We start from the raw sequence: 72089 nt of genomic DNA, 5'->3' as shown, positions 1-72089 counted from the left end.
CTAACAAGTAACTTCCGCGGGGAGTGGAACGAGAGACTTCTGAGGAGGTTGAACACCGCATCAAGGAGGCTGCAAATATTTTGAATCTGGGTAGGAACAGGCAGCCTGGCTGGCCTTGTATTATTTTGTCATTTGCTAGCTTCTGGAAAAGTGTGGCAAATGTCAGAAATAGGCGTAGACGTGATTTTCTTTATTGGCAGGTCTACTGCTGGATTACTGTGATAGGATTGGAAATGTTTGGTTTATAATATAATCGGGTTGTTTTTATATAGTAGAAGAGGTGCTCTGCATTACATTGATGAGGGTAGGCAGACCTTGACCAATGGTTGAGTAACAATGTAGCTATAGTGTTGCTATAAACAACTCGTTGCTATGGAATACACGTTTCTCTTATCATACAGCAGCATAGTAGGCACTCTTAGTGGGAAGACAGCTTGGTAGCTGTGTCCAAGCTCCATTGTACTGATAAATCGTGGTATTGCATTGTACATTATTGTTTGCTTTCCGCGATTGGAAATACATTGTATTGGCATGTGGAAGTGCTATTGCGGTAACTAGCAACGGTTTTGCATTGATGGGATATTGTGCATGTAGCGTTGTCATAACGTGCAATCTCTCGAGGCGGGTTATGCATTTTTTGTACGTTTGTAAAGCGGCGCAGTATCCTGTATTCTTGTGACAAGACAGCCGTGCGTGGCTGCAAATACATTGTGTGTAATTGTACTCTCGATTATTATCCACCCTGTGTTATCAGCAAGCGAAAATAGTTGTGCCCCTTCAGTTATTTATGATGCCCCCTTGCTGAGTTAATCCTGCTGCCGGGCCTGGTGAGACCCACACGGAGAGAAAGACAGAAAGAGAAATGGAGTAGGGAAAATGAAAAAGAGAGGGATTGAAGTTCCTAGTACTGAAAAGTTGTTTTTTCTTTGCCTGTGTTATGTAGGTCAGAACCCAGCAGTCTACATGATCTATAGGCTCCCAATTCCTGGAGTCCTGATAGTTCTTACCTCCTCTCTGTCTTAATTGATTTAGTCAGATCAATGGGAATTTCCCTGCCTTGTGAGCCGAGTTTCCTTTGGCCTCCTCCAGACCATCGATCATATTCAGTAGGAACATACAGTACCTTGCGTTGTCGCTCAGGCTTATAGATCGCAGTTTGCATGCTTTGGTGGAGGTTGGTATGTTTGATGTATGCATCTGCATCTGTATGCGTCTTAAACCAATCTCACGAGAAGTAAGACGAGACATCTCCTGGGTTGCATTTGTAGAGTGGAAATGTAAAAAATGTGTAGAGATGATTGTTGCAGCGCTGTGGTGTCAATGACCCCCCCCCCCCCCCCCTCCCCCCTCATTGAGTGCATGTTGCAGCTGTGGCTGATTTGACATTTTCATGTATCACTTATGCTATTGGCATACCTGGTCTTCCTGTCCCTAGTCTACTTATAAATTCGTTAACATGCACACTCACATGGTATACCAGTTGTGGTTCCCTAGCGCATGAGAACTGTAAATAACAGGATATTTGCACATGCTACATGACATTAAATGCTAGATTGTTTACAGCAGGCAATAATGTATTTGTGACTCTTGCTGCCGCATCACAATACAGTTGATAGTATGGTCTTGGACACTGGACTACCACTCGACCACTCTGGAAGGTACCAGAATTAATTTGGACCAGGATTCATCTGGTTTTTGCACAGATCAGAGTACCAAATGTTACTGCACAGAATAAAAAAATTACACAACATGCAACAATTTCTACGATTTTACTGAATTACAGTTCATATTAGGAAATCAGTCAATTCAAATAAATTATGCCCTAATCTATTGATTTCACATGACTGGGAATACAGATATGCATCTGTAGAGTTGATCAGGCTGTTGATTGTGAGCTGTGGAATGTTGTCCCACTCCTCTTCAATTGCTGTGCGAAGTTGCTGGATATCAAATCAATTCATATGTTATTGGTCACATACACATGGTTGGCAGATGTTATTGCGAGTGTAGCGAAATGCTTGTTATTGGCGGGAACTGGAACACGCTGTGGTACAATGTCGATCCAGAGCATCCCAAACATGCTCAATGGGTGACATGTCTAGTGAGTATGCAGGCCATTAAATAACTGGGACATTTTCAGCTTCCAGGAATTGTGTAAAGATCCTTGCGACACGGTGCAGTGCATTATCATGGTGAAACATGAGGTGATGGCAGTGGATAAAGGGCACGACAACGGGCCTCAGGATCTGGTCACGGTATCTCTGTGCATTAAAATTGCCATTGATAAAATTAAATTGTGTTCGTTGTCCATAGCTTATGCCTGCCCATACCATAACCCACCGCCACCATAGGGTACTCCGTTCACAACGTTGGCAGAAGCAAACCGCTCGCCCACACAACACCATACACGCTGTCTGCCATCTGCCCGGTACAGTTGAAACGGGGATTCATCTATGAAGAGCACACTTCTTCAGCGTGCCAGTGGCCATCGAAGGTGAGCATTTGGCCACTGAAGTCGGTTCATGACACCAAACTGCAGTCAGGTCAAGACCCTGGTGAGGACGACGAGCACGCAGATGAGCTTCCCTGAGACAGTTTCTGACAGTTTTTGCAGAAATTCTTCGGTTGTGCAAACCCACAGTTTCATCAGCTGTCCGGGTGGCTGATTGTATAGACGATCCCGCAGGTGAAGAAGCCGGATGTAGAGGTCCTGGGCTGGTGTGGTTACACGTGGTCTGCGGTTGTGAGGCTGGTTGGACGTACTGCCAAATTTTAAAAAATGCCGTTGGTAGAGAAATTAACATTAAATTCTCTGGCAACAGCTCTGGTGGACATTCCTGCAGTCAGCATGCCAATTTTATGCTCCCTCAACTTGAGACATCTGAGGTATTGTGTTGTGACAAAACTTCACATTTTCGAAAGGCCTTTTATTATTCCCAGCACAAGGTGCACCTGTGTAATAATCATGCTGTTTAATCAGCTTCTTGATATACCACATCTGTCAGGTGGATGGATTATCTTGGCAAAGGAGAAATGCTGACTAACAGGGATGTTAAAACATTTGTGTACAACATTTAAGAGAAATAAGCTTTTTGTGCATATTGACAATTTCTGGGAAATGTTATTTCAGCTCATGTAAAGTGTTGGTTCCATGTTTCATGTTGCGTTTATATTTTTGTTCAGTATAGATCTGAATCAGATGGGATATGGATATGCCGTACGGTACAACTCGCTGACAAAAACTAGTCCTTAGGATTGATTGCCTTAGTTTGTCAGGCAACATTATGTCAAACCTCATGTTTCCTCCTGTTGACTTAGAACAGTGTGGTCCTGGTCCTGGACCTGGGTCCCAAAAGGATGCCCATTTTTGTTTCCCCCCCTAGCATTACACACCTGATCCCACTCATCAAACCATTGAAGGGGACTGATTGTACTGCACCGTACGAATTTCTGGATGTACAAATGAACAAGCCATGGAGTAAAAATGATGTCAATTTGAAGAGAAATTAGACAGCTGCTCCAGCACACTCGTTCATCTTTGGACGCGTAAAGGCAGACTCGTTTTATATTGACATTTCTCACCCCTTGTCGCTTTCCATTACTGCTGGTCGAGAAATTGTCTCACATTCTTACTTTTTTTATTTTTTAGATCAATTGTTTTATTATATGTTCAAGCAATAGGCAGAGTAAACATAATTGGACACATATCAATTGGCTTGTCAGCGAACGTCCAACACATAATCACATCATAATCCATAATGCGGTATATTCATAGTTCATGCACAGGTTTACCATGCACAGACCTACTACTCTTGGTGAGCAAGGGGGTTTACGCCACCCAAAATCTGTCCACGTTAAGCAGATCATTCATTATTAAGCAAGTAAGGAGTTTTTGTATGGGGGGCAATGAGAGTGTGTCGAGTTTAGTCATGATAAAAATGAATTGCTATTTTGATACATGAGGCTTATTTGATCTAATAGAACTGTATTCATTCTTAAGTTGTTACGGGTGTACTGATATACACTGAGTATACCAAACATTAGGAACACCTATCTAATATTGAGTTGCACCCCCTTTTCCCTCAGAACAACCTCAATTTGTCGGGGCACGGACTCTACAAGGTGTCGAAGCGTTCCACAGGGATGCTGGCCCGTGTTGACTCCAATGCTTCCCACAGTTGGGTCAAGTTGGCTGGATGTCCTTTGGGTGGTGGACCATTCTTGATACACATCGGAAACTGTTGAGTGTGAAAAACCCAGCAGCGTTGCAGTTCTTGACACAAACCAGTGCACCTGGCACCTACTACCATACCCTGTTTAAAGGCACTTAAATATTTTGTCTTTTCCATTAAACCTCTGAATGGAACACACACAATCCATGTCTCAATTGTCTCAAGGCTTAGAAATCTTTCTTTAACCTGTCTCCTCCCCTTTATATATACTGATTGAAGTGGATTGAACAAGTGACATCAATAAGGGATCATAGCTTTCACCTGGTCAGTCTATGTCATGGAAAGAGCAGGTGTTCTTAATGTTTTGTATACTCAGTATAAGTGTGATGCATGTGACATCCCGGCAACTTTGTGCAAAAACATTTTATATCGGAGTTGTCGCTGTTGAAATTCGTGACGGTCTACACTCTTAGGAATAAAAGGTGTTATCTATAACCTAAGAGTGTATGCGTATGCTTGAGGCTAGCATCTCATTCTCCATTGAATACAGGCGTTTGACATCAACACCCCTCATTGAATATTCAAAAAGGTATTCAAATAATGAGATGTATCCACTAATCCAAAGAGAGGAGTAGGTGGGAGATTGACAGCCCGCCGATCTGCTCTGTCGACATTGTTAGGGAGGAGACACAAGTGTCTCTTCACACCGGGCTCCCGAGTGGCGCAGCGGTCTAAGGCACTGTATCTCAGTGCTAGAGGCGTCACTACAGACACTCTGGTTCGAATCCAGGCTTTATCACAACCGGCTGTGATTGGTAGTCCCATAGGGCGGCGCACAATTGGCCCAGCGTCATCCAGGTTCGGCCGGTGTAGGCCGTCATTGTAAATAAGAATTTGTTCTTATCTGACTTGCCTAGTTAAAAAAGGTTCAATTAAATAAACAATGAGACATGTTAGTGGTCTGTGGCCTTGGATTACACAAGGTCAAGCTACAGATATACCACTGCTACTGGGAGCCAGTGGGAAAGGTACTGGTCCCCTTAATAATCCTACAACAAAATGACTTCACTAGGGTTTACGGATAGAGGGGGTATAGTACACACTACACTAAACAAGAGCAAGAGCGACCGCGAGAGTAGAAAGAGAGAGCTGTTCCAAACGAACAAGCCACGGACTAAAAGTAATGTCAATGTGAAGATAAATGGATTCTCTTTGATAAATGGGGTGGCTGTTCCAACACACTCGTTCATCTCTGGACGTGTAAAGGTAGACACGTTTTATATTGACATTTCTCGTCGGTTGCCATTACCGCTGTAGAGAAATTGAGTATCTCATTTATTTTTTTGGGGGGGGATCAATTGTTTATTATATGTTCAAGCATGAGGCAGAATAAATATAATTGGAAAAATAACAATTGGATTGTCAGCACATGTCCAACACATGATCACATGATTATCAATAATACGGTATATTCATTGTACATGCACAGACCTACCATGCACAGACCTACCCCTTTTGGTCAGTCTCCCAATTCTAAATACATCTGGACTCTGGAAGTTGTGGTTTAGGGCTTATTCAGTGAGACTGGTTTCAATGTTTCACATAGAAAGGTAAATGGATAGAGTGGATGCAAATCTCCACAACAGAGAATCATGGCTGGTCTATACAATACATCTCTATCTGATCATTCAATAACATTCCACTCTGCTGAATAAGTACTATGGTTTGATTTGCTAATGTTAATCACACATTTACAACCTGAGAAAGGTTCTTTGTCACCGGCGGTTTCTGAACAAACCTTCACCGTTGTCAGGAAAATACGTCAACCACAATTGAATTATGCCAACAACATTCACCTCACGATTACATCCATCCAGCAACTGCCACGGTTGAGCTGTTCTCGTATCGCTCCAGAATCGCAGTGCTTTGGAGTCATAATGGAGTGTATAGGCAAAAAGACTACTCCTGAAAGTGATTGAACTGGGATGCAGTGCCTAACTTTGTACTTTTTAAGGCCCTATGGAGAGAATTTTTTTTAAATATAATGATTGCCCAGCAAGAATGATTACCCCCCCCCCCCAAAAAATAGAATATATTTCTTGAAGGAACTCAGTCCGGCTTTCAACTTACTCTTGAGAGTTGTAATAGTAGAAATTGGGTAGTGCATAATCAGTTTTCCTCTTGTCGCCTTAGAGAGCTATTTTTTTGCCCATAGATTTTGTTGTAATGTTTGAGTCACTCAAATATCACACGAATAAACATTAGACATGGCAAAATGTATGTAATTGCAAGAAAATGAGCTTTACAACTGCAACATTTTCTCTGCACCCCATGACAAAATGTGTAGAACTGCAGGAAACCTGCAAAAATGTTCTCTCCGCCACCAAGAGGGGTGTGAACAGTTTGTGTCATGAACAGTGCTTGTGCAAATATAAATAGTTGTGGCGTGCAGGGTGGTCCCCAATGCTGGAAGGGGGGCCTGAGTGGAAAAAGTTTGGGCACCCCAAACTTAATGGGTAGTCGTTTGGAATGCACTGTGGTTTGTAGATCAGCATGTCTGCCAAGTGTCTTGCTCAGGCATACCCTCTCGAACACGTTTGATTACCTTACTGGGTTTAACAGATGTCAACCAGGTGATGACATACGTTGAGCATGAGGCGAAGACTGCTCGTGGTTTGGTTGTAGGACAGAGCATATATTTGAGCAGCTTAGAGTTGTCAGAGCGTGGTGAAGAATCAGGCTTCTAATCAAGCAGGGAGTAGGATTGTCTGCTGAGCTCTGGAACATACTGTACAGTACCAGTCAATAGTTCAAGGGTTTTTCTTTATTTTTACTATTTTCTACATTGTAGGATATTAAAGAAGACATCAAAACTATGAAAGAACACATATGGAATCATGTAGTAACCAAAACAAATCAAAATATACTTTAGATTCTTCAAAGTAGCCACCCTTTGCCTTGATGACAGCTTTGCACACTCTTGACATTCTCTTAACCAGCTTCACCTGGAATGCTTTTCCGACAGTCTTGAAGGAGTTCCGACATATGCTGAGCACTTGTTGCCTACTTTTCCTTCACTCTGCGGTCCAATTCATCCCAAACCATCTCAATTGGGTTGAGTTCGGTTGATTGTGGAGGCCAGGTTATCTGATGCAGCACTCCATAACTCTCCTTCTTGGTCAAATATCCCTTACACAGCCTGGAGGTTATTTGCAGCAATTCGACCATGAAGGCCTGATTCACGCAGTGTCCTCTGAGCAGATGATGTTGAGATGTCTGTTACTTGAACTCTGTGAAGCATTTATTACTTTCAAAGTTCTTGAAATGTTATGGATTGACTGACCTTCATGTCTTCAAGTAACAATGGACTGTAATTTCTCTTTTCTTATTTGAGCTGTTCTTGCCATAATATGGACTTAGCCCTATTTGGTAAAAGACTATCTTCTGTATACCATCCCTACGTTGTCACAACACAACTGATTAGCTCCAACGCATTAAGAAGGAAAGAAATTCCAAAAAACTAACTTTTAACCATGCACACCTGTTAATTTAAATGTATTCCAGGTGACTACCTCATGAAGCTGGTTGAGAGAATGCAAAGAGTGTGCAAAGGTTTCATCAAGGCAAAGGGTGGATACTTAATATAAAATTGATTTTGACTTGTTTAACACTTTTTTGGGTACTACATTCCATATGTGTTATTTCATAGTTTTGATGTCTTCCCTATTAATCTACAATGTAGAAAATAGTTAAACTCTTGAATGAGTAGGTGTGTCCAGACTGTAGATATTTGTGTATCATGCCTTCCTTTTCCCCTCTTGCTTTATTTTGTCTCTCACTTTCTCAAAACTCACACACACACACACACACACAAACACACTAGCAGAGGAGATGGACCCTACTCCCCTGCCAGGCTATAAAAATAAAGGGTTTATTAACACAGATAAAAAATCATCTTCTTATCGACAAAGGAAATTGAGAGAGAGAGTGTTTCCGGACAGAAATAAGAGGAGCAGGGAGAGGTGAAAACAGAAAGCGAGAGTGGAGGGAGAGAGGCAGCAAGTAGGCATTAAAGTTTTATCCCAAGCAAGGGGGAAATTATAACGAAAGAGCAGGGGATCAGGGATGTAGTCGGGAAGTGGCTCAGCGTGGAGTGGGCTTTCAGCTCTGTGATTCTCCTGCCCTTGAGAGAGACGAAGCCTGGTTTTCATCCCCAATGCCCTTGTTCAGTAATCGAGACAGCCTGGTTCTGCGGAGCAGAAGTCCACAGAAAGCTGCCTTGCTTTACTTCAAGAGCAGTAAACACTGAGACGGACAGCCCAGCCCGTGGGAGAAAGGTGGCTCGTATTAGAAAGACAAACACTAAGCGCACAGTGGCATAAATGAATTAGGACGACCCTAGCTATATAACGATAATGGCATCGATATAGAAAGAGCAAATCTGTAAACACTGCGGGACCTGTGAGCGGAATACAGGGCAGGTAGCCTCGGGAAGAAGGGAAAGAAGAGGGAGAAGAGAAGGATGTAGGGATGCATATCGGTGGGTCGAGGGAACAGGTGGAGTAACAGCAGGAGGCGTAGGGGGAGGGAAACATTATGGAAAGGGCCAGGCCTACTGATTCATAAACCACCTTGATGATCATGTAAGGAGCGGAATGAGATTGTTAATTGAAAATGAGCTCCATGCTGTAATAAATGGAAGCAGACTCAATATGGATACAGATTTCTGTAGGAGTTCGCACCAGCCCATCCTAATAGCCGAAGGGCAGTGTTATTCATAATTAGTTGATGCGTCTATTGATCAGTATATCTATGAAATAATAGACAAGTATTTTGGTCTGATTTATTATTTATTAAAACCCATGATATATTGATACAATTATACATTTTGGGGTTATACACACATAACAGCATGCGGTAAACACTTAACATGACCTTGCTGGCTGCCACATAGGGAAGGTTTCTAATATGTAATGGTCCCCTCCTAAGTTATGCACTGTATCTTTCTACTCATTGGGAAGCCTCCCTTTCTCTCGATCTGTCTGTTTCTGCTTACATGGATGGGGCTCTGTCTTGTCTTACAATAAAGTGCTTCAATGCTGGAGATAAAGAAACACGTTTTTCAAGGAGACTGGTAGATTTAATCAGGACACATTCTTTTGAGATCCTATAATGATTTCAGGATGCTTTAGTCGCATAACTCAAAATGCACCTCCTTTGTGGCTATCACAATGAAACAGTAATAGCCTCTTTTCCAAAATAAGATTTTTGTTGAGGAACATAAAAGAACTGCCCATTTTTCAAGAGTCTCTACCAGAGAGAGATAATTACAGGGTCAGCCACAATGCAGCAGCTTTGGAGCGATGTACAGTGGAAGTTGGAAGTTTACATACACCTTAGCAAAATACATTTAAACTCAGTTTTTCACAATTCCTGACATTTAATCCGAGTAAAAATTCCCTGTCTTAGGTCAGTTAGGATCACCACTTTATTTTAAGAATGTGAAATGTCAGAATAATAGTAGAGAGAATGATTTATTTCAGCTTTTATTTATTTTATCACATTCCCAGTGGGTCAGAAGTTTACATACACTCAATTAGTATTTGGTAGCATTGCCTTTAAATTGTTTTACTTGGGTCAAACGTTTCGGGTAGCCTTCCACAAGCTTCCCACAATAAGTTGGGTGAATTTTGGCCCATTCCTCCTGACAGAGCTGGTGTAACTGAGTCAGGTTTGTAGGACTCCTTGCTCACACACACTTTTTCAGTTCTGCCCACAAATTTTCTATAGGATTGAGGTCAGGGCTTTGTGATGGGCACTCCAATACCTTGACTTTGTTGTCCTTAAGCCATTTTGCCACAACTTTGGAATTATGCTTGGGGTCATTGTCCATTTGGAAGACCCATTTGCAACCAAGCTTTAACTTCCTGACTGATGTCTTGAGATGTTGCTTCAATATATCCACATAATTTTCAATTCCTCATGATACCATATATTTTGTGAAGTCCACCAGCCCTCCTGCAGCAAAGCACCCCCACAACATGATGATGCCACCCCTGTGCTTCACGGTTGGGATGGTGTTCTTCGGCTTGCAAGCCTCCCCCTTTCTCCTCCAAACATAACAAGGGTCAATATGGCCAAATAGTTATATTTTTGTTTCATCAGACCAGAGGACATTTCTCCAAAAAGAACAATCTTTGTCCCCATGTGCAGTTGCAAACCGTAGTCTGGCTTTTTTATGGCAGTTTTGGAGCAGTGGCTTCTTCCTTGCTGAGCAGCCTTTCAGGTTATGTCGATATAGGACTCATTTTACTGTGGATACAGATATTTTTGTACCTGTTTCCTCCAGTATCTTCACAAGGTCCTTTGTTCTGGGATTGATTTGCACTTTTTGCATCAAAGTACGTTCATCTCTAGGAGACAGAATGCGTCTCCTTCTTAAACGGTATGACGGCTGCTTGGTCCCATGGTGTTTATACTTGCGTACTATTGTTTGTACAGATGAACGTGGTACCTTCAGACGTTTGGAAATTGCTCCCAAGGATGAACCAGGCTTGTGGAGGTCTACAATCTTATTTCTGAGGTCTTGGCTGATTTCTTTTAATTTTCCCATGATGTCAAGCAAAGAGGCACTGAGTTTGAAGGTAGGCCTTGAAATACATCCACAGGTACACCTCCAATTGACTCAAATTATGTCAATTAGCCTATCAGACGGTTCTAAAGTCATGACATAATTTTCTGGAATTGCCCAAGCTGTTTAAAGGCACAGTCAACTTCGTGTATGTAAACTTCTGACCCACTGGAATTGTGATACAGTGATTTATAAGTGAAATAATATATCTGTAAACAATTGTTGGAAAAATTACTTGTGTCATGCACAAAGTAGATGTCCTAACCGACTTGCCAAAACTATAGTTTGTTGACAAGAAATTTATGGAGTGGATGAAAAACAAGTTTTAATGACTCCAACCTGAGTCTATGTAAACTTCCGACTTCAACTGTAGGTGTTAGCCTAAGTCATGTAGGTGTTAAATGCCTAATGGCAGCACAGCCCTAGATGTAGGCTTTCTAAGATTCTGCTTCTGATATTTGTAGTCTTTTGCTTTTTCCCAACCCCAGTCCGGACTAGAAAGACACCCATGTATTGGTTGGAATCACAGGGTCAGCAACAGTGCAGTGCCACATAAGAAATGTAGGTGTTAAGTGCCTTGCCTAAGGGCAACAGATGTACTGTACTGTACATGGTAACAGCAACCATCAGCTTGCCACTTCATGTCTCATTCCCACTGTTGCCAGGCCTGAGATTCAACTGGCAACCCTCCGACTTTGGTTCATATGTCTAACCTCTAGCCTAGGCCTTATTTTTGTGTGTTTTAAAATAGAGAATAAATACAGGATTATTCAATCTTGAAAGGCCACACCGTCTACCAATGTAGAGTACTCACTAGTGGCTTCCTTTTCTCTCTTCAAAATATTTGCTAGCAATGACATGGTTAATGTTGTTTGGTGAGCGAGTCGCTGTCATACACTAGCAGAGATGATACTGCCAAGTATATTCCCTCAGCCTTGACTGCCAGTCAATGACGTATACTCAAAGCATGCGCGGACCAACTGTCAAGTGTCTTCACTGACATTTTCAACCTCTCCCTGACCGAGTCTGTAATACCTACATGTTTCAAGCAGACCACCATAGTCCCCGTGCCCAAGGAAGTGAAGGTAACCTGCCTAAATGATTACCGCCCCCTGGCACTCACGTCAGGTAGCCATGAAGTGCTTTGAATGGCTTGTCATGGCTCACATCAACAGCATCCACCCGGACACCCTAGACCCACTCCAATTCGCGTACCGCCACAACAGATGACACAATCTCAATCGCACTCCACACTGCCCTTTCTCACCTGGACAAAAGGAACACCTATGTGAGAATGCTGTTCATTGACTACAGCTCAGCGTTCAACACCATAGTGCCCACGAAGCTCATCACTAAGCTAAGGACTCTGGGACTCAACACCTCCCACTGCAACTGGCAACTGCTCGGCATCTGACCGTCAGGCGCTACAGAGGGTAATGCGAACAGCCCAGTACATCACGGGGGCCAAGCTTCCTGCCATACAGGACCTATATAATAGGTGGTGTCAGAGGAAAGCCCATAAAATAGTCAGAGACTCCAGTCACCCAAGTTATAGACTGTTCTCTCTGCTACTGCACGGCAAGCCATACCGGAGTGCCAAGTCTAGGACCAAAAGGCTCCTCAACAGCTTCTACCCCCAAGCCATTAGACTGCTGAACAATTAATAAAATCACCACCGGACAATTTACATTGACCCCCCCCCCCCCCTCCCTTTTGTACACTGCTGCTACTCGCTGTTTGTTTGTTACCTATGCATAGTCACTTCGCCCCCACCTACATGTACAGATTACCTCAACTAGCCTGTACCCCTGCACACTGACTCACTACCGGTGCCCCCTGTATATAGCCTCGTTATTGTTATTTTTATTGTGTTACTTTTTATCATTGCTTTTTATTTTAGTCTACATGGTAAATATTTTCTTCTTCTTGAACTGCACTGTTTGATTTGATTTGAAATGAACTGGGCTCCCCCGCGGCTAGCTAGCTAGTTGATGCAGCAGCTGGTGATAGGACTGTTAATTATGTATGGCTTTTCTAAATGCTGAGCAAAGTAAGCAGGCCATGGCATGGCAAGTGATTGTAAGTCAGACTCCAGCAGCGCACGTCCCCTATCCAGTCTCTACTCATCCGCGGGGTAGCCAATGATGTGTCATTGTGACATCCTTAAGCTGTGACCGTGACAATGTCGATTGTTCCGTTGCTGTTTAGATCAGCTCAGAAATGATGCTAGCTAAGCCAACCAACTGCCATTCCACTTTTAATAATGACTAGTTTTTAGCTATATCATGATAGCCCTAGTATAGCTCTTATGACGGTTTATCATGGTTATCGATCAAATGTTATATTTTAAATGAATACACTACTATTAAGACATTTGGAGAAATTCGGTCATTACAGTTAAGCTGCAGTGTCTTACTCAGTTCCGCCAAGAGCCACATACCGCGTGTGTGTATGGTCACTGACAGAGAGGAATGGAGTGTGTTTGATCAAGTCACATCTTCCGATGCGCTAGTTTTGTACCTTAGCAGATACAAAGTTGTTTGACAAAGCGGAATACAACCCCCCCCCCCCCCCCCCCCCCCCGTGCCATTTTGCTCCCACCTCATTCCGTTTGCTGCTGAACCCTGTTGAAATGTTCAACACTAACTAACCTCCCACTAGCCTGAAACCCCTTCTATAGTAATCCTCAAATGTACTCTTCCCATGCCACTCTCTTCAGAGCGGCATTGGCTGGTTAAGCTGCCCCTGATACTTTATAAGCTATTCACCCAGGGCAGATTTGACATTTGGGAAAAAATGTGTGAACGTGGGATGATTAAGGCTGCAGTGGGAAAGATGGACTACCATAGGGTGGAAGAAAGAAAGGGAGGGAGAGGGAGCGAGGGAAAGAGAGAGCGGGGAACAGGAGGAGGAAGGAAGGACAAGGGAATTATTAACGCACACACACACACACACTCCCGAGATTGAACAAGGGAATATTAGCTGTCTGCACGCACAGAAAGAGACACACACACCGTGAGGTGTTGTGGTGGGGGTGTTTGATTGCTAGCTTATGAGTTGGAACACATTTTGATATATGATTTTGTTAGACGCAGAGATTTAATGCCTCCATTGTAGGGGCCCTTTGGGGAGTGCATCCGTTAACTGTAAATGTAGGGAAATTGACCCATTTCGGGATAGTCACCGGCCTAATGAAACTCCAATGTGTGCTCTTCAGATTCACTGAGTCCATTTGTCCTCCTATCTTAACTCGCTCTCTAGCTTCCTCTATTTGATCCTATTTTTCTTCCCCTGTTCCTTCTGTGTTGTACCTGCTCTCTCTTAGTCTTCTTCCTTCCCTTTTCCTCCCACAGATTTGTTATGCTGCTACAGCCAGGCTATTGTGTAGTTCTCGTGGGTCACCGTTTGCTTCTGTGTCTCTTTGCTCTCTCTCTCGCTCTCTTCCATCCTCCCTCCATTATTAATGTGTTATGCAACTGCCATTCTGCAGTGCACTTCTCATTGGCAGTGGCGTGTATTCATCGATGCCAAGGGAAGCCAGGCTCCCCCAAAACATTTACCAAGAAAAAAAACATACAATTATTTGATTTGGTCTCTCTGTGTTTCATAATTTCCCTTTTGAGTTTGGGTCCTTGCGCACCCCAAAAAAAAGTGTCAAGGGAAACCAGTTTGGATTTGGCTTCACACCAATTACATCACATCAAAAGCAAAAAGTCATTGACAGAAGAAAATGGGAATTGTTGCATCTCGTTGTGTTGTTGTCCTCCAGTGGCTAGCTAGCTAACTAAAAATTGTCCATGTCCTAAATTAGCCATGGATGGAGATAGGGATTTGGACTTGTGGTTTTACTTAATTTTCCATCCTAGCCAATGGTTATAACGGCGATTCTGATCCAACCATTAATTCATACATTGCTGTGCCCCCGGCCTGTGAGGATGGAAGTTCAATATGTAGCTAGATGTAGGCTACCATGGACAACCACATAATATTTAGCTTACGTTGATTGGACTAAATTGTTTTTGGTATCTTTTAGTTGTCACTGTATTAGACTAAGCATATGTGATTTGATGATGTTGAAAAGGTGCTGGAATAGTGGAGGCAGCTCCTGTTTTCTTTGTGACTTGCGGTAACTCTCTGTGGTTCTAAGTCAATAGTTGTTTTGTAGTCCAAAAATGTTGGAAACATTAACTTGCTTGACCATGCTGTAGGTCACGTAACTGTTTGTTACATGCAATATGCTTTGTGGACTTCACCGGACAGATGTTGCTCTCCGGTTTTGGGATGAAACAAAGGTGTGGTTGAATTTATGCGGTGCGATTACATATAGTGTAGAACCCCTATTAATTCAATAGGATCTTTGTGGGCCTAGTCATAAAGATTTGTCATTAAACTTTTAAAATATATATTGTGTCACAAACAGTCATGATATTTTCATCTGATTTGTCAAACAATCACTTCCAAGGGATCCTTTACTAGGCTGCCCATGCACGTTCATCCACTCGCAAAATATTTCCAGTCTCCAAACACTGGTCTATGGAAAGAGACGTCTGTTACACAAAACACACAAAAGTGTAGTCATTAGGCCAGAATGTATGCGTCCACTGCTGTCTGCGCGCATCTCGGTGTCAGCCACTCATCTCTGCCTTTTTCTGTGTTTTCCACGAACCACATCACATTTTAGAGCGTGGGCTATACCACCCAGTCCATTCGCTCGTTTTTCATGCCTCTGACATGCGGTAATGATAAAAAGTGGTGTAATAGCCTACAGTTTAACTTACATTATGTTTTAGTTAATGTGATAGGCTCATGTTTTTTTTTGCCGGGACGACGTATTGGACCGCTTTACCTTCACCCCTGCCTACATCACGATGGCAAGGCATATGAACTAACAGGTAATAGCGCAAACAACGCAATTATTGTAATATGTATGTTTTTCCTTCCTGGCTTTCCCAATGATTTTCCCATGCACCGCTACTGCTCATTGGTCATTGTTATCAAATATTTTTTATAACTAACAGCCTGACGTGTCCAATGGGAGCAAATGAATCATAGTGGCAGAGCAAAGCTTGAGGTAGAAAGAGCGCGTTGGTATTTGCATGTTTCCATTAGGGAACGCCTACTCTGTGGAATTACGCATGTGCTGTAACTACATTTACCCTTGCACTCCTTCTAAACAATGCAATTCTTTGAAACTTTGGCAAAGGGTAAAGTCTACAAAACTTCACCCACTCTGTTTGTAACAGATTCTCGTTTTGTAAACAGAAAACTGTATTGATTTCAAAATGTTTAATCGATGAGAACATTTGCAGAATGTCGGCCAAAATCCATCTCGCTCCATCATCTCCCACTTCCAGCCACTGGGGTTCCTCTCAGCACCATATTTGGTAGTGAGTGGAAACGTAAACCAGATGATTCACATTTATACATCAGGGGAAATATCTGACTCATTGTTCTATCGGTGCTGTTACTCCTTTCTTTCTTTCTTTCTTTCTTTCTTTCTTTCTTTCTTTCTTTCTTTCTTTCTTTCTTTCTTTCTTTCTTTCTTTCTTTCTTTCTTTTCTTTTCTTTTTTCTTTTCTTTTCTTTCTTTCTTTCTTTCTTTCTTTCTTTCTTTCTTTCTTTCTTTCTTTCTTTCTTTCTTTCTTTCTTTCTTTCTTTCTTTTTTCCTTTCTTTTTTCCTTTCTTTTTTCCTTTCTTTCCTTTTCTTTCCTTTTCTTTCTTCCTTTCTTTCTTTCTTTCTTTTCTTCCTTTCTTTCTTTTCTTTTCTTCTTTTCTTCCTTTCTTTCCTTTCTTTTCTTCCTTCCTTTCTTTTATTTTCTTTCTTTTCTTTCTTTCTCTCTCTCTCTTCCTTTCTTTCTTTCTCTCTCTCTCTTCCCCTGCTGTTTGATGTCATACTCTCATTGCTGGCTCAACCCTGAGAAAATCTCATCCCCCGTCATGTCACTAATGTGTGCCATCCATGATGCCTTTATCTCTCAAGCACACAGAGAGTGCGTCTGAGTCTGGGCTATATGGAACCATTATCGAAGAGGATGAAAGAAATATGGAAAGAAAGAGTGTCACATTTGTGTTAGAAATTGATTGGCAAGTACAGTAAAATAGCTTCTGATGTTACTTTTGTTTCGGGTTTTATTCAATGTTGCTGGGGTTTTTTGTATGATTTTTCTTTTTAAGTTTGTGTGGTAGACTATTGTAGGCATTCTTACATTCTTGGTGGGAGAAGATAATACAAAACATCTAAAAACCTTGACATTGCAGGCTACTGTAAAGTGAACCGTGACGCAATACATGTACATCAACGGTTTCCCAGGCATTCATCATACATACCTAAGCACCAGTCAAACATGAAATAACAAGTTGTCGAAATGGACTAGTCTAGCATGCCTATGAAATATTTGACACAGCACCGTTGGTTACTTGCGGTTGTTGTGTATATGTAGCGCGCATGTACAGTATACTCAACAAAACTATGAACGCAACATGTAAAGTGTTGGTCCCATGTTTCATGAGCTGAAATAAAAGACACGGCAAATATTCCATACGCAGAAAAAGCTTATTTCTCTCAAATTTTGTGCACAAATTTCTTTACTTCCCTGTTATTGAGTATTTCTCCTTTGCCAAGATAATCCATCCACCTGACAGGTTTGGCATATCAAGAAGCTGATTAAACAGCATGATCATTACACGGGTACACCTTGTGCTGGGGACAATAAAAGGCCACTCTAAAATGTGGAGTTTTGTCACACAACACAATGCCACAGATGTCTCAAGTTTTGAGGGAGTGTGCAATTGGCATGTGTCACCATTCCAATTTGCATGCCGCTCCAACAGATCCGCATATGATGCAATCTCTATTGCACTCAACACTGCCCTTTCCCACCTGGACAAAAGGAACACATGTGAGAATGCTATTCATTGACTACAGCTCAGTGTTCAACACCATAGTGCCCTCAAAGCTCATCAGTAAGCTAAGGACTCTGGGACTAAACACCTCCCTCTGCAACTGGATCCTTGACTTCCTGACGGGCCACCCCCAGGTGGTAAGAGTAGGTAACAACACATCTGCCACGCTGATCCTCAACACGGGGGCCCCTCCTGTACTCCCTGTTCACTCATGACTGCATGTCCAGGCACGACTCCAACACCATCAAGTTTGCCAATGACACAACAGTGGGAGGCCTGATCACCGACAACGATGAGAGCCTATAGGGAGGAGGTCAGAGACCTGGCCATGTGGTGCCAGGACAACAACCTCTCCCTCAAGGTGATCAAGACAAAGGAGATGATTGTGGACTACAGGAAAAGGAGGACCGAGCACGCCTCTATTCTCATTGACAGGGCTGTAGTGGAGCAGGTTGAGAGCTTCAAGTTCCTTGGTGTCCACATCACCAACAAACTATCATGATCTAAACACACTAAGACAGTCGTGAAGAGGGCACGACAAAACCTATTCCCCCTCAGGAGACTGAAAAGATTGGGTCCTCAGATCCTCAAAAGGTTCTACAGCTGCACCATCGAGAGCATCTTGACTGGTTGCATCACTGCCTGATATGGCAATTGCTCGGCCTCCGATCGCAAGGCACTACACAGGGTACGACTGTCTTACATCACTGGGTCCAAGCTTCCTGCCATCCAGGACCTCTATACCAGGCGGTGTCAGAGGAAGGCCCTAAAAATTGTCAAAGACCCCAGACACCTACATGTACATATCACCTCAATTATCTCGACTAACCGGTGCCTCCGCACATTGCCTCTCTACCAGTACCCCTTGTATATAGCCTCACTATTGTTATTTTACTGCTGCTGTTTAATTATTTGTTACTTTTATTTTCAATTTTTACTTATCTATTTTTTACTTAACACTTATTTTTTTCGTAACTTTTTAAAGCGTTGTGGGTTAAGTGCTTGTAAGCAAGCATTTCACTGTAAGGTCTACACCTTTTGTATTCGGCGCATGTGACAAATACATTTTGATTTGACATCAGGAATGTCCACCAGAGCTGTTGCCAGAGAATTTAATGTTAATTTCTCTACCATAAGCCACCTCCAACATCGTTTTAGAGAATTTGGGAGTACGTCCAACCGGCCTCACAACCGCAGACCACATGTAACCACGCAGCCCAGGACCTCCACATCCGGCTTCTTCTGAGACCAGCCACCAGTACAGCTGATAAAACTGTGGGTTTGCACAACCAATGATTCTGACAGTTTGTGCAGAAATTCTGTCTCAGGGAAGCTCACCTGCGTGCTCGTCGTCCTCACCAGGGTCTTGACCGGACTGCAGTTTGGCGTTGTGACCAACTTCAGTGGGCAAATGCTCACCTTCGAATGCACAGAGATATCTTGACGAGATCCTGAGGCCCATTGTCGTGCCATTCATCCGCCACAATGACCTCATATTTCAGCATGATAATGCACCGCCCCATGTCGCAAGGATCTGTACACAATTCCTAGAAGCTGAAAATGTCCCAGTTCTTCCATGGCCTGCATACTCACCAGACATGTGTACGACAGCATGTTCCAGTTCCTGCCATTATCCAGCAACTTCACACAACCATTGAAGAGGAGTAGAACAACATTCCACAGGCCACAATCAACAGCCTGATCAACTCTATGTGAAGGAGATGTGTCACGCCGCATGAGGTAAATGGCCCGACCTTTTTGTTGTCGTTGGTATCTGTGACCAACAAATGCATAACTATATACCCAGTCATGTGAAATCCATAGATTAGGGCCTAATTAATTAATTTCAATTGACTGATTTCCTCATATGAGCTGTAACTCAGTAAAATCTTTGAAATTGTTGCATTTTGCGTTTATATTCTTGTTCAGTGTACTTCCAATGGTTTACGAGCTAGCTTAAACACAACGTTAGCTAAATTAACCTAGCATATTAATGCCAGAGACCCGGGCCTTTGCTGAGTGACATGACTGTGAACAGAGTTGATTGCTGTTAAGGGTCTGACGAACTTGGCAGCTACCACAACAAATCACTGTTCTCTCCAAGCAAAGTCGATATAATGAGCCTAGACTCTGGGGTACCTGTGTGTGAGCCGTGTGTGTGTGAGTGTGTGCTTTTGCCGTGTGTGTGTGAGTGTGTGCTTTTGCCGTGTGTACAGTACATGCTATTGTGTGTGAGCCGTGTGTGTGAGCCGTGATTGTGCATGTGTGAGCCGTGTGTGTTTGTGTATGGTACCTGCTATTGGAACAAGGGAGTAGGAGTAGGCAGTGGAGGAGGAACAAGGGAGGAATCCCCTAGAGATGAGAGCATTATTGATTACCATTTGCATGCTTCTCTCTTTCTCTCCCTCCCCTCTCTCTTTCCTTCTTTCCCTCCCTCGCTCTCTTTCCTTCTCTTCCCATCTCTCTCTCCATCTTTCTTCCTCTCAATCTCTCTTTTGTCCTCGCTCCCTCTTTCTAACAGCCACAGTTTATTTATAGGGTTTTGCAGGGGCTGTGTTATTTAGTTTGGTGCTGTGCTTCAAAGAGACAATCGTACCCCGCCTTCTGTAAACCATGCTTGCTGGAGCTCTTCCCATCTGCCGAGATCACAGCATCAGTGTGAAGAGAGGAGCTTTCTTCTCGAATAGGCCTACAACCAACCACTGCATCAACACAAGAAGCTGTGGAACTCGGTGGAATTTCACCAGAGGCTTGACACATATTATGCACCACGGCTGTATACTTGTGTTCACAGAACCTGAAATGGTCTAACCACATGTACACCGTAGCGAAGAAGGCACGACACCGACTCTTCAACCTCAGGATGCTGAAGAAATGTGGCCTGTCCCCTAGGGCCCTCAGTGTTCTACAGGAGCACCATCAAGGGCATACTATCAGGCTGCACCGGAGCCTGGTACGGCAACTCCACCGCCGCGGACCGCAAGGCTCTTCACAGGGTGATACGTGCAGCCTAACGCACCATTGGGTATCACAGTGCCTGCCCTACAGGACACCTACATCACCAGGTTTCACAGGACGGCCAAGAAGATCATCAAGGACCCCAGCCACAGCCACCTAAGCCATGACCTGTTCTCCCAGCTTCAATCACTCAGATGCACACAGTACAAGAGCATCATGGCAAAAACTGAAAGACTGGCCAATAGTTTATCACATCCGGCCATGATTGGGAGTCCCATAGGGCGGCGCGCAATTGGCCCAGCGTCGTCCTGGTTTGGGCGGGGTAGGCCGTCATTGCAAATAAGAATTTGTTCTTCATTGACTTGCCTAGTTAAAGGTTACATTACATTTTTTTAAATTCTATCCTCAGACCATCAGGCTGCTGAATAGTCAGCTACCCTCCCCCTCGCTACTCCCCCGATGGACATTCCCCCCACACACCCTCAATTCTCACTTACCTTACCCACTACTCCCCCTATGGACATCCCACCCCCCCAACCAACGGACATTACTCTGCCCCCACCCCAATGACATTCATCACTGTTGCAGTTGTTAATGTGCATGTTATTACTTTTTTTTGTTTCATTTCACTCAATGGTCATGCTGTTGCTCCCCCATGGTCATTCCACCCCACCCCGTCAACTGTCTTTACTCTGCCTCCACCCCAATGGACATGTACAGTTGAAGTCGGAAGTTTACATGCGCTTAGGTTGAAACTCGTTTTTCAACCACTCCACAAATGTCTTGTTAACAAACTATAGTTTTGGCAAGTCGGTTAGGACATCTACTTTGTGCATGACACAAGTAATTTTTCCAACAATTGTTTACAGTCAGATTATTTCACTTACAATTCACTGTATCACAATTCCAGTGGGTCAGAAGTTTACATACACTAAGTTGACTGTGCCTTTAAACAGCTTGAAAATTCCAGAAAATTATGTCATGACTTTAGAACCGTCTGATAGGCTAATTGACATAATTTCAGTCAATTGGAGGTGTACCTGTGGATGTATTTCAAGGCCTACCTTCAAACTCTGTGCCTCTTTGCTTGACATCATGGGAAAATTAAAAGAAATCAGCCAAGACCTCAGAAATAAAATTGTAGACCTCCACAAGCCTGGTTCATCCTTGGGAGCAATTTCCAAACGCCTGAAGGTACCACGTTCATCTGTACAAACAATAGTACGCAAGTATAAACACCATGGGACCAAGCAGCCGTCATACCGTTTAAGAAGGAGACGCATTCTGTCTCCTAGAGATGAACGTACTTTGGTGCAAAAAGTGCAAATCAATCCCAGAACAACAGCAAAGGACCCTGTGAAGATACTGGAGGAAACAGGTACAAAAGTATCTGTATCCACAGTAAAATGAGTCCTATATCGACATAACCTGAAAGGCTGCTGAGCAAGGAAGAAGCCACTGCTCCAAAACCGCAATAAAAAAGCAAGACTATGGTTTGCAACTGCACATGGGGACAAAGATCATACTTTTTGGAGAAATGTCCTCTGGTCTGATGAAACAAAAATATAACTATTTGGCCATAATGACCATCGTTATGTTTGGAGGAAAAAGGGGGAGGCTTGCAAGCCGAAGAACACCATCCCAACCGTGAAGCACGGGGGTGGCAGCATCATGTTGTGGGGGTGCTTTGCTGCAGGAGAGACTGGTGCACTTCACAAAATAGATGGCATCATGAGGAATTGAAAATGATGTGGATATATTGAAGCAACATCTCAAGACATCAGTCAGGAAGTTAAAGCTTGGTAACAAATGGATCTTCCAAATGGACAATGACCCCAAGCATAATTCCAAAGTTGTGGCAAAATGGCTTAAGGACAACAAAGTCAAGGTATTGGAGTGGCCAACACAAAGCCCTGACCTCAACCCTATAGAAAATTTGTGGTCAGAACTGAAAAAGTGTGTGCGAGCAAGGAGTCCTACAAACCTGACTCAGTTACACCAGCTTTGTCAGGGGGAATGGGCCAAAATTCACACAATTTATTGTGGGAAGCTCGTGGAAGGCTACCCAAAACGTTTGACCCAAGTTAAACAATTTAAAGGCAATGCTACCAAATATTGATTGAGTGTATCTACACTTCTGACCCACTAGGAATGTGATGAAAAAAACAAAAGGTGAAATAAATCATTCCCTTTACTATTATTCTAACATTTCACATTCTTAAAATAAATTGGTGATCCTAACTGACCTAAGACTAGGATTAAATGTCAGGAATTGTGAAAAACTGAGTTTAAATGTATTTTGCTAAGGTGTATGTGTCACGCCCTGACCTGAGAGATCCTTTTTATGTCTCTATTTTGGTTTGGTCAGGGCGTGAGTTGGGGTGGGCATTCTATGTTTTGTGTTCTATGTTTTATGTCTATGTGTTTGGCCGGGTGTGGTTCTCAATCAGAGGCAGCTGTCTATCGTTGTCTCTGATTGAGAAGCATACTTAGGTAGCCTTTTCCCACCCGTGTTTTGTGGGTAGTTGTTTTCTGTTTTGTGTCTGCACCAGACAGAACTGTTTCGGTTTCGTTCGTTCTCTTTGTTGTTTTTGTGATTCAGTGTGCAGTTTTATGAATAAATCATGAACACTTACCACGCTGCGCTTTGGTCCACTTCTTCATGCAACGATGTCCGTTACAGTATGTAAACTTCCGACTTCAACTGTATTTATTCATCACTGCCACAGTTACTATTATGTATATAGTGTTATTTCTATTGTTTTATGACCATTTTCATAGTTTTATTTCACTAGTCCTGCATGTTGGAGCTCGAAGCCTAAGATTTTCTCTGTCTGCTGCAATCACACCTGCCACTCTGTGACTATTAAACACTCTGAATCAGTTCCAAACCCCCACTTCGTCTCAAGATGCAATGCATCCTTCTTTTCCTGGATTGCGTTCTTGTTGAAGACAAGCGTTTAGATCTAGATTGAATTGGGACCTCGGTCTTGAACGAACCGCCCGACCTGAGTGATAAATTGCATTTTACGTTCGACTAAGGTCTCAAAACGCTTTACATTTGTACGTAAGGTAAACGACCCCATCCACCGCCAATGTGTAGCACCCACTGGAATATGGTGATGAAGAGGCTAGCTACCAGCTGAGAGCTCTCTATTCAACATGAAGGGGAAACATTATAGTACTGGGGATGAGAGCATCTTAATATTCAAGACTCTTTAGCTTTTCAAGACAGTAGTAGGGGGGTGTAAGCAAGCTCACTAGCACTACCAGGAGATGTTCAAGAGCTCCACTGGCTCTCAGGCTGTGTATTCATCAGATCATCTCCTGTGCGCCTCCATTTCTTTTTTGGGGGGGGGGGGTATTATTATTATAAAGTATTATTATTTATGAACCTTAGCTCTACTCTACACGGAGATACTGTATATTACTTTGCAACAGCTGCAGAGCCCATATAGTCATTGTTTTTTGTTTATTGTTTAAAACATTAAAATGCTGAGAGCATTACTGGCTTTGCTTTCATCTGGCATAAATTACCACCACACTTTTTCTTTTGTATGACGACACCAAATCACATCCTGAAACACCTGCTCCTTTGGTGCTTTCTTACGTCGCTTGAGAATAGGAGTGTCTAAATTCCAATATCTGAGACCTGGATTTAAATGAGAGATTTACCCACGAGCACAACACGCCATAAATGCATACTTGAAAGTATTTCCCCTTTTATCTATTCTAACTCCCACATATACAAACAGATTGTGGGAGATGTCACAGAGCGGAGGGCAACATTTGGCAGATAATACAGCATTACTGTGGGGACTCCTGGATAGAGATCTATAATACAACATCTGGAAGATAGAGATGATGTTATGATTGCTGATATGTAAGAAGATACAAATCAGTAGCCTGGTCCCAGATCTGATTGTGCGGTCTTGCCAACTCCTATGGTAATTGTCATATAGGAGTTGGCAAGACCAAACAAACAGATCTAGGAAGAGGCAAAAAAAACCTGTTTAGCACAAGTTTTAGCTATAGACACCAGAAGGCCTCGGGGCGATTCAGCTCCCTCTTCCAACCCACTTAACAAAGAATGAACAATCTGCTTAGACTCACTAATCATTTGTCTTAGTTTGGTGTTGAACCAACTCGCTGCTGGTGAGAGATTCAAAAGGACGAGTCCCTTACTGAGTTGATAAATTTGTCCAATGAATCACCGGTAATTATGCAGAAGTTCTGCATAATTACTGAACACCTTTGCAATATTTTCCATGCCGAAAATGGAATGAACAATTCTTTTTAATACACATCTAAATCTGATTTATAAGTGTACTGGGTTTCTGTTGAAGTTACAGAACTGCTGAGATGTAGCCTATAGTCTTTAAGTATGGTGAATTGTTCTTAGCTGCTGACAAGAAACGACTTCCGGTGATCAACAACTTCGACGTTTCATCAAGTTCAGATTGAACCTGATGATGTGGGACCCAACCTGTCCCGAATTGAAAAGTCAATAAAAACCTTGATGTCATCTCGCATTGGGCTGTAAAAACAGGCTATCATCCAATTCATTTATTTTATTTTTTTACTGAACCTTCATGTAACTAGGCAAGTCAGTTAAGAACAAATTCTTATTTACAACGACGGCCGAACCCGGCCAAACCCAGATGACGCTGGGCCAGTTGTGCGCCGCCTTATGGTACTCCCAATCACGGCCGGATGTGATACAGCCTGGATTTGAACCAGGGACTGTAGTGACACCTCTTGCACTGAGATGCAGTGCGCCACTCGGGCGCATGATGCATAATACCCCTCTGTAAAAATACAAATTGTTTAGACATGAATAGTGCCACATTTCAGTGCTGAGACCCTTTTTGATATGGGGCTCGTTCACTTGCCACAACGCCTCTGTGGCGTTATGTAAACAACAAAAACTCCCTACTGAAATTGAACTGAAAATATACCCGTATTTCTTAGTGATGGGCATTCCGGGTCTTTTCGAAGAGCCGCATCATTTGGCTCCGTTCACGTAAAAGAGCCACATCATTCGGCTCCCAACCGGCTCGCGATTCACAATTCTTGAAAGTCTGTCATGTAAAGCACAACAAGTAGGCTACCATTATGTCAGATTGTGACATGCATGTTCAAGTACATTTTTTACCTGGACAAATTATTTGATTTTTACATTTGTTTTTACACATAAGCGTGGACCAGAATGACTTGTTCTCTCACTATTTATGGTTTCTGCAGTGAGAATTTACAATCCTCAGATAATGAATTTGTCACTTATTTGCAGATAATCGTTGTTTGAAGCTCAAAAAGCAGTAGTAACAGTATGTAAATCAGGGAGCCACATGAACAGCTCTTTCACGGATGCGATTCGCTTCCCAAAGTTCATCAAAAAGAGCCTTTAGTTCGCAAACGACCCATTACTAGTATTTCTCCCCTCAAACATTTTTGTCATGCCAATGTGAGTAGAAACGTGGGGCAGTGTTTTAATAGTGCCATATTTATGCAAATGTTTGGAATTAAGTTGTCTTGCCAATTGGGACGTTTATTTACATATATTTGCCATGGGATATGATCTAGTTAATTGCCGATAGAGAGAGCGAGATACTACGTTTTAGGTGAAACATAGTACACCATGAGGGAAGGAAGGAGACATGTTGGAGCTGATATTTTTTAAGCTCTGGCAAATTCTGAAAGTATATCAACAGTTTTAAACTGTCCTTGCTATCTAGAATTTAGCTTAATTCATTTAATCAATATTATGGTGTTTCTATTCCAATTAAAAGGGGTTTCCGCTAGGAAAATATGGCGCTGTACAACGTGACCGGTCGGGAGTAGGCTACAGTACTAAGAGCAAAATAATCCTAACATTTCCACATCCTAATTGTAGTCTAACCAATACCCGAACGGAGATTCAGTGAAAATAAAAATCTCATTGATTTACAGTTGAAGTTGGAAGTTTACATACACTTAGGTTGGAGTGATTAAAACTTGTTTTTCAACTACTCCACAAATTTCTTGTTAACAAACTATAGTTTTGGCAAGTCGGTTAGGACATCTACTTTGCGCATGACACAAGTAATTTTTCCAACAATTGTTTACAGACAGATTTTTTCACTTATAATTCACTGTATCACAATTCCAGTGGGTCAGAAGTTTCATACACTAAGTTGACTGTGCCTTTAAACAGCTTGGAAAATTCCAGAAAAAGATGTCATGGCTTTAGAAGCATCTGATAGGCTAATTGACATAATTTGAATCAATTGGAGGTGTACCTGTGGATATACACTGCTCAAAAAAATAAAGGGAACACTTTAACAACACAATGTAACTCCAAGTCAATCACACTTCTGTGAAATCAAACTGTCCACTTAGGAAGCAACACTGATTGACAATAAATGTCACATGCTGTTGTGCAAATGGAATAGACAACAGGTGGAAATTATAGGCAATTAGCAAGACACCCCCAATAAAGGAGTGGTTCTGCAGGTGGTGACCACAGACCACTTCTCAGTTCCTATGCTTCCTGGCTGATGTTTTGGTCACTTTTGAATGCTGGCGGTGCTCTCACTCTAGTGGTAGCATGAGACGGAGTCTACAACCCACACAAGTGGCTCAGGTAGTGCAGCTCATCCAGGATGGCACATCAATGCGAGCTGTGGCAAGAAGGTTTGCTGTGTCTGTCAGCGTAGTGTCCAGAGCATGGAGGCGCCACCAGGAGACAGGCCAGTACATCAGAAGACGTGGAGGAGGCCGTAGGAGGGCAACAACCCAGCAGCAGGACCGCTACCTCCGCCTTTGTGCAAGGAAGAGCACTGCCAGAGCCCTGCATAATGACCTCCAGCAGGCCACAAATGTGCATGTGTCTGCTCAAACGGTCAGAAACAGACTCCATGAGGATGGTATGAGGGCCCGACGTCCACAGGTGGGGGTTGTGCTTACAGCCCAACACCGTGCAGGACGTTTGGCATTTGCCAGAGAACACCAAGATTGGCAAATTCGCCACTGGCGCACTGTGCTCTTCACAGATGAAAGCAGGTTCACACTGAGCACATGAGCACATGTGACAGACGTGACAGGATCTGGAGACGCCGTGGAGAACGTTCTGCTGCCTGCAACATCCTCCAGCATGACTGGTTTGGCGGTGGGTCAGTCATGGTGTGGGGTGGCATTTCTTTGGGGGCCGCACAGCCCTCCATGTGCTCGCCAGAGGTAGCCTGACTGCCATTAGGTACCGAGATGAGATCCTCAGACCCCTTGTGAGACCATATGCTTGTGCGGTTGGCCCTGGGTTCCTCCTAATGCAAGACAATGCTAGACCTCATGTGGCTGGAGTGTGTCAGCAGTTCCTGCAAGAGGAAGGCATTGATGCTATGGACTGGCCCGCCCGTTCCCCAGACCTGAATCCAATTGAGCACATCTGGGACATGATGTCTCGCTCCATCCACCAACGCCACGTTGCACCACAGACTGTCCAGGAGTTGGCGGATGCTTTAGTCCAGGTCTGGGAGGAGATCCCTCAGGAGACCATCCGCCACCTCATCAGGAGCATGCCCAGGCGTTGTAGGGAGGTCATACAGGCACGTGGAGGCCACACACACTACTGAGCCTCATTTTGACTTGTTTTAAGGACATTACATCAAAGTTGGATCAGCCTGTAGTGTGGTGTTCCACTTTAATTTTGAGTGTGACTCCAAATCCAGACCTCCATGGGTTGATAAATTTGATTTCCATTGATAATTTTTGTGTGATTTTGTTGTCAGCACATTCAACTATGTAAAGAAAAAAGTATTTAATAAGAATATTTCATTCATTCAGATCTAGGATGTGTTATTTTAGTGTTCCCTTTATTTTTTTGAGCAGTGTATTTCAAGGCCTACCTTCAAACTCAGTGCCTCTTTGCTTGACATCATGGGAAAATCAAAAGAAATCAGCCAAGAAAATTGTCGACCTCCACAAGTCTGGTTCATCTTTGGGAGCAATTTCCAAACGTCTGAAGGTACCACGTTCATCTGTACAAACAATAGTATGCAAGTATAAACACCATGGGACCACGCAGCCGTCATAGCGCTCAGGAAAGAGACGCATTCTGTCTCCTAGAGATGAACGTACTTTGGTGCGAAAAGTGCAATTCAATTCCAGAACAACAGCAAAGGACCTTGTGAAGATCCTGGAGGAAACAGGTACAAAAGTATCTATATCCACAGTAAAATGAGTCCTATATCTACATAACCTGAAAGGCCGCTGAGCAAGGAAGAAGCCACTGCTCCAAAACCACAATAAAAAAGCCCGACTATGGTTTGCAACTGCACATGGGGACAAAGTTTGTACATTTTGGACAAATGTCCTCTGGTCTGATGAAACAAATGTAGAACAGTTTTGCCATAATGACCATCGTTATGTTTGGAGGAAAAAGGGGGACGCTCGAAAGCCGAAGAACACCATCCCAACCGTGAAGCACAGGGGTGGCATTATCATGTTGTGGGAGTGCTTTGCTGCAGGAGGGACTGGTGGACTTCACAAAATAAATGGCATCATGAGGCTGGAAAATTATGTGGATATATTGAAGCAACATCTCAAGACATCAGTCAGGAAGTTAAATCTTGGTTGCAAATGGGTCTTCCAAATGGACAATGACCCCAAGCATAATTCCAAAGTTGTGGCAAAATGGCATTGGAGTGGCCATTACAAAGGCCCTGACCTCAGCCCTATAGAAAATTTGTGGGCAGAACTGAAAAAGCATGTGCGAGCAAAGAGGCCTACAAACCTGACTCAGTTACACCAGCTCTGTCAGGAGGAATGGGCCAAAATTCACACAATTGATTGTGGGAAGCTTGTGGAAGGCTACCCGAAGCGTTTGACCCAAGTTAAATAATTTAAAGTTACCAAATACTAATAGTTACCAAATACTAATTGAGTGTATGTAAACTTCTGACTCACTGGGAATGTGATGAAAGAAATAATAGCTGAAATAATCATTCTGTCAACTATTATTCTGACATTTCACATTCTTAAAATAAAGTGGTGATCCTAACTGACCTAAGACAGGGAATGTTTACTCGGATTAAATGTCAGGAATTGTGAAAAAAAAACGAGTTTAAATGTATTTGGCCAAGGTGTATGTAAGCTTCCGACTTCAACTGTATCTCCCTCACTAACTTTAAGCGTCAAATGTCAGCTTACCGATCGCTGCAGCTGTACACAGCCCATCTGTAAATAGCCCATCCAACTACCTACCTCTTTCCCATATTTGTTTTTCTGCTCTTTTGCACACCAGTATTTCTACTTGCACATCCTCATCTGCACATATCACTCCAGTGTAAATTGCTAAATTGTAATTACTTCGCCACTATTGGCCTATTTATTGCCTTACCTCCTTACTTCATTTGCACACACTGTATACCGATTTTTCTACTGTGTTATTGATTGTATGTTTACTTTTCCCATCTGTACCTCTGTGTTGTTTTTGTCGCACTGCTTTGCTTTATCTTGGCCAGGTCGCAGTTGTCCATGAGAACTTGTTCTCAACTGGCCTACCTGGTTAAATTAAAAAAATGTTTTAGGGAAGACCCAGATGCAAACAAAAGTGTATTACTAGAACAGGGGGCAGGTAAAATGACAGGGCAGGCAAAACGACAGGTCAAGGGCAGGCAGAGGTTAGTAATCCAGATCAGAGTCCAAAAGGTGCAGAACAGCAGGCATTCTCTGGGTCAGTGCAGGCAGAGGTCAGTAATCGAGTGTGGTGTGGTGGGGCAAGGTACAGGATGGCAGGTAGAATGGTCGAAAACAGGAACTATAGAAAAGACAGGAGGCAGCGGAAAACCACTGGTAGACTTGACAAACAAAACAAACTGGCAACAGACAAACAGAGAACACAGGTATAAATACACTGGGGATAATGAGCGGAGATGGGAGACACCTGGTGGGGGGTGGAGACAAGCACAAAGACAGGTGAAACAGATCAGGATGTGACAATTTCTACACCACTAAGACATAGACTGGCAGATTATATTCCAAGCAATAAAGCACCAGTTGAAAGTAATTTTATGGTGTGTTCATGATGCCATGCCCTTATCAAAATTTGAGTTGGCACAGCTCATCTGCTGCCTAAAATATGTCATAATGAAGGTTTCATCATTATACTTTCTCTCAAGCATGTGCTTTTCAATTTAAAAGATTTTAGGCTACATTGACATTGTTTGGAAATTGATATAGAACTGCCATCGTTTACTTTTGATAGTTACATTTTTTGTTGCTTTTTCCCATTTTACCACAAGGACATCAGACATAGCATAACACCATCGTCAGCAGACCAATTTAACAAAAGTCAGTGCTCAAGTATAACCAACACACAGAATTATACTCATCTATTGAAAGGGACGGCAGTCTGGCTTCACAATGAATAGACTAGAGCCTTGGAGAGTCTCAGCAAATAAACTCTTGAAAGGATTACGGCACTGAGGTTGCATCGCAAATGGCACCCTATTCCCTATGTAGTGCACTACTTTTGACCTGGTCACATAGAGCTCTGGTCAAAAGTAGTGCACTATATAGGGAATAGGGTGCCATTTGAGATACAAGACGTGTCTCACATAGACCACTATGGATTCACGAACCATGAAAAGAGGGAAGTGTAGTCTCATAAGGAGGGCAGACGGGAGTTCTTCGAAGACTCCTGGGATAATTTCCCTATCATCCCTCTGGAGCTGTCAGGTGTTCTGATCTGTACATCTCTCTAGTCTCTCCATCACAGTTCAGGGTTAGAGGGCAGCCCACATACCACATACTGTAGATGTCAGTATGAGGCCCTCTCAGCAACAGCATGTTATGGAGATGTTGTACTAACTGAGGCACAGAGCATGTGATATTTTAAGTAGAGGTCGACCGATTAATCGGAATGGCCGATTTTAATTAGGGCCGATTTCAAGTTTTCATAACAATCGGTAATCGGCATTTTTGGACACCGATTGTGGCTGATTTTTAAATTTATTTTAAATTGTATTATTATAATTTTTTTTAACCTTTATTTAACTAGGCAAGTCAGTTTAGAACAAATTCTTATTTTCAATGACGGCCTAGGAACGGTGGGTTAACTGCCTTGTTCAGGAGCAGAACAACAGATTTTTACCTTGTCAGCTCGGCGATTCGATCATACAACCTTCCGGTTACTAGTCCAACGCTCTAACCACCTGCCTTACATTGCACTCCACGAGGAGCCTGCGTGGCAGGCTGACTACCTGTTACGCGAGTGCAGCAAGAAGCCAAGGTAAGTTGCTAGCTAGCATTAAACTTATCTTATAAAAAAACAATCAACCTTAACATAATCACTAGTTAACTACACATGGTTGATGATATTACAAGTTTATCTAGCGTGTCCTGCATTGCATATAATTGATACGGTGCCTGTTAATTTCTCATCGAATCACAGCCTACTTTTCCAAACGGGTGATGATTTAACAAGCGCATTCGCGAAAATAGCACTGTCGTTGCACCAATGTGTACCTAACCATAAACATCAATGCCTTTCTTTAAAATCAAAACAGTATATATTTTTAAACCTGCATATTTAGTTAATATTGCCTGCTAACATGAATTTCTTTTAACTAGGGAAATTGTGTCACTTCTCTTGCGTTCCGTGCAAGCAGTCTGGGTATATGCAGCAGTTTGGGCCGCCTGGCTCGTTACGAACTGTGTGAAGACCATTTCATCCTAACAAAGACCGTAATTAATTTGCCAGAATTGTACATAGTTATGACATAACATTGAAGGTTGTACAATGTAACAGCAATATTTAGACTTAGGGATGCCACCCATTAGATAAAATACGGAACCGTTCCGTATTTCACTGAAAGAATAAACGTTTTGTTTTCGAAAATGATAGTTTCCGGATTTGACCATATTAATGACCTAAGGCTCATATTTATGTGAGTTATTATGTTATAATTAAGTCTATGATTTGATATTTGATAGAACAGTGACTGAGCGGTGGTAGGCAGCAGCAGGCTCGTAAGCATTCATTCAAACAACACTTTCGTGCGTTTGCCAGCAGCTCTTCGTTGTGCTTCAAGCATTAAGCACTTTATGCACTTTATGCCGTCACCGATTGAAACGCTATTACCGCGCACCCCGCTAACTAGCTAGCCATTTCACATCTATATTTGCCTATCAACTCCCGAGATTAGGCTGGTGTAACCGATGTGAAATGGCTAGCTAGTTAGCGGGGTGCGCGCTAATAGCGTTTCAATCGGTGACGGCACTCACTCTGAGACCTTGAAGTAGTTGTTCCCCTTACTCTGCAAGGGCCGCGGCTTTTGTGGAGCAATGGATAACTAAGCTTCGAGGGTGGCTATTTTCGATGTGTTCCTGGTTCGAGCTCAGGTAGGGGCGAGGAGAGGGACGGAAGCTATACTGTTACATTGGCAATACTAAAGTGCCATTAAAGTGTCATTGTTATTTCATGTACATTACTGCAGTACCCTTGTCTGTCTGTCTCTGTGTATATCAATTTCTTTGTCTTTTCTTTCCTCTTTCTCTCTCCTGTCTCTCTTCCTGATTATGATTCCCATCTGACTCCTCTCTCAGGGGTATGATGATAGGCTTGTATGAGGAGAGACAGCGGTATAATCCTCCTCTAATTTCCAGCTGTTCTAGTATTCTGATCATGGCGGAGGGTGATGGATGACTTGCACCAACCTGTCTAAGTGATTGGAGCGGCAGCATACAGTGCTTCAGAGCAGTTTTATTCATGACCTGCCCTACTTTGACCTCAAGAGCTGATTAAAACAGATCTGGTGTGGTTATACAGTTGGGATAGAAGTTAGGGAGAAAAACAATAATCACATATTTAACCACGCAAATCGAGTCTACCAGTTTTGGTTGAGCATGCCGGGCAATGCATTTCCTGGCATCGCCTTGGGATTTGTGTGTGTTGTGTTGTGTGTAAATGTATATGTGTGCACCAAATAATCCCAAAGTATTTTATGTTGTGTGTTTTTTTTACATGCTACTCACTTTTTCATTTTTTTTCTTTCCTTCTTCCTTTGTCTATCTCTCTCCTTCTTTCTCTGACAGTTGGGGGGTTGTGGAATACTGGGCGTGGGGGTATGGCTGTCAGTGACCCAGGGCAACTTTGCCACACTCTCCTCATCCCTCCCATCCCTCTCAGCAGCCAATCTACTCATTGCGGTAGGGACCATCATCATGGTGATTGGTTGCCTCGGCTGTGTCGGAGCTGTCAAAGAAAGTCGTCCGCTGTTGCTGAGCGTGAGTATCTGCCACTCTTGATGACAAAAATACCCTTGATAATTAGTATTGATAAACATTCACATTTCTGCTGTAAGCATCATGTTATATTCACACTTTTATCCAAAGCAACATACAAATGTCAACATCAACAGACAGTGACACGTTATGTATATTTGTCGAGTCTCAGGAGAAGACCCAGATGCAGACAGTTTTGAAGTAACACCGTTTTATTACAAAAACAGGGGGGCAGGCAAATGACAGGTCAAGAGCAGGCAGAGGTCAGTAGTCCAGAGCAGAGTCCGAAAGGTACAGAACGACAGGCAGGCTCAGGGTCAGGGCAGGCAGAGGTCAGTAATCGAGTGTCAAAAACCGAATGGTCAAAAAACGGGAAAGCTAGAAAACAGGAACTAGAGAAAGACAGGAGCATGGGAAAAACGTTTGACGAAACAAAATGAAATTGCAACAGACAAACAGAGAACACAGGTATAAATACACTGTGGATAATGAGGGGAGATACCTGGTGGTGGGTGGAGACAAGCACAAAGACAGGTGAAACAGATCAGGGTGCCAGCACCATGCTTCAACCCATAACCAGAACCACACATTCATAACTCCAAACTCCATCTTCCCATTTAAAAACACTATTTCAAGTCAAAATTGTCTCTGGTTGATAAGAACAAGTCTCACATCGTATAACAAACCATATAGTTTTATTTCCTTCAAACGACTAACAGTCTGTTAATTTAGCCTTTAAATCTAGCTTTTAAATTAAGTTTATGACACCAGTGCAGCAGGTGGCTCAATTACTGGCCCCATGGGACCGACCATCAAACGTATCGCAGAGCAAAAGCCCATCATTAGTATCAGCCTTGATATTCTCCCAGAACGCCTAGCCGGTTGGACCACTGTGTCGATGTGATTGGAAGACAATGTTCGCGAAGGCTTTTTCGCAGCGACTGACGAATCATCTTGAGCCTTCACATCGATTTCAAAAGAGCTCTAACCCTCTGCTTTCATTAGAAAAGCAATTAGGGGCCTCCCGAGTGGCGCAGTGGTCTAAGGCACTACATCGCAGTGCTAGCTGTGCCACTAGAGATTCTGGGTTCGAGTCCAGGCTCCCGGCCGTGACCGGGAGACCAATGGAGCAGTGCACAATTGGCCCAGCATCGTCCGGGTTAGGGGAGGGTTTGGCCAGCAGGGATGTCCTTGTTCCATCGCGCACCAGTGACTCCTATGGCGGACCGGGTGCAGTGCACGCTGAGTCGGTAGCCAGATGCACAGTGTTTCCTCCAAAATGTTGGTGCGGCTTCATGGTTAAGTGGGCATTGTGTCAAGAAGCAGTGCGGCTTGGTTGGGTTGTATTTCGGGGGCGCACGGCTCTCGACCTTCGCCTCTTCCGGATCTGTACGGGAGTTACAGCGATGAGACAAGACTGTAACTACCAATTGGATACCATGAAATTGGGGAGAAAACAGGGTAAAAAAAAGCAATTAGAGATTTGATAACTGAACTGATCATTGAGGGGGAAATAGATGAAGATTTGACAGTGCTAATTGCTGTGGTGTTTCATGCCTGATATGTGTTGTGATTCAAAGTAATAAGGTTGAGTGGTAATTTGTAACATTGCAATAACTTGTGGGTGGCATTTTACAACAGTTGTGTACTAAACGTCTTGGAAGTCTATTAGTGAGATCATGTTTTATTCCATTATCTCCATGAGATTCATTGGAGAATAGAAAGCTTTTTTCCAATAGCCACACTAGGATATCACTAAAATGTGTCATAATGAAGGTTTCATCATTATACTTTCTGTCAAGCATGTGCTTTTCAATTTAAAAGATTGTATCGTTTACTTTTGATAGTTACTTTTTTTGTTGCTTTTGTTAGTTTTTCATTTTACCACAAGGACATCAGACATAGCCTAACACCGTCATCAGACCAATTTAACAAAAGTAAGTGCTCGAGTATAACCAACACACTGAATTATACTCATCTATTGAAAGGGACGGCAGTCTGGCTTCACAATGAATAGACTAGAGCCTTGGAGAGTTCTTTTTCTCAGCAAATAAACTCTTGAAAGGATTACGACACTGAGGCTGCATCGCAAATGGCACCCTATTCCCTAAATCAAATCAAATCAAATTTTATTGGTCACATACACATGGTTAGCAGATGTTAATGCGAGTGTAGCGAAATGCTTGTGCTTCTAGTTCCGACCGTGCAGTAATATCTAACAACTTCACAACAACTACCTTATACACACAAGTGTAAAGGAATGATTAAGAATATGTACATAAAAATATATGGATGAGTGATGGCCGAACGGTATAGGCAAGATGCAGTAGAAGGTATAGAGTACAGTATATACATATGAGATGAGTAATGTAGGGTATCTAAACATAATATAAAGTGGCATTGTTTAAAGTGGCTAGTGATACATTTATTACATCCAATTCTTAATTATTAAAGTGGCTAGAGATGAGTCAGTATGTTGGCAGCAGCCACTCAATGTTAGTGATGGCTGTTTAACAGTCTGATGGCCTTGAGATAGAAGCTGTTTTTCAGTCTCTCGGCTCCCGCTTTGATGCACCTGTACTGACCTTGCCTTCTGGATGATAGTGGGGTGAACAGGCAGTGGCTCGAGTGGTTGTTGTTCTTGATGATCTTTTTGGCCTTCCTGTGTAGGTGTCCTGGAGGGCAGGTAGTTTGCCCCCGGTGATGTGTTGTGCAGACCTCATTACCCTCTGGAGAGCCTTACGGTTGTGGGCGGAGCAGTTGCCGTACCAGGCGGTGATACAGCCCGACAGGATGCTCTCGATTGTGTTTTTGGTGACAAGCCGAATTTCTTCAGCCTCCTGAGGTTGAAGAGGCGCTACTGCGCCTTCTTCACCATGCTGTCTGTGTGGGTGGACCATTTCAGTTTGTCCGTGATTTGTACGCCGAGGATCTTAAAACTTTCCACCTTCTCCACTACTGTCCCATCGATGTGGATAGGGGGCTGCTCCCTCTGCTGTTTCCTGAAGTCCACGATCATCTCCTTTGTTTTGTTGACATTGAGTGTGAGGTTATTTTCCTGACAACACACTCCGAGGGCCCTCACCTCCTCCCTGTAGGCCGTCTCGTCGTTGTTGGTAATCACGCCCACTACTGTAGTGTCGTCTGCAAACTTGATGATTGAGTTGGAGGCGTGCATGGCCACGCAGTCATGGGTGAACAGGGAGTACAGGAGAGGGCTGGGAACGCACCCTTGTGGGGCCCCAGTGTTGAGGATCAGCGGGGTGGAGATGTTGTTTCCTAACCTCACCACCTGGGGGCGGCCCGTCAGGAAGTCCAGGACCCAATTGCACAGGGCGGGGTCGAGGCCCAGGGTCTCGAGCTTAATGACGAGTTTGGAGGGTACTATGGTGTTAAATGCTGAGCTGTTGTTGATGAACAGCATTCTTACATAGGTATTCCTCTTGTCCAGATGGGTTAGGGCAGTGTGCAGTGTGATTGCGATTGCGTCATCTGTGGACCTATTGGGGAGTGGTAAGCAAATTGGAGTGGGTCTAGGGTGTCGGGTAGGGTGGAGGTGATATGGTCCTTGACTAGTCTCTCAAAGTACTTCATGATGACGGAAGTGAGTGCTACGGGGCGATAGTCATTTAGCTCAGTTATCTTAGCTTTCTTGGGAACAGGAACAATGGTGGCCCTCTTGAAGCATGTGGGCACAGCAGACTGGGATAAGGATTGATTGAATATGTCCGTAAACACACCAGCCAGCTGGTCTGCGCATGCTCTGAGGACGCGGCTAGGGATGCCGTCTGGGCCGGCAGTCTTGCGAAGGTTAACACGTTTAAATGTTTTACTCACGTTTGCTGCAGTGAAGGAGAGCCCACAGGTTTTGGTAGCGGGCCGTGTCGGTGGCACTGTATTGTCATCAAAGCGAGCAAAGAAGTTGTTTAGTTTGTCTGGGAGCAAGACATTGTGGTCCGCGACGGGGCTGGTTTTCATTTTGTAGTCCCTGATTGACTGTAGACCCTGCCACATACCTCTCGTGTCTGAGCCGTTGAATTGCGACTCTACTTTGTCTCTATACTGACGCTTAGCTTGTTTGATTGCCTTGCGGAGGGAATAGCTACACTGTTTGTATTCGGTCATGTTTTCGGTCGCCTTGCCCTGATTAAAAGCAGTGGTTCACGCTTTCAGTTTGGTGCGAATGCTGCCGTCAATCCACGGTTTCTGGTTGGGGAAGGTTTCTGGTTGGGGAAGGTTTTAATAGACGCTGTGGGTACAACATCACCGATGCACTTGCTAATAAACTCGCACACCGAATCAGCGTATTCATCAATGTTATTGTCCGACGCTATACGAACATATCCCAGTCCACGTGATCGAAGCAATTTTGAAGCGTGGAATCCGATTGGTCGGACCAGCGTTGAACAGACCTGAGCATGGGCGTTTCCTGTTTTAGTTTCTGTCTATACGCTTTGAGCAACAAAATGGAGTCGTGGTCAAATTTTCCGAAAGGAGGGCGGGGGAGGGCTTTGTATGCGTCACGGAAGTTAGAACAACAATGATCCAGTGTTTTGCCAGCCCGGGTCGCGCATTCGATATGCTGATACAATTTAGGTAGCCTTTTTTTCAGATTAGCCTTGTTAAAATCCCCAGCTACAATAAATGCAGCCTCAGGATATGTGGTTTCCAGTTTACATAGAGTCCAATGAAGTTCTTTCAGGGCTGTTGATGTGTCTGCTTTGGGGGGATATACACGACTGTGATTATGATCGAAGATAATTTTCTTGGTAGATAATGCGGTCGGCATTCGATTGTAAGGAATTCTAGGTCAACAAAAGGACTTGAGTTCCTGTATGTTGTTATGATCACACCATGTCTCGTTAATCATAAGGCATACACCCCTGCCCTTCTTCTTACCAGAGAGATGTTTGTTTCTGTCGGCGCGATACGTGAAGAAACCAGGTGGCTGTACCGACTCTGATAACGTATCCCGAGTGAGCCATGTTTCCGTGTAACAAAGAATGTTACAATCTCTGATATCTCTCTGGACGGCAACCCCTGCTCGGATTTCATCTACCTTGTTGTCAAGAGACTGTACATTGGCGAGTAGTATGCTCGGGAGCGGTGCGCGATGTGCCCGTTTACGGAGCCTGACCAGAAGACAGCTCCGTCTGCCCCTTCTGCGGCGCCGTTGTTTTGGGTCGCCGGCTGGGATCCGATCCATTGTCCTGGGTGGTGGACCAAACAGAGGATCCGCTTCGGGAAAGTCGTATTCCTGGTCGTAATGTTGGTGAGTTGACGTTGCTCTTATATCCAATAGTTCCTCCCGGCTGTATGTAATAAAACGTAAGACTTCCTGGGGTAACAATGTAAGAAATAACACATAAAAAAACAAAATAGTGCATAGTTTCCTAGGAACGCGAAGCGAGGCAGCCATCTCTGTCGGCGCCGGACATGAATGTTTTATCTATGTAGTGCACTGCTTTTGACCTGGTCACATAGAGCTCAAGACAACTGGGAATTCGGAAGAAAACAAGGTCAAATCATGATGATGTCAGTGATCTTCAGGTCGGCGCTCTAGAAAGAGTCCCGAGTTCCTGATTTGCAATTCCGAGATGACCGCTCAAAATTTTCCCAGTCCAAGTTTTTTTTCAGAGTTTCCAGTTGTCTTGAACTCACTGAAATCTGATTTCCCAGTTCTGAATTTCCAGTTGTTTTCAGAGTGACAAAAAACATGCTGGATTGACACCATGGCCAATTTTGAATGTTTATCCTTTTAAGCTTGGAAAAGAGACTTGGGACCACACACACACTCCACTGAATAGCAGGCTAGTGATTGCTTTGCAATGCTTGCAGTTAGCCACCGATTACTTCCAAACCACTCATTGTTGAATTTGTGATTTCCAACTTGTTGTGTAATGTTTATGTCTAATGGCCGATGAGCACCGATACGTTTTATCTATACTTTCTCTTCATTAAAAAGGATTTGCAAGTAGATTGTCGACTTAATTCATGATGACTGCTAGCTTGCAACTTAAGATTTCTAAAGTATGACGTTGACATGATCAGTCCAATCAAAGCTGCTATAGATATAACGTCATTTGACGTCATTTTATCTGTGGCCAATGACCTTGAGCCTTCTTGGATGTGCACTTCTAATGTAACTCTATGGCAGCATCCAAGGGGCTTGAATTTTCGAGCTCTACCCTTAGATTTGACGGTGACGTAGTGTCCCCATGAGTGACAGAACACTGAGCCAATCACGGTGCAACTAGAGAACATTACCAACCCCTGTGCTCCGTATTTTCCGCTGGCTGCCCCACCACCACAGAAAGCACTGAGCTAGGCTGAAACACCTGCATTTTGGAGCTGCTTTTCGCAAGAAAGCAAAAAAGAGACCGTGTTTGTATGCAGCTTTATGAACTAAATGTTGTTGTTTTTTTTTTGTACATTGTTTGCAAACTGATATGGGACAGGTATTAATGCCAAAATAGCATGCAAAACAGGCTAGAAAGGTGGGGCTCAAAACAGGCTCTGCCCCACCTGCCCTGAATGATGGGTTGCCACTGAGCCTTGCACACATTTCAAGTGGTTTGCTAGTATGCATATTGGAACAAAGCTTTAGGCACACATTCTAAGTAGTGTACTAATATGGAACGTAGCCTAACAGCCATCTTGGTGGACTGCCATACTTTTACACTGGAGACTGCTCCTTCTAGTCTGAATCCTCTGAAGTGGTCTTGTAGGGACAAATTTCAGATCCGAGAACAGTCCATTTGAACCAGGTCGCGCTAAACTGGGTTGTCGAGCAAAATGGTCAACATTCCATTATGGTTAACCTGCAGCCAGGGCTCAAAACTACATTTTTCATTGGTAGCACCAGAATATTAGATTTCTTTAATTGATTGAGATTTCTTTAATTGAATGAGATCACCGCCGCATTGCTTTCGCCTAGCCAGTCCTTTCAGATCCCTGGCTACACAACAAAGCAAAGGGGCTGCCATTCGAGAGTAATTTGGGGACCTAGCACAGTTGTAACCTCCCCGCTACCCCAAGTTAGTTAGTTACCGGTCCGACGCAGCTGAATTCCTCAAGGTATTGATTTGGGAGGCACCGTCTAACAGTGGCACGCCTCCAGTTTCTCCCTTGTCCGTCTATCAAAGAGCCTCGGTAGCTTTCATGCTGAATGGGAATCACAGAGAGTCGTTAACCCCCCCCCCCCCCCCCCCCCCCCCCCCCCCCCCGAGATCAATGGCAGACCAGCAGTTTGATTATAGTTCTCCTCATCGCTCTCCCTGACAAGGCATTGATCTCCACTAAACTGGGATATCAGCAAAGCCTGACGAGAGGAGAAACAAGTCATAACATAAATAACAGGGCTGGTTTGGCTACTGTAGTGGGGGCTTCCCTCACAGCCACACATACATGTGCACACACAGTACCAGTCAAAAGTTGACACAGCTACTCATTCCAGGGTTTTTCTTTATTTTTTACTATTTTCTACATTGTAGAATAATAGTGAAGACATCAAACTATGAAATAACACATGTGGAATCATGTAGTAACCTGAAAAGGGTTAAACAAATCAAAATATATTTGAGATTCTTCAAAGTATCCACCCTTTGCCTTGATGACAGCTTTGCACACTCTTGGCATTCTCTCAACCAGCTAGGCTACCCGCAGCGCCATTTTCCTTTCTCTCTATGCCCCCTTCAGCCTTGTGTTTTTAAAATGGTTGTTTTCCCACACGGTTGCATAACGGTAATGCAGAATTTCCCAAACTCTGTCCTGGGGACACCAATGGGTGCACATTTTGATTTTTGCACTAGTACTACACAGCTGATTCAAATCATCAAAGCTTGATGATTAGTTGATTATTTGAATCAGCTGTGTAGTGCTAGGACAAAAAAAACAAAAACGGGCCCGAGGACTGAGTTTGGGAAACACTGGAGTAATGCATTAATAAGGCCGGCACACGCAGCCTGTGTATCTGGAAACAAAGGACAAGCTCATAGAACAGCTTCTTCCTGGTTGAGTCGAGGAGAGAGCAAAGGCAAGGTCTTCACTAAGTCAGCCATTCTTTTATAATATATATTTTTTTTAATCCTCCCTGCTTTGGTCTCCCATTCAAACAAGCTCTGCCAAGCAGTCCTTGAAGGCGACATCCGCCCCAAACCTGACGAGGACTCTGAGAACCACTCTAACTAGCTTTTCACATTTAGAAAGGCCTGAAAAGTACGCTTTAACAATTAAAAAAGATAAATGCACCATACACCAAGACTGCAGTAAACCAAAGTCTGTCTTCACAGACTTAGTCGCACTCTTAAATTCACACGTTCACTCCCTTGACATTCTGAAACTCGCTGTCATTCCATCACCCTCCCATGTTCTCTCCTTTTCTCTCCGTTTGAGATTAGTCAAGCATTTTTCTGCGAGAGGGACGGAACGATTGCTTTGCGGGGGTAGGATGTATCGGGTGGTAACTTTTTCGAGCGCTCACGTGAGGCCCGTAGGAGGGAAACGTATTACTCAGAAACTATCTCATCTAGCAAACGATCGAGAAGGTACGGTTTGTTGATTAAAATATTCGAGCGTTTCCAAATCCGAAATGCATACAGGTTAGGTTATATATCACGTGAAATATTGGGACAGTGACATTTTTTGTTAGTGTTTTGGTTCTGTAGCACTTTAGCGCTTTAAATTTGAGATGATCAATGACTATGAGATGAAAGATTCCAGCCTGCACTTTAATTTGAGGTGAACCGTTTATAAATTACAGCACTTTTTGCACATAGTCCCTTCATTTTAGGGGACCAAAAGCAATGACAAATTCATTTATGTGTATTAAAGTAGTAAAAAGTTAAGTATTTGGTCCCATATTCATAGCACGCAATGACTACGTCGAGCTTGTGACTCTACAAACTTGTTGGATGCATTTGCTGTTTCGGTTGTGATTTAGATTATTTTGTGCCCAATAGAAATGAATGGTAAATAATGTATTGTGTCATTTTGGAGTCACCTTTATTGTAAATAAGAATAGAATATGTATCTAAACCCCTCTACATTAATGTGGATGCTACCATGATTACGGATAATCCTAAATGAATCGTGAATAATGATGAGTGGGAAAGTTGCAGATGCACACAAATATACACCCAAGAAATGTTAACCTCTCACCATTACAATAACAGGGGAAGTTAGTATTGTTGGGGTGTATGATATTTGTAGTCACCTGATGTAGTCATTGCGTATTATGAATATGGGACCAAATACTTAACTTTTTACTACTTTAGTACACATATAAGTGAATTTGTCCCAATACTTTTGGTCCCCTAAAATGGGGGTAATATGTACAAAAAAGTGCTCTAATTTCTAAACTGTTCAACCGATATGGATGACAATTCCCTCAAATTAAAGCTAACAGTCTGCGCTTTAACCTCATAGTCTTTGTATCAATTGAAAGTGCTGAAGTATGGAGCCAAAACAATAATAAATGTGTCACTGTCCCAATACTTTTGGATCTCACTGTATACCGGCTCAACCTGTCTCTCTGAGTATTACTGTTCCACTCCTCTCCTTCTCTGTCAGTCATAAATATATATATAAGGCGGAATGATCCAAAGGCATTCGATCTCTCATGTCTCTTCAACTCACTCTTCCTGACACGTTGTCTCTCCCACTCTTTGTTTCTCAAGTTAAAGTTCTAATGCACTCTCTCTCCATCTCTCTCTCCACTCTCTCCATCTCTCTCTCCTCTCTCTCTCCATCTCTCTCTCCTCTCTCTCCGCTCTCTCTCTCTCTCTCTCCTATCTCTCCTCTCTCTCTCTCCATCTCTCTCTCCTCTCTCTCTCTCCTCTCTCCACAGTTCTTCATCCTCCTCCTCCTGATCTTCTTCTTGGAGATTTTGTCCATCACGCTCTTCTTTGTTTACCAAGACCAGGTAAGGCAACATCTCGCTCTTATTTATTTTATTGTGGTTGATTCAGGTACAGTTTTTAAGTATCACAGAATTATAATATATATTGATTTAAACTAATCCAAAAATGCTTTTACCCCCTGTACAATAAGCAAGTTTGATTGAAAAGCAGAGGAGCAATGGCTTTTCGACATAAATAAATCTTTTCACATCAGAGCATTCCCGACTTGGGAAGGGATTAATAATGCAATTCGCACACACATATCCTGCTCCTACATACGCATGCACATGCTGGCACGCACAGACACAACGATACAATTCACGGCATTCCAAATTCAATCCGTCTACACAAGCGTTGTGTCCAATGACGGGACACCCTCCAATTTATCGACCACGCCACTCCATTATGCATGACTTGTGGCATCCTCGCTACCCCAGGGGCCAGGGCCAAGGCCGTTGGTGTCTATAGTCTCTGTTTGTACCTTTTAGTAAATAATGATCCTACCCTTTGATATTTCTCTCCACCCTCTTTATTTCCTTTGAGTGTATTACATGTTTCCCCACTCTCGTACTGTGTATAGCCTTTTATCTGTGGTTATGTAATAAAACCCATACAGGCTCTGTTAAATCTGAATCCTCCGCCCCACAGCCATTATAATCCTTTGGTTTGTCTCACTCGCTGTGTAATTCTAGAAGAGTTCCTGGATTGGTAGCGTCTTCCTGGGCTCTCGGCCAATATATCCCATCCGTTATGAATGTTAACTTACCTCAGTCCCCACCCTAGTCCCTATGTCTAACAGTCCCCTGTTTCCCTATCCTCCATTCCGTGTCTGAATGATTCAATTTCATTTCTTAACTGTTCCTACAGTAAGCAGTGCAACGAGAAACTGAGTAAAAGCTGCAATTCTGTTACAAAAACAGGGTACAGTATGTTGCCTTTTTCAGAAATATTCAACCTACCAGCAACATTGATTCAACATGATTGAGAAAGTAGGAAATAACGAGGAAACTTTGCCCAGAGAGCCGATTCCCTGATCCTTCATCAGTATTCTGTTGCCGGGTCTCATTCCCACAACTCTGCTGCTCCACTGATGGCCTGGAACACTCCCAGCTGTCTCGTCACCACATCAGCCCGTGCCACCTAATGCCAGGCTACAGCTGCCAACCTTGCCATCTTTGACTGACTTCAATCCCTGTAACTCCAGGCAGTTATGCCAGTACCACCTGGTCCAGTGTTTCCCAATCCTGGTCCCGGGGACCACAAAGGGTGCATAATTTTAAAATGTTTCCCCTAGCATTACACACCTGATTCAAATAATCAACTTATCATCAAGCCTTTGAAAAACTCAAATGTGCTCCCCAAGACCAGGATTGAGAAACGCTGACCTAGTCTCATCACCAGCTAGTCACATAACCACCTAATCAAATAGGGTACCGAAAAAAAGTTATGGCAGCCAGGCAGGGGTTCCTTTCCAACTAGGAAACCTTGTCGGTCAAACCAATTAAGTTACTGTAGGAAAATGGTGATCCGTCCGGTGTCCATAAACACGTCTGTTTCTCAAACTAGACACTAGTTCAAGATGGCGGCAGGGCAGGTTTGCCGAGCGTGTTGTGTCACGCTGTTTGTTTGTTTCAAGTGTTCCAAGTTTGTATTACTTAGCAAAACCATTCATTGACATCTGCTGGTTACTACATGAGGAGATAAAGCCGGTGTGGTCCCCTCCCTGAAAGCCGAGAGAGGATACATCTGTGCTGTGACTGACGGTCCAGACACGTTGAGCCGACTAGCCTTGGATACTCCTCAACGCTCAGGTTTTTATCTGTGTTTCCGGAGGCTTCTGACTCCTCTCCTGTCCCGCTGTGCGGTGGAAGCCGGAGGTTTGTGCGCTGGGCTTCCAATCCCAGGATACCGCTGCCGGGTGGACTAGCCACCAGTGATTGGTCTACTGGGCCCGCTCTGCCTCACTGTGCGGTAGCCTACGGCAAGGCGACTGGGTGCATTGACCAGGCCCACACACTGGGCAAAATCCCTGTCTGTACATTCCTGCAGCAGTTGTTGAACGCGCTGACCGCTCTAACTAAGGCAACAACGCTCGGGCACACACTTGCTTTCTAACTACTAGACCTGTAGGCTACAGCTGAACATTTTTGGGGAATTTTAAGGTTTCAAAAGATTGACTCAGTATATTTAAATGTTGTTTTCTTTTTGTTTTAGTGAACTGCTGGATTCAGTGGTTAAAATTGCTATTTTTGTACAAATGGTTTTAATTGCTGCCTACATGGGTTATGACTAAATGGGTTATGGCATTGTCTAAATTATCAAAAACAAATCTCATCTCCCTGACCCAGAGATACCGCTAAACCCTACTTTGACTGATGGTTTAGCAGCTTTTATCTTTCAGAGGGATCAGATTGTGTTACCATTTGACTCCTACTGTGACATGCACATAAAACTTTCTCATCCACAGGGTTTGGTTTGGCTAGAAACTGTTTGCTGTATCAGATGACTGTAGTTTGGATTATTTTAAATCATCTAAGTGCAGAGAGATTTTAGGAAAAAACAAATCGAGGTGTTTTATTATTCTTCTGCTTTTGGTGTCAGGAAACATTCACCCAAACCCAGGCCCATTGGCTATGGATCAGGAAACATTCACCCAAACCCAGGCCCATTGGCTATGGATCAGGAAACATTTACCCAAACCCAGGCCCATTGGCTATGGATCAGGAAACATTTACCCAAACCCAGGCACATTGGCTATGGATGAACTTCCCACTCCAAATGATTTTAAAACTAGATCAGGGTTGGGACTGATGCATATTAATGTGAGGAGTTTGATGGCAAAATTGGACATGATAAAAGTCTGGGTTCACACTGCTGACCCAGATGTTTTAATACTGTCCGAGACCTGGTTTAAGAAATCTGTTCTAAATCAGTCTATAGGCTTGGATGGTTCTGATGTTTATCGATGTGACTGACAAAGTAAGGGGGAGGTATAGCCATCTATATTAAAGACAGATATGTGGTTACTGAACTAAGGTCTTTAACTAAACCAAAACAGTTTGAGTTTTTAGCATTGAAGCTACAGTTATCAAAAGCTGTGAACTTAGATTTGATAGGACGTTATAGACCTCCATCTGCAAAAGTAGAATCCCTGGATTCTCTGGCTGAACTGATGCGTGGTTGGGGGGAAAATGAAAAGGTCCTTATGGACGATTTAAACTGGGATTGGTTATCTCCAAACTCTGAGGCCATAAGAGGACTGTGCAATACATGACATTTTACTCAAATTATAAATGCGGTTACAAGACTCAATCCCAAAGACATCTCTAAGTCAACACTTATTGATGTTATTCTAACAAACAATCCGCATAAATACTCGGCCGTTGGGATTTTCGCTAATGATTTTAAGTGATCATTGTGCAGTTGCTTGCATTAGAGACACTAAAATCCCCAAAGTGCCCTCTCGGTTAATAGTCAAACAAAATCTTAGGCAGTTCTGTGAGCAGGCATTCCTGCATGAACTTTATGCATTCAACTGGGACAGGATTGTACTTATTCCAGATATCGAAGAGGCATTCTCCTATTTTCATTCTATGTTTTCTACTATCTGTGATAAACATGCCTCTCTCAAAAAGTACCAGGTAAGAGGTAGAGACAATCCCTGGTTTACAGGAGAATTATCTGATTTGATCCATAAACTAAATACACAATGGGCCAAAGCCAGAAAGGGTAATTCCCAGATTGAATGGCATTTATTCAGGGCACTGAGAAATAAGTGCGCCTTGCTAATACGGAAATGCAAATCCAGCTTCTATTACGAAATCTACCGAGGAAAACCTCAATAACCCGACAACATTCATGGATTTAATGGTTTTCCATCATTTTAACACAAACTCTTCTGGTCTTCTGCTGAAATTGACCTCACATTCAATGGACGTGACTAACAATAATAAACTGCTTCACATGTTTAATTGGCATTTTGCTAAAGCTGGGCATGTATTTGATATTGAACTCTTTACTAACATCTCAAATGAGGCTGTGAATGAAACTGCCACATGCCGGCCTACGGTTCATTTATTTCATTTTACCGAGATTGAGCTTTCAGAAGTTGTAAAGGAACTCCAATCGAATGATATTAAGAAAGCAGCTGGCCCGGATGAATTAAACCCATATTTTCAAAAAAAATTGGTGCAGAGATCATTGCTGCCCCTCTCACTCACATATTAAATCTTTCATTGGTGAGTAATACCATTCCAAAAGTCTGGAAAGCAGCCTACGTCACGCCTTTACATAAAGGTAGAGATCCGTCCCTGTTGGATAACTATCGTCCCGTATCTAAACTGCCTGCACTGGCAAAAGTTTTGGAAAACTTGGTGAACTCACAGTTCAAAGACTCTCTTTATAATAACTCAGTTTTATCTCAATTCCAGCTGGGATTTAGAGCCAAGCATAGTACAATTACTGCTGTAAGTAAGGTTGCAGGTGATATTCTAGATGCTCAGGACAAGGAAAATCACTGTTTCACTTTTTATTAACCATGCCGTGCTGTTGTATAGACCAAAAAAAGGTTGGTTTAAGTATTGATGTGTTGGATCGGTTCCAGAACTACCTTTCTGGCAGAACAGTGTGTAGCTCAGGAGGGTATGACATGTGAGTGTCGAAGACTTACAAAAGGAGTTCCCCGGGGCTCAATTTTAGGTCTTATCCTTTTTTTACACGGTATATAAATGATATAGGGAAGACTGACTCTGCAAATCTCCATCTTTATGCCGATGACACAATTATTTATTCTAGCGCATCTAATATTGATAAGGCTTTTCAGGACTTACAGTTGGCCTTTGATGTTATTAAAAGACAGCTTTTCCAATTGAAACTTGTGCTTAATGAAAGAAATACAAAGATGATGGTTTTCTCTTCCCTGAATGTAAACAGATGGAGTCACTTGCAGATTTTAAGTGTAGCAGGCCAGCAAATTGATAGGGTCACCTCCCGTAAGTATCTTGGGATTTGGTTAGATGAAAAGTTGAATTTTAAACAGCACATTGATACCTTGACCAAGAAACTGAAGTTGAAATGTGGTTTCTATTACGGGAACAAATCTTGCTTTTCAATGTTAGTCAGAAAATATCTTGTTCAAAGCACTTTTTTTAAAATCAGTGCTGGATTATGGTGATGATTGTCTATATGCAGGCCTCAGCAAGTACCTTAAACTCTGGACACAGTGTATCAGGGTGCTTTAAGATCTATTACAAAATGCTACATCACTCACCCATCACTGTGATCTGTATGCTATGGTGCAATGGACCTCTCTCTCCACCAGGAGGCTAAAGCACTGGTACACTTTTGTGTACTGGGCATTGATGGTACAACTCCCATTGTATCTCTGTTCCTTACTGACCAGATCAGTCACTCAATACAGTCTTCGTTCACAGTCGCTGCTGACCTTGTCTGTTCCTAAGGCTAGAACCGAGATGGGCAACAACAAAAAAATCCCATAATGCCCCTTCATCCTGGAACATGCTTCAGAAGATTGTAAAGTTAGGGGAGTTAAGTGTCTTTTGTCGACTGATCGACAACACTTTGTGATAACTGCAGTTGTTTCTAATCTTCAATTGTATCTTTAACTTGTGACACTTTGTCTTTTGTGTGTATTCTGTATTTTTCTGTAATGTTCTATGGACACGCTGATATTTCCCTGTTTTGCCTTCTTGCCAGGTCACCCACGCAAAATAGGTTTTTAACCTCAATGGGTTGTACCTGGTTAAATAAAGGTTAAATACATTTTTTTTTAAATAGGCCAGACTCACGTCAATGGAAGTTGTCAGTAATTTTCAGTTAGTTTACACATTATAAAATAAATAAATTATACATTCAATTGCTCAATTCACTGAGACACCTGTCAATATTATTCTCATATTTTTTTTACAATATGATTAATGAATGAATATTTGTAAAAGCTTAAACGATGACATCAGAATGTGCCTTAAAGGAAAGACAGTGATGTTTTCTTTAATGTTTATTTTAGAACTGACGTCAGCACAACTCAGGTTGTTGTATTTAATCTTAGTATGAATCATGTTTCTTAGATAAACAAGGTGTACATTTTACCTCAGCAACATGGGACTTCTGAGGTTCAATGTAGCAATTTGAAATTGAGTCATGTAACCACTGCCTGAATGAATTTCAAGCATGGAAAAGTTTCATTTCACGCTGAGAGAAATGTTTCATTGGTAAAACGCACCACTAATCATATTGATTCACCCATTAAATTAATGGAAACATGAAATTACTAATTAATTGGACTACCCACAAAACATGTAAAATGTTAGGCTCTTTATGTGAAAAGGAGGAACCCATTGGTGAAATCCTGTAGTGGTGTTGACAGTAAAAAAAAAAACTGGGTTCAAATGATATTTGTTTTGTTTCAAAAGCTTTAGCTGGACTTCTGGCACTCCAGGTAGGATTAACCAAACACTAACCTATTTGAACCCACGTCTGGTAAAAGTAACTGTTGATTCAAACTTCATAGGCATAATTGTTTTTTATTTTACTAGGCAAGTCAGTTAAGAACAAATTCTTATTCACAATGACAGCCTACACCGGCCGAACCTGGACGATGCTGGGCCAATTGTGCACCCCCCTACAGGACTCCCAATCACGGCCGGTTGTGATACAGCCTGGATTCGAACCAGGGTGTATGTAGTGACGCCTCTAGCACTGAGATATGCAGTACCCTAGACCGCTGCGCCACTCGGGAGCCCCCATAAGCCAGAATGAGGGTCATATACAAACCGTCAGCTAGGAAAAAACAGGGATTTTAGGTAACAGTCTAATTCAATATTTCAATCAGGTTGAGATGAAACCATAATACAAGAACTAGAACGGAGCAAAGCAGCATTGAGGAAAATAGGCTGTGGGTAACAAAACGTGAACAGCTTCTGTCAATGTTTTCCTATGAATACATATGAATGCATTTGAATGAACATACGAAATGAAGGGGAATGACTCCAGAGAGAATAGAACCTCAAAAAGGCCCTGTTTTGACACTATTCACCCCTTGCAGGGAGCTATACTATCACAGACGAGCATAGATAAGCAGTTTGTCATTTTGGGACGATGCACACAGCCTTCCCCTTCTCTTCATATTTCCTGATTCCTTGTCCAATAAACATGTCACGCAGTACAATGTCTGAAGTACAGTGCATTCGGAAAGTATTCAGACCCCTTGACTTTTTCCACATTTTGTTACATTACAGCCTTATTCTAAAATGTATTAAATCGTTTTTTCCGCCCATCAATCTACCCACAATACCCCATAATGACAAAGAGAAAACAGGTTTAGAAATGTTAGCTAATTTATTACAAATAAAAAACAGAAATACCTTATTTACATAAGTATTCAGACCCTTTGCTATGAGACTCGAAATTGAGCTCAGGTGCATCCTGTTTCCATTGATCATCCTTGAGATGTTTCTACAACTTGATTGGAGTCCACCTGGGGTAAATTCAATTGATTGGACATGATTTGGAGAGGCACATGCCTGTCTATATAAGGTCCCACAGTTGACAGTGCATGTCAGAGCAAAAACCAAGCCATGAGGTCAAAGGAATTGTCCGTAGAGCTCCAAGACAGAATTGTGTCAAGGCACAGATCTAGGGAAGTGTACCAAAAAAATTCTGCCGCATTGAATGTCCCCAAGAACACAGTGGCCTCCATCATTCTTAAATGGAAGAAGTTTGAAACCACCAAGACTCTTCCTAGAGCGGGCTGCCTGGACAAACTCAGCATTTGGGAGAGAAGGGCGTTGGTCAGGGAGGTGACCAAGAACCCGATGGTCACTGACAGAGCTCCAGAGTTCCTCTTTGGGGATGGGAGAACCTTCCAGAAGGACAGCTATCTCTGCAGCACTCCACTAATCAGGCGTTTATGGTAGAGTGGCCAGACGGAAGCCACTCCTCAGTAAACGGCACACAACAGCCCACTTGGAGTTTGCCAAAAGGCACCTAAAGGACTCTCAGACCATGAGAAACACAATTCTCTGGTCTGATGAAACCAAGATTGAACTCTTGGGCCTGAATGCCAAGCGTCACGTCTGGAGGAAACCAGGCACCATCCATACGGTGAAGCATGGTGCGGCAGGTAGCCTAGTGGTTAGAGCGTTGGACTAGTAACCGAAAGGTTGCAAGATCAAATCCCTGAGCTGACAAGGTAAAAAATCTGTCATTCTGCCCCTGAACAAGGCAGTTAAGCCACTGTTCCTAGGCCGTCATTGAAAATAAGAATTTGTTCTTAACTGACTTGCCTAGTTAAATAAAGGTCAAATAAATAAAGGGTGGTGGCAGCATGATGCTGTGGGGATGTTTTTCAGCTGCAGGGACTGGGAGACTAGTCAGGATCGAGGGAAATATGAACGGAGCAAAGTACAGAGAGATACTTGATGAAAACCTGCTCCAGAGAGCTCAGGGCCTCAGACAATGGACAATGGCCCTAAGCACACAGCCAAGACAACGTAGGAGTGGCTTTGGGACAAGTCCCTGAATGTCCTTGAGTGGCCCAGCCAGATCCTGGACTTGAACCCGATCGAACATCTCTGGAGAGACCTGAAAATAGCTGTGCAGCGATGCTCCCCATCCAACCTGACAGAGCTTGAGAGGATCTGCAGAGAAGAATGGTAGAAACTCCCCAAATACAGGTGTGCCAAGCTTGTAGCATCATATCCAAGAAGACTCGAGGCTGTAATTTTTGCCAAAGGTGCTTCAACAAAGTACTGAGTAAAGGGTCTGAATACTTATGTAAATGTTTATTTATTATTTCTAACAACCTGTTTTTTCTTTATGGGGTATTCTGTGTAGATTGAGAAGGGAAAACAATTGAATCAATTTTAGAAAAAGGCTGTAACGTAACAAAATATGGAAAAAGTCAAAGGGTTTGAATTCTTTCCGAATGTAATGTCTGAAATAAAACTTTGTTCTCTCCTCTCCTTTCACTGCACTGACTGGAAAAGCTTTGAAAGGGGGGGGGGGGAGGAAATATGGTGGAAGCTCGTCATTTGCGTGGCCTTCACCAGGTACATTCTTTCAGATCAGTGCAGATGAAGGAGCAGAAGCGAGGACTGAGGAGAGGACAGATTTTTAGACAATGAGAAAGAGCAAGGGTTGGATTCAGACCTGGGACACCAGGTGAGTGGACTCTAGTTTAGCCTTAATCCATAATTAACTACCAGGAAGAAAATAAACATGACAAAACAGCAAACCTTGAGGCCTGGAGAAATATTTTAATAGTTATACTGCTGTATAAGGAGCTGCTTTGGGAAGAGAGAGGTGTCTCTACATCTCCCATTTGATTACAACATGATTCAGGCTAATCCATAACAGTGTGTATAAAACAACAGTAGCTTCTGTAAGCAGCACCAAGTTGATTAGAATCACTCAAACCGATGACTTTCAGATTGAGGCTGCTGCGGTTGCCAGTTGCTGAATTTTTTTTCAAAATCCTTCCTTGAATCTCTAATCTTATATGGCAGGTTTAGCTGTCTTGTGGTGACCCGGCACATTACGAGTCAGTGTGTTCCAAGGCAATACACAGGGGATATGCTATTGTCTCTCCCCCTACTGTATTTAAAGCCCATTTTCCTTTCACTTATCTCTCACTTTCTATGTTTCTTCCTGACTTGAGAGAAAATGTATGTTTGTCTGTAGGGCTGGTTTCACTGGAAAGAAGTTCTCTCCTTCTGTTGACCCGATGTCATGAATGTCTCCATTGAGCGTTTTTTAAATTATTATTGAAATGGAATTTACCCCGCTTACGACAATGCGTTTTCTACCCACATAATGCCAACTTTGTTTATGTTTACTTTCAGGTCGCAGCTGCAAAAGCAGTGAATTATGATCTTCCGTATTGTTTTGGGAGATTTTTTGTGTACCTTGTCTTATTTTTGTGTACCTTGTCTCTGCTATTAATTTATTTACTGCTCTCTCTCCCATTCTCTCCCATTTCTCTCTATCTTATTCTTTTGCTCTCTCTGCCCTTCACCTACACTCTCTCGCTCCTCTCTCTCCTTCTAAGTAACTGATGCCTCCCTCCTTACCTTGCCTGGTGTAGTCAAGGAGGCGACGGCAGTCCCAAGGTCAACATCGATACTGAGCTAACAGTGAAACAGCAGTTCACACTCCCTACTAATAAGAGCCTATTAGGCTCGGCTTGAAAAATCAAACTTTGAGTAGAAGTTTAAAAAAAAATATCAGATTCGATTAGTCTTTCGCCAGAAATATTTGATCATGCATTTTTGAAGCTACAGCAGTGTCAGCAGAGGCATGATTGGAAGTCTGAGACAGTATCTGCTCAGGGCCATATTCTGACTTGCGATAGCACTAAACTCAAATTTGTCTCCCATTAACGTCAATGAATGACGCAAAAGTCAGAGTTAAGTTGCTCCTGTTATTTTCAGAAAGGGAATACAAGACGAGAACAAAGCTAAAATCATGAAATTGTATTTTAGTAACTCTTCCCCTGAAGTCCTTACTCGTGCTCTTTTATCCTTTGTGTTACCTTTGTGTTCTACATTGTACCAGTATATTATATTGCTCGGAAATATATCAGGTGTAGAGTCTATTATTCATGCTACATTGCGGCTGTGTTGAAACGGATGTAAACAGATGTGATTTAGTCGAGTGGGAGAACCCTTTTGACAGTGGGTTGAACAGACCACTGAGGGTATCAGCCTGTAGCCCTCTACACAAACATGCCAAATGACTACATTATTCTACTGGCAGTTTTTGAGAGAGCAATGGCGATCAATCAGATTGATATCTTGTTTGTTGACTGTCTGAATGTGTAAATAAGGTTAAGTCATGTGTTTCGGAGACAGAGAAAGACAGAGAATGTTTGTGTGTGTGTTTTGCATGAGTAAGGAGGTTTATGTCTTCACCTTGATGTCTTTGTGTGTCTGTCTTGTATCCAGATTGATCACTATGCCCAGAGGGATTTGAAGAGGGGACTCCAGCTCTTTGGCACCGAGGGCAACGTGGGCTTGACCAACGCTTGGATGATCGTACAAACGGATGTAAGTCCTTAAGCAGAGAGTGTTTGTGTGTGTGTGTACCCAAGATGGCGCCGATAGAGATGGCAGATTCACTTCTAGTCCTGAGGAAACTGTGCAGTATTTCGTTTTATTATGTATTATTTCTTACATTGTTAGCCCTATTAAAACCTTCCTTAACCAGAAACCGTGGATTGGATGGCAGCATTCGTGCAAAACTGAAAGCACGTACCACCGCATTTAATCATGGCAACGCGACTGGAAACATGGCCGAATACAAACAATGTAGTTATTCCCTCCGTAAGGAAATCAAACAAGCAAAGCGTCAGTATAGAGACAAAGTGGAGTCGCAATTCAATGGCTCAAACATGAGACGTATGTGACAGGGTCTACAGTCAATCACAGATTACAAAAAGAAAACCGGCCCCGTCGCGGACATCGACGTCTTGCTTCCAGACAAATTAAACAACTTCTTTGGGCGCTTTGAGTACAATACAGTGCCACCAACGCGGCCCGCTACCAAAGACCTTGGGCTCTCCTTCTCCGTGGCCGACGTGGAAAAAACATTTAGACGTATTAACCCTTGCCGGGCTGCCTCCCCAGAGGGCATCCCTAGCCGCATCCTCAATGCATGCGCAGACCAGCTGGCTGGTGTGTTTACGGACATATTCAATCAATCGCTATCCCAGTCTGCTGTCCCCACATGCTTCAAGATGGCCACCATTGTTCCTGTTCCCAAGAAAGCTAAGGTAACTTTACTAAATGACTATCGCCCCGTAGCACTCACTTCTGTCATCATGAAGTGCTTTGAGAGACTAGTCAAGGATCATATCACCTCCACCCTACCTGTCACCCTAGACCCACTCCAATTTGCTTACCGCCCCAATAGGTCCACAGACGATGAAATCGCCATCACACTGCACACTGCCCTAACCCATCTGGACAAGAGGAATACCTATGTACGAATGCCGTTCATTAACTACAGCTCAGCATTCAACACCATAGTACCCTCCAAACTCATCATTAAGCTTGAGGCCCTGGGTCTCGACCCCGCCCTGTGCAATTGGGTCCTGGACGTCCTGACGGGCCGCCCTCAGGTGGTGAAGGTAGGAAACAACATCTCCACTCCGCTGATCCTCAACACTGGGGCCCCACAAGGGTGAGTTCTCAGCCCTCACCTGTACTCCCTGTTCACCCACTACAACAGCAGTGGGCTTGATTACCATCAACGCCTGGTATGGCAAAAGCACCACCCACAACCGCAGGGTTCTCCAGAGGGTGGTGCGATCTGCACAACGCATCACCGGGGGCAAACTACCTGCCCTCCAGGACACCTACAACACCCGACATCACTGGAAGGCAGAAAAGATAATCAAGGACAATAACCACCCGAGCCACTGTCTGTTCACCCCACTTCCATCCAGAAGGCGAGGTCAGTACAGGTGCATCAAAGCTGGAACAGAGAGATTGAAAAACAGCTTCTATCTCAAGGCTATCAGATTGTGAAACAGCCACCACAAGCACAGCGGTGGCTGCCTACCTACAGACTTGAAATCATTGGTCACTTTAATAAATGGAACACAAGTCACGCATTCTGTCTCCTAGAGATGGACATACTTTGGTGCGAAAAGTGCAAATCAATCCCAGAACAACAGCAAAGGACCTTGTGAAGATGCTGGAGGAAACAGGTACAAAATTATATATATCCACAGTAAAACAAGTCCTATAAGCTGAAAGGCCACTCAGTAAGGAAGAAACCACTGCTCCAAAACCGCCATAAAAAAGCCAGACTACAGTTTGCAACTGCACATGGGGACAAAGATCGTACTTTTTGGAGAAATGTCTGATGAAACAAAATATAACTGTTTGGCCATAATGACCATCGTTATGTTTGGAGGAAAAAGGGGGAGGCTTGCAAGCCGAAGAACATCATCCCAATTGTGAAGCATGGGGGTGGCAGCATCATGTTGTGGGGGTGCTTTGCTGCAGGAGGGACCGGAGCACTTCACAAAATAGATGGCATCATTAAAGCAACATCTCAAGACATCAGACAGCTTGGTCGCAAATGGGTATTCCAAATGGACAATGACCCCAAAAAAAAGGACAACAAAGTCAAGGTATTGGCGTGGCCATCACAAAGCCCTTACCTCAATCCTATAGAAAATGTGTGGGCGGAACTGAAAAACCGTGTGTGAGCAAGGAGGCTTACTAACCTGACTTAGTTACACCAGCTCTGTCAGGAGGAATGGGCCAAAATTCACCCAACTTATTGTGGGAAGCTGGTGGAAGGCTACCCAAAACGTTTGACCCAAGTAAAACAATTTAAAGGCAATGCTTCCAAATACTAACTGAGTGTATGTAACTTCTGACCCACTGGGAATGTGGTGAAAGAAATAAAATCTGAAATAAATCATTCTCTCTACTATTATTCTGACATTTCACATTCTTAAAATAAAGTGGTGATCCTAACTGACCTAGACAGGGAATTTTTACTAGGATTAAATGTCAGGAATTGTGAAAAACTGAGTTGAAATGTATTTTTCTAAGGTGTATGTAAATTCCCGACTTCAACTGTATATACTGTATACTGTATCCTTCACTATCTATTCTTTACTATCTATTGCATCTTAACCGCTCTCACTGCTCATCCATATATTTTGTACTTATATATTCTCATCCCATTCCTTTACTAGATTGTGTGTATTAAGTTTTGTGGAATTTGATAGATATTAGGTTTTGTTGTGGAATTGTTCAATATTACCTGTTAAGATACTGCTCTTCTGTCGGATCTAGAAGCATAAGCATTTTATTACACTCGCAATAACATCTGCTAACCATGTGTACGTGACCAATAAAATGTTATTTTATTTGAAGCAAGGCACTTAACCCTCATTGCTCCTGTAAGTCATCCAGTGTCTGCTAACTGACTAAAATATAAATCAGCTTGCCCTGCTTAGACTGCCCCCTGGTGGTCAACAGTAGAACAGTACAGTCGTCTTAAATTAGTCTTGTCCTAGATCTATTTATGACACAATGACAATGGCCATAGGAGTTAGCAAGACAGCACAATCAGATCTGGGGCCAGGCTAGTGTTAAAACAGTTCAAGCTTGGAGAAATACAGTACTGCAGGCTAATTACATTATCATATGTACCACTTCGTAGGGACAAGGGATTATGCAATCAGACCTGATTCCAACCAATAAGAATGGCCTTCGATTCTTTAAATAGGCTGTCAATCAGTAAGAGGAATGCAAATTGGACCGCACGGCTCCCCGAAGAACAACACTGTTTGTCTCCACTCACTTTGATGTGCTTGGCTTTGTATTATTCATGACCAAAATCCACTGCTCAAATCATGGGCAAAGGAAAGTAGGAAACACAAAGTGAGGAAAGATAGTAGAGGAAAGATTGAATAATTATCACAGAAGGGGGCCACTTTTACATTATAGAGTCCCGTTTGTGTGTGTGTGTGTGAGTGAGTGAGTGAGTGAGAGAGAGAGAGACCATGGGTTCAACGTGAAATTCTAGATTGAGTCAAATGTCAAAACAGCAGCAAAAAAAGTTCTCATTCCATAAAACCAAGCTTACCCTCTCCACACTGCAAGCTAAAACCAAGCTTACCCTCTTAACACTGCAAAATGTTAATCCATTTTCAATTCAGTAATGGCCAATTTGGAGTGATGAGGAAGAACTATCTAAATAAAAGACGTGACAGATATGTTTAACATGTCAGTGTCACGCCCTGACCTTAGAGAGACGTTTTATTTCTCTATTTGGTTAGGTCAGGGTGTGATGTGGGGTGGGCATTCTATATTTTTATTTCTATGTTTTGGCCGGGTGTGATTCTTAAATCAGGGACAGCTGTCTATCGTTGTCTCTGATTGGGAATCATACTTAGGCAGCCTGTTTTGCCACCTTAGGTTGTGGGATGTTGTTTTTTGTTAGCTCTGTGAAGCCTACGTGACGTTCGTTATTCTTTTGTTTGGTGTTCTGAGTCAATAAAGAATCATGAACACGTACCACGCTGCACCTTGGTCCACTTCTTCCGACGAGCGTTACAGTCAGTGCCTGAGAACGATCTCCGTTTATGAATCATGCAGAATGGTTTTAGTGTGTAGCATGTTCGGTTTTCCTCTCTGTTCTGTCATTGACATGCAGTGTCCTTGTCTGGTGTAGTTCCGCTGCTGTGGCGTGACCAACCATACGGACTGGTTTGAAGTGTACAACGCCAGCCGTGTGCCTGACTCCTGCTGTCTGGAGTACAGTGACAACTGTGGCCTCGAGAACCCAGGGACCTGGTGGACTGCGGTAAGATGCACAGAATCAAACATTCACAAACACATGCACACACACACCCTCTCTGACATGAATACGCACGCGCATGCACACTAGTTGTTCCCAAATGTTATTGTTGTTTTTGGTGCCCAAATGTAAAAATGTTTTGTTCAAAAGCCTCCCTTGTGACCAACCAGGTAAATAAAACATTATACTGTGAAAAATCTCCGACAATCCACACAGTCTACTGAGCTTTTGCTAAAACCCTACCCACACTTTGGGAAACACTGCTCTGCTGTGCTGAGGAGAACTACCTGTTCTCATATTCCTTATACCTGCGGTACAAGGCATATTCAAATATAAGGGGTATTTAATCCCTAAAAGTGTGTGTGTGTGGGGGGGGTCTTTACTGCACAAGTTATAACACATTCATAAATGGCAAAACAGACAGTCAAAAAATGTATCATAAAGAATAAGGTTTAGATCTAGGAGAAAGCTCAGGAATAATTGTGTATTTTTTGGGGTCACAAAACTACTTCCATACTTCCATTCATTTTTTAAAACTGGTACCGGGTTACCTTTAGACTAGTCCCGTGACACTTGTTGGGAGTCTTAGGGGGAAAAAAACGGAGAACACCATAGTGGGGTCATAGACTGATTTTCGGGATGCCTCCTTGTCTGACAAACAGAGCAGTATCTCCGCCGCTTTCCACAGATATATCTCTAGTTTAGACAGATTCTGATGGGGATTTGTTTATGTTAATCAACTCTATGGGGTTTTTAAAATCTAGGCTTTGAGGTCTGCAGCAGCAGTGCTGATTTTCTTTCGCCCCTGGTAGTTAGTTAATATATAATTACTTGATTAATACCCGTGTTTGGCGAGAGAATCCACTCAACTGGTGTCCCAGGCCTAAATCCCTGATTCTAGGGAAGACTGAAAAGCAGCAGTGCTATAGACTAACAGGCTGACTACACCGCTCGCGTCGTGTGCACGTTGCAAAATAAATGTAGAAATCTATGTTATTCAATTATTGAGCGCGCCAACGAGCGTCTGCGTTGCCAAGGGCTAAAATAGAAATCAGTTCTATTTCTGACGCAGATCGCGCGTCAAGTCCTGCGTCTCCCATCTCCTCATTGGTTTGTAGAAGCAGGTACCCACGTGCCATCTCCTCATTGGTTATACCCACGTGGATGACTGAAAGACGAACGAGGTCAGTGGCGGTAATGCACCTAATTTATGAAAGTTGCCAATCGCAATATAAAGTCAAGAGAAGAAAAAGCCTGGAAAGAAGAGAGATGACTAGAAATGATTCGGTTGACTGTTTTATGTGTGGATCAATTGGTGGAGTACAGGACCTTGTGCATTTCAGGTAAAATAACTCAATGTTTATATCCCAGGACAAATTAGCTAGCAAGTGCAAGCTAACTAGCTAAATTGCCATAAATGTTTAATGCTTTTCGACCTGTCCCCAAATTAATATAATTGGTTCAGAGTTTGTTTTGATATTTTAACCTGCGTGTCGTGATCGCGTTTGGTGTGGGGGGACAAAATCCATTTATGCACGATGGCGCACGCGCGCAACCGGTTTGGGTTCCGTGTAAGGCATAATTTCTTTCTGCCGTGTACCATGCCAGGCTCATGCACTCTGTGCCAGTCCCATCACTGTCTGCCATTGCCTATGCCACTCTCTTTAATTATTACAACAACCACTGAGGATATACAAACTATTCACTTTTTTTTTTTACAAAAAGACTTGTAGTTGTCTAGTGGTACATCATCCTTTTCACTGTGTTACACGTAATGAATGTTGAAAAGGGAGAGTTGGAGAAACTTTGGTTGACATCGCCTAAGTGTATATCCTCTTCGTGTTGGCCATGAGAAATTCAGTCCACTCACTTGTCTAAATGTTGTCCCAGCACAGAGCGACGGTATCTGCAAGTCACTCCTATCCTTCCGCCCATTTCGCTAGACAGGGATGTTAGCTATCCCAGGGAACATTGGTTCAAAAGAGCAGAGGTGGGCGAAATGTGGAAGGCATCCACATGGGACCCACTTAGCTAACACGACAAGGAGCTGATTTGCAGAGTTAAAGGCATGTATGGGATGTGGGCGGTGTAGAAAAGGGTCTGTGGGCCAATACTCTTGTAAGTCTACCAAGACTAGCACCAGATGGAGTGAATGAGGAAACACATTAAAATGTTTGATTTTGTTTTCTTTAACCTTTCAAATAAAATCACTTTTTCTATGGTTGTTCTATTGAGTGAAATGAAATGGAATTGATCCCAACCCTGCTGTAGGCTACACTTCGGGCTCCTTATGCTATAAATGAGGGGGGTTTGTATAATGTGCTTTAAAATATGTGTTTCCATTCTCGTGTGTCTCCACAGCCATGCTACGAACGGGTGAAGGATTGGCTACAAGAGAATCTGGTGGCCCTGTGGATCTTTGCTCTGTGTACGGCACTCACACAGGTACAGACACTGGTGGCACCGTTGTACGGTTTACAAGCATTTCGCTACACCCCCAGTAACATCTGCTAAACATGTGTATGTGACCAATACATTTTATTTGATTTTGAAGTGCACATTAAAAGTCCTTTCAATGCTTACGTTTCAGTGGGTAGCATTTTATACAGAGAGATGTCTATTGACCGGGAACCACAGCATCTTAGCTTGGCACCAGAAGATCGGCATTTTGCTTTTCCAACTTTGACCATTGGTTGTACTTGCTATACAGACCCCATTCCAAATATCTGCGCATCTGAACGTTTTATGGTAGCTTGCATTGCGGTCAGACTGAATGGCATGGACAAAAGTCAAGAGTTGGTTAAAGCACATATTGTACAGATCTGGAACCAGGTTAATATCACTAACAATTGATACGAAATTAGATGATTTGAAAGGAAGCCACTATTGTTAACTATTACAGTGAATTCAAATTCATGAGGTTGTACCTTTTTATTCTCAATGGAGACTGGCCGTGTCTGAATACCCAGACTAGCTTACTATATACACTGCTCAAAAAAATAAAGGGAACACTTAAACAACACAATGTAACTCCAAGTCAATCACACTTCTGTGAAATCAAACTGTCCACTTAGGAAGCAACACTGACTGACAATAAATTTCACATGCTGTTGTGCAAATGGAATAGACAAAAGGTGGAAATTATAGGCAATTAGCAAGACACCCCCCAAAACAGGAGTGATTCTACAGGTGGTGACCACAGACCACTTCTCAGTTCCTATGCTTCCTGGCTGATGTTTTGGTCACTTTTGAATGCTGGCGGTGCTCTCACTCTAGTGGTAGCATGAGACGGAGTCTACAACCCACACAAGTGGCTCAGGTAGTGCAGTTCATCCAGGATGGCACATCAATGCGAACTGTGGCAAAAAGGTTTGCTGTGTCTGTCAGCGTAGTGTCCAGAGCATGCAGGCGCTACCAGGAGACAGGCCAGTACATCAGGCGACGTGGAGGAGGCCGTAGGAGGGCAACAACCCAGCAGCAGGACCGCTACCTCCGCCTTTGTGCAAGGAGGTGCACTGCCAGCGCCCTGCAAAATAACCTCCAGCAGGCCACAAATGTGCATGTGTCTGCTCAAACGGTCAGAAACAGACTCCATGAGGGTGGTATGAGGGCCCGACGTCCACAGGTGGGGGTTGTGCTTACAGCCCAACACCGTGCAGGACGTTTGGCATTTGCCAGAGAACACCAAGATTGGCAAATTCGCCACTGGCGCCCTGTGCTCTTCACAGATGAAAGCAGGTTCACACTGAGCACATGAGCACATGTGACAGACGTGACAGAGTCTGGAGACGCCGTGGAGAACGTTCTGCTGCCTGCAACATCCTCCAGCATGACCGGTTTGGCGATGGGTCAGTCATGGTGTGGGGTGGAATTTCTTTGTGGGGCCGCACAGCCCTCCATGTGCTCGCCAGAGGTAGCCTGACTGCCATTAGGTACCGAGATGAGATCCTCAGACCCCTTGTGAGACCATATGCTGACACATGCACATTTGTGGCCTGCTGGAGGTCATTTTGCAGGGCTCTGGCAGTGCACCTCCTTGCACTAAGGCGGAGGTACCGGTCCTGCTGCTGGGTTGTTGCCCTCCTACGGCCTCCTCCACGTCTCCTGATGTACTGGCCTGTCTCCTGGTAGCGCCTGCATGCTCTGGACACTACGCTGACAGACACAGCAAACCTTTTTGCCACAGTTCGCATTGATGTGCCATCCTGGATGAACTGCACTACCTGAGCCACTTGTGTGGGTTGTAGACTCCGTCTCATGCTACCACTAGAGTGAGAGCACCGCCAGCATTCAAAAGTGACCAAAACATCAGCCAGGAAGCATAGGAACTGAGAAGTGGTCTGTGGTCACCACCTGTAGAATCACTCCTGTTTTGGGGGGTGTCTTGCTAATTGCCTATAATTTCCACCTTTTGTCTATTCCATTTGCACAACAGCATGTGAAATGTATTGTCAATCAGTGTTGCTTCCTAAGTGGACAGTTTGATTTCACAGAAGTGTGATTGACTTGGAGTTACATTGTGTTGTTTAAGTGTTCCCTTTATTTTTTTGAGCAGTGTACTTACACTGCATGCTATATACTCATACTATTTAGCACGCAGCATAGTAAAAAGTATACAGTATGCCGCGAGCGCAACGTAGTACTGGCTCCTGACTGGCTGAGTACGTGGGGCAGGGCTGAGTGCGGGTGGATTTTTCTTGCATCGCATTATCCAACAGTAGCGGTGCTTGGCTAAAGTAACTGTGGAGCCATAGTTCTGATTTCTGTGTGCTTTCGTGCAAATAGAAAAACATGTTGACTCACCCTACTTGTAGAGAAACGTCAATGCCATCCTCCTCTCTTCCATGTTGACCAAACAGTCTATCACTCTATCATACAGTACACACTTAAATTTTTTGTTGTCCTAGGCTACCTGGCTAAAATGCTTGCTCGCTAGCCTAACTTCCATTCATGGGCAATGTTAGCAAGTTAACACTAGCCTTCTACATCTAGCTACATATTGAACTTCTATCCTCTATCCTCTCTCTCTGTCAATGATGCAAGTTCTCAATGGGATTTGATAGAAATGATTACCTTCGCATTCATGAATACAAGCCACTGTCAACCAGCCTAATAATAGCTCATTTCCAATTTGATTAATTTCTCTACACTACATAGGCCTACTCAGGCTGGTTATAGGCAGACTATCACATTCGACCTATACCGTAGCCCATATAGCCCTTCTATCCTATTTAAAAAGGACTGAAGAGAGAAACAAATAATTTGGTCCCATTTCAACATATCTGTTAGTGAAACCAAAGTGCTGTATCATATACATTAGCCTAGTACACACACCAAAACTTTTCAAATCAAAAGGCTATTGCACAGAAAAACGTGGACAGATGGGCGCATCGCAAATTCAGAACCGCTGGACAGCAACATAATAAACTAAAGCACTGATCATTGGGAAGGAGTTAAGGCTTGATCCATACATTAAATAATGAAACAGGTAGCCTACAAAACTAAAACAATCCATATGTTCAAAACAAAAAGCCTGATTAACATGACATCAATAACGCAGACACATCCCGAGTCCCCGGTGCCGACATACTCAGAAATCAAGATGTTTTAGTATTTAGTTTAAAAGCTCTGACGAAGGCCAAGAGAACAAGAAACACTTTATGAGAAAACAGAAATCCACTTTGGGTAATAAAAAAAAAAGTTTTTGAATTATGTAGCCTACGATGCAATACTCGTGAACACCACCGCAGCAGCTTCGCTATCGGCATCTTCCCAATTAAGTAGCATCGTTTTGTTTGGTTACTTGAAGAGAACTTGGGCCCGTCACTCACAGCCCCCCTCTTCCAATGCAATGCTGTGGTAGTGTGCATCGAATTCTACTAGACGAGCTTAAATGAGTATAAACATCCTAGATTTTCTTAAATGTACACTACCGGTCGAAAGTTTTTGAACACCTACTCATTCCAGGGTTTTTCTTTATTTTTACTATTTTTGACATTGTAGAATAATAGTGAAGACAATAAATCACAGACAGTGTCACCAACAAAGCACCCCCACACCATCACACCTCCTATGAAATAACACACATGGAGTCATGTAGTAACCAAAAAAGTGTTAAACAAATCAAAATATTTTATATTTAAGATTCTTCAAATATCCACCCTTTGCCTTGACAGCTTTGCACACTCTTAGCATTCTCTCAACCAGCTTCACCTGGAATGCTTTTCCAACAGTCTTGAAGGAGTTCCAACAAATGCTGAGCACTTGTTGGCTGCATTTGCTTCACTCAATTTGGTTAAGGTTGGGGGATTGTGGAGGCCAGGTCATCTGATGCAGCTCTCCATCACTCTCATTCTTGGTAAAATAGCCCTTACACAGCCTGGAGGTGTGTTGGGTCATTGTCCTGTTGAAAAACAAATGATAGTCCCACCAGATGGGATGGCGTATCGCTGCAGAATGCTGTGGTAGCCATGCTGGTTAAGTGTGCCTTGAATTCTAAATAAATCACAGTGTTACCAACAAAGCACCCCCACACCATCACACCTCCTTAATGCTTCCCAGTGGGAAATACACATGCGGAGATCCGTTCACCCACATCGTGTCTCACAAAGATGTCATGACGTCCCCTGCTTGGGTATTGCAAACCCCATCCCCCTCTCCCTGCCTTTCCCTTTCCTCCTTCAACCCATGCTGTGATCACAGAGAGACGTCGTAAATTCCTGAGAATCTCCTCATGGCCAAACAGTATTAAGAGAGAGGGTAAACTTTCAGGACAAAGGAATTTTCTCCCACCTCACAGAACTTGAGGTACGAACATATTTCATGTTCCTGCAAAAGTATAAAAGATCGGTGGAGAGTCCAGCTATTAACATGCCCATTGGTCACCACGTGGGAAACTCATGAGAGACTGTGGGACGACATTACCATACCGCTGTTTATATAATAACCTCAGATATGAGGTTTACATCTGTTTGTTGTATAAAATGAATGAGTGAGTATGATACTGTTTGTATAATTGTGTAATATGATTTTGGACTGTTTAATGAAGAAAAATACAAATCCCTTTTTGATTTGAACTAAACCCGAGGACCCGCCCCTGAGCCAGTTGGGTCAGACATCCAAGGACAGCCCCTTCCTGCTATCTGAATAAAAGCCAACTCTAAGAAATTACCATTAGACCATGTTTATCCTCCATGGGGAGAACTAAGGTTAAGTAACATTGCTGAATCTTTAACCATACCACGTGGTTAAACTCTTAGCCGAATAAGAACAAGTTTTGATATTGACTACTAGTCTGCAGCTAGGAATTCGGTATCATTGAACGCGAAGAAAGACAACCGCCGAAACATCCATTCCATAACGAATGTCACTCTGAACTAACCACAATAACCGAGACAGAAGGAACTCCAACAGAAACTAACTTCACTCCAACGATCAAGACGACACACACACCGAGCGTAACTATATATATATTGATTGCAATTGTTCCCGAATGAGTGAGCGTTCATGTGTAAAGGATTAGCATGTCAATTGTTATAATTATGAACTCTGTAGTGACTTCTTAGTCGAACCACAATTTTTCCTTTGTCTAACAGCCGACATGCCAGTTCAGCCCACTAGGGCATATTTCTCCCATCATTTCATGTAACTATTTTTAAGTTTGTTTGTTTGTTTATGCATTTCTGTGAATTAATTAGTTAGTAATAAATAAATGATTTAAGACAATTGATGTATGGATGACTCATAGTGAAGACTGGGTTCGTGCAGATAATCAACAATTTACGACGTTTGGAATGAGACTAACGTGAGGTAAAGTAAATAAATCATTAATTAGAAGACTATTGATCAGATATGAAAATATCTGAAAGGTTATATTGGGAAATTATAACTTTGCAATCTAATAACTTTCCCTGGTGCCCTCGAATTCATAGTTAATTAGTTATGTTATTACTCAAGTGATCGCGTAATCCCTAATTACAGGAATCTTTGATAAAAACTATAAGTCTTCAATTTAACGATAGCAAAGACACGACAAAGACATGGCGGTTGGAACCAAAACTCTAATGTCCATTGCTCGTGTTTCTTGGCCCAAGCAAGTCTCTTCTTATTATTGGTGTCCTTTAGTAGTGGTTTCTTTGCAGCAATTCAACCATTAAGGCCTGATTCACACAGTCTCCTCTGAACAGTTGATGTTGAGATGTGTCTGTTACTTGAGCTCTGAAGCATTTATTTTGGCTGCAATTTCTGAGGCTGGTAACTAATGAACTTATCCTCTGCAGCAGAGGTAACTCTGGGTCTTCCATTCCTGTGGGGGTCCTCGTGAGAGCCAGTTTCATCATAGCGCTTGATGGTTTTTGCGACTGCACTTGAAGAACCTTTCAAAGTTCTTGAAATGTTCCATATTGACTGACCTTCATGTCTTAAAGTAATGATGGACTGTTGTTTCTCTTTGCTTATTTGAACTATTCTTGCCATAATATGGACTTTGTCTTTTACCAAATAGGGCATCTTCTGTATACCACCCCTACCTTGTCACTACACAACTGATTGGCTCAAATGCATTAAGAAGGAAAGAAATTCCACAAATTAACTTAAGACACATCTGTTAATTGAAATGCATTCTAGGTGACTACCTCATGAAGCTGGTTGAGAAAATGCCAAGAGTGTGCAAAGCTGTCATCAAGGCAAAGGGTGGCTATTTGGAAAATCTTAAATATAAAATATATTTTGATTTGTTGAACACTTTTTTGGTTACTAGAGGATTCCATATGTGTTATTTTATAGTTTTGATGTCTTCACTATTATTCTACAATGTAGAAAATAGTAAAAATAAAGAAAAACCCTTGAATGAGTAGGTGTTCTAAAACTTTTGACCGGTAGTGTATATACTATAAAACTTTCTATTTCCGCATACTGAGAATGCGTCTTATGTGATTGCATTGTTTCGCGTGATTGGTTAATTTCTGTAGCAAATCCCCATATCTGATTATCAGCTGTTGTCAAAGCCGAAATGAGTATGACATCCAGGCATTTAAAGTAAACTAGATTTTCTGCTATAAAATGTAAAAACATTTGCGTATTCAAGCGGCCTACTATTTAGGACGCAAGTATGGGTATTCGGACACGGCTTCTTTATTGACGATGTAGTTGTCTCACATTGATTTTGGTTGTGTATGTGTTCCCTTTGTGCAGATTCTGGGTTTGGTGTTCTCTATGACGATGTTCTGCCATGCAGTCAAAGTGGAGACCTTCTACGCCTAGCTTTGCCCCAAAGGACTCTGGGAATGAGGGCGGCACACACACCCCTCCCACAGACCCTCTCCTCTTTCTCAGCGACACCCTCGCAGACCAATCCTCATGTAACATCGTTCACAACAACCTGTACTGTTCAACAACCACAATGTCATATCGGGAGCCGATGGATGCTTTTTGCTCAATGAAATGTTATTCGCTCATTTTATGCTCAACATATCCATGTAATATGTAGAAATACGTATAGAGATGTAATCCCTTTTTTTTTTTTTTAAGATGTTTTAAATTATTTTGAATCATTCTATAATCTAAGCGTTTTGAAAGGAGAGGAGAGCTAAGGAATGCAGGTCAGGAGTGCATTTAGTAAAACAGGCCATGCAGGTACTAAAGTGCATGGCTCTTTGACTCGTCCAAATCGACTTATCCTTGAGTTTTTTTTCTTCCACCATCAACAAATACAGTAAATTATATTCCATTGTAACAGTGAATTCATAATAACTTATTTAATGAACTAGTTCATCTGGAGGGATTTATTACATATATATATGAATGTAAGTATAGCAACTTCAATACTAAGACTGTCTGGATGTTCACAAAACCCATTAAATTAGACAATGGTCCCTAGGCCCGTCTCGAGTGTTGCACAGATCAACAAAACCAACGAGTCATCCTAGGTACTAAATGTCTCGATCTCACCGTCACAGAGTCTGTCAAGGTCCTCGACAACGTCTCCCTGCTGTGGCCTAGGGGCATTTCTTTCCCACAGTTCTCATCAATGTTATTACATTCACATTGACCCGACTTCTGTGTGACTCCATGAATAACCATTCCTTTTTTCCCCCATGTCTACAGTCGTTTAGCTATTTCTAGCTTGGTAGATCAGTCTTCCATACCAAATGCATGAGAACATCAGAAAACTCTCCAAAACAACATTTGATTAGAAATGGGTTTGTGGTCACAGCCGGCCGTGATCGGGACAATTGGCCTAGCGTCATCCGAGTAGGGGAGGGTTTGGCTGGGGGGGCTATACATTGGCTCATCTCGCTCTAGCAACTCCTTGTGGCTGGCCGGGCGCCTGCAGGCTGACCTCGGTCCTCAGTTGAACAATGTTTCCTCCGACACATTGGTGAAGCTGGCTTCCGGGTTAAGCATGCAGTACATTAGTGTCTACTTTGAGAAACAGACGCCTCACAAGTCCTCAACTGGCAGCTTCATTAAATAGTACCCGCAAAACACCAGTCTCAACGTCAACAGTGAAGAGGCGACTCCGGGATGCTGGCCTTCTAGGCAGAGTTCCTGTGTCTGTGTTAATCTTTTCTTTTTATTGTCCAGTCTTATATATGGCTTTTGCTTTGCAACTCTGCCTAGAAGGCCAGCATCCCGGAGTCGGCGTTGAGACTGGTGTTTTGCGGGTACTATTTAATGAAGCTGCCAGTTGAGGACCTGTGAAGCGTCTGTTTCTCAAACTAGACACTAATGTATTTGTTCTCTTGCTCAGTTGTGCACCGGGACCTCCCACTCCTCTTTCTATTCTGGTTACAGACAGTTTGTGCTGTTCTGTGAAGGGAGTAGTACACAGCACAGTGTTGTACCAGATCTTCAGTTTCTTGGCAATTTGTCTTAATTTCTCAGAACAAGAATAGACTGATGAGTTTCAGAAGAAAGTCTTTGTTTCTGGCCATTTTGAGCCTGTAATCGAACCCACATGCTGACACTCCAGATACTCAACTAGTCTAAAGAAGGCCAGTTTCATTGCTTCTTTAACAACAGTGTTCAGCTGTGCTAACATAATTGCAAAATGGTTTTCTAATGAACAATTAGCCTGTGTTAGCTAATCCAAGTTTAGCATTTTAAATGTGGTATTGGATGCTGATAATGGGCCTCTGTAGATATTCCATTAAAAGTCAGCCGTTTCCAGCTACAATATTCATTTACAACATTAACTATGTCTACACTGCATTTCTGATCAATTTGATGTTAAGGGACAAAATGTTTTGCTTTTCTTTCAAAAACAAGGACATTTCTAAGTGACCCCAAACTTTTGGACGAGATATATATATATCCCCCCCCCCCCCCCAAACAAATACAATAAAAAAAATAAATGGGAAAACCTCCTACGTCTCCAGATACTACAGTTAAACACTAGCCAGTGGTAGTGTTTAACAACATTTTTTGACTAGACAGGCGTGCACGCACACACGCACGCATGCGCACACACGCATGCACACACACACGAGCATGCACGCACACACATGCGCATGCACACACACACGAGCATGCATGCACACACACGAGCATGCATGCACACACAAGTAGGGGAGAAAAGTAGGGGAGAAAAGATTAGAGTTAGAATAATATTTTTTTACATCAGCAACATACATATCTCTACATTTCTAGGACTTAACAGGCAGTGAGGTTAACTATAACAATGTCTTCAATGGTAAAAATGAGTGGTAATTGAAAAAATGTATGAGTTGGATATTTGGATGAAAATACACTAAATTGACACATTTCCATTATCTTTTAGGCATGTCATATTGACCAACAATGGAAAATAGACAAATTCATATAGCCTATTTTATATTAGCATTCAAAAGTATGAATTTGAATTTTTTCCCCTAATTTTTCTTAGGTATTATTTATACAAAATTTTGCAGAATGAAATGAGGTGCACCATCTCATGTTTAAAAATAAAATAAACAAAACACAATACTTAGTAACAATAACAGTAAGGCAACTACTGGTTTATAACGATTGAATAAAAATTAAAAAACTTAACAGCATAAAAATGTTTTGTACAACTACTAATAAGCCTAAAACAAATACTGCTAAACTACTAATAAAACGAATAAACCTAAGTACCTATAATACACTGCTCAAAAAAATTAAGGGAACACTAAAATAGCACATCCTAGATCTGAATGAATGAATTATTCTTATTAAATACTTTTTTCTTTACATAGTTGAATGTGCTGACAACAAAATCACACAAATGAACAATGGAAATCAAATTTATCAACCCATGGAGGTCTGGATTTGGAGTCACACTCAAAATTAAAGTGGAAAACCACACTACAGGCTGATCCAACTTTGATGTAATGTCCTTAAAACAAGTAAAAATGAGGCTCAGTAGTGTGTGTGGCCTCCACGTGCCTGTATGACCTCCCTACAACGCCTGGGCATGCTCCTGATGAGGTGGCGGAGGGTCCCCTGAGGGATCTCCTCCCAGACCTGGACTAAAGCATCCGCCAACTCCTGGACAGTCTGTGGTGCAACGTGGCGTTGGTGGATGGAGCGAGACATGATGTCCCAGATGTGCTCAATTGGATTCAGGTCTGGGGAACGGGCGGGCCAGTCCATAGCATCAATGCCTTCCTCTTGCAGGAACTGCTGACACACTCCAGCAACATGAGATCTAGCATTGTCTTGCATTAGGAGGAACCCAGGGCCAACCGCACCAGCATATGGTCTCACAAGGGGTCTGAGGATCTCATCTCGGTACCTAATGGCAGTCAGTCTACCTCTGACGAGCCCATGGAGGGCTGTGCGGCCCCCCAAAGAAATGCCACCCCACACCATGACTGACCCACCGCCAAACCGGTCATGCTGGAGGATGTTGCAGGCAGCAGAACATTCTCCACGGCGTCTCCAGACTGTCACGTCTGTCACA

At 42.9% G+C, this 72089-nt stretch overlaps 1 protein-coding gene across 1 annotated transcript; it reads left to right on the top strand.

Moving 5' to 3' along the window:
* Window positions 1-33734: 33734 nt before the first annotated feature.
* On the top strand, window positions 33735-69432 carry LOC120025198 (tetraspanin-4-like; the record flags this gene model as incomplete). Its single annotated transcript, XM_038969662.1, has 6 exons — window positions 33735-33929; window positions 43774-43848; window positions 54787-54888; window positions 59042-59173; window positions 61529-61612; window positions 68360-69432. Coding segments are annotated over 6 exons (657 nt in total), but the record flags the coding sequence as incomplete, so codon positions are not given.
* Window positions 69433-72089: the final 2657 nt, after the last annotated feature.

This window comes from Salvelinus namaycush, chromosome 30 (assembly GCF_016432855.1).
Source record: "Salvelinus namaycush isolate Seneca chromosome 30, SaNama_1.0, whole genome shotgun sequence".
NCBI lineage: Eukaryota > Metazoa > Chordata > Actinopteri > Salmoniformes > Salmonidae > Salvelinus > Salvelinus namaycush.
This window is presented reverse-complemented; position numbering and strand designations above follow the sequence as displayed.